This window comes from Lissotriton helveticus, chromosome 12, assembly GCF_964261635.1.
Source record: "Lissotriton helveticus chromosome 12, aLisHel1.1, whole genome shotgun sequence".
In the NCBI taxonomy this organism is placed as follows: Eukaryota; Metazoa; Chordata; class Amphibia; order Caudata; family Salamandridae; genus Lissotriton; species Lissotriton helveticus.
In genome coordinates this window covers 299,224,677-299,296,765 of record NC_136073.1, presented here as the reverse complement: position 1 = coordinate 299,296,765, position 72,089 = coordinate 299,224,677, and positions in this window count along the sequence as shown.

The following is a 72,089-nucleotide window of genomic DNA, read 5'->3' as shown; positions in this document are numbered from 1 at the left end:
ATGTTTCAGCCATTTTTCTTTGGTCCCAGCTTTTTCTCCCTTGCCAAGTGTTTGTCGAACATTTTGATGAATGTGTGTGTAAGAGAGAAGACAGGACTAATGTGTATTTTCTGCAACTTTAGAAAGTATTTTGCTGCAGATATTGTGAAACTAACATGTGACTTAGGCAGCCATTTTCTTTTTGCTCTCTATGCCTCCTCCTTCCTTCCCAAGTCAGGTACTTGCCCACCATTTTCTGAAACCAGTATGTGACTTTTTCTATTTGTTCTCAATAGTTTCTTCTTCATTGCCAAGCCATATGCTCATCCACCATTCGGTGAAACCAGTGTCTATGGGTGATGGTTGATTGTTAACCATTTTTGCCACTTTAAAAGAATTCTGCTTAAAACATTGTATGTTAGGGTTCCTTTGGAGCCCACAGATATTTCTCAGTTTCTGTTACTTGTGTAAGGTTTCTGTTATTGTGGTTGTGAGATGATTTAATCTGTTGTGTGCTTATTATTCTCATGATTTAACCGTTTTTGCCACCCTCCACCAAGCTCCTATATGGCCCCCTTGTCCCTAGATAGACACCAAAAATGATTGCTATTTTACAGATTTTGTTCCACATTTTCTACATGGTGATTAGGCCTGGTGGGGCATTGGTATTATTTTCCAGTAAGTCAATCTTTTTTCCCAGCCTTCCCTATTCTCTCATAGGGCTTCTGTGGACATAGAGGACACAAGATGTTAGTGTTTATTTAGATAATTATTTTGTACATATTCTGTCATGGTGATTGGACCTGATGGCTATGGTGTTTTTTTCCAGAGGCCTCTATGGATGTTGATGGAGTATGCTATCAGACTATGGTATCAGTATGAAGGCATTTTTAGTACTGAATTTTTTTTATACATTTCTGAAATACCAGCTTTTCATGAATACTTTTTGTGTATTTAGGATTTAGGGGCTGATTTATGAATCAGCACATGGCCTGTTGTTCCTCCAGGGGGAAGGATCCCCTGGTAGAGGGGCCACCTGTCATATTATAAATGACCGCCACGTAGTTGCAGGTTCCTATCAATGCATATCGCTGTTTGGTGCAGAGTTGAGTCAGTAAAGAAATGGCTCCATGTGCACCCATCTAAATTGGGTGGGTGGACATGGAGCTTTTTCTCTGACAGCCCTTAAAGAGGTTTGGGTGCATCTAAATCAGGCGGTGGACTTTCAAGTTGACGGTGTGTATTCTCTGTCCTTGTTGTGACAGAAGATGCATGCCACTAACATATCAATCGGCCCCTAAGTCTACTAATTAGTTTACACATGGCATTTTTCTTTTGTGTTACATGTATTGCATTCACTAGAACTGTCAAGTCTGATAATATTTCTTCTCCCAGTTTCAGCCACCTTCTACAGGTGGTTAAGACAGTGAGGTGGACAATTCTGTGAATTTTCTCCCCCTGAATTCCAGATAACTCTCTTCGAAGTGCTATCCAATGAAAAGTCAAGAAGGTTTCATCTTCAGTGTCAACTGCTTCTTGCCAAGTAAGTGGCCAGTGAGGAGAAGACTGTCTCCACTGGAAATAGCACTGGTATAAAACCTTCTGCGTTTTGCTGAAAAAATACACACATGGTGTATCAGCTGCACCCTCTTCTGGGCAGGAAGAAATTGGGATCCATGCAACCACCACCAAAACTAAAGCCCGTCTTGCTCTGTGTTGCAGTGGCTGCAGCCATGGCTAAAACCAACGAGTCCAAATTAAATTTGTCAGAGTAATCAGAATCTTCTGAGCAAACAGAACAAACATCCACAACATCGGATCCATCTGGGGGTAGAAGCAGAAAAGAAAGTTAGGCTTGCTGCACAGGAGGATGTTGCACTTTCTGCAAATTAAGATGTTGTGCTTACTGCACAGCAGGGTATTGTGCCTGTTTTGTTTGTATATGCATTATCATCCCAATCTTGTTCTTCAACAAAAGGAAGGCCACAACCCCCATCTTCAACAAATCATCTACAGATTAAGGCAATTTGACTGGACCCAGCCTACCTACACCACAAGTTGTGAGTTTGGCTCCACGAAGAAGCTCTCCTTACTGATTTTAGACTTCTTAACCTGCTGCCAATGGAAGAATACTTTGAAGACTGCTCCATTTGCCAAAACCCAGTATGTCCTAGAAAGCCAGCAGACATATTGTTACCTGGGGAGCCATTAGCCCAAGTGAAAAGTAAAATACACAGCCATTTGAGAACAGCGCGCGCAAAAGATGGATTCTGCAGAGACAGAAGATCCTGAGCGGATAAAAAGAAATGATGCTGCTAGTGAAGAATATATTGTCAGAAAAGCAACCCTGCCAGCACCAGCAGCAACATCTGCTTGACACAAAGAAAAGAGGTACATATAGGTCATCAGAAAGAACCCAATTAACCTACCTGCACTGTAGTGACTGTAGGTGGGACTGTCAAAAAAGTAAAACCACTATCAAGGCTTTGTTCAGCATTGATACACCCAACCCATCATCATCAGGTGTATGTATACAATGAAAAACAGATCACACTTTTGTTGCTTCTACTCCTTTCCTGTGCTTTTGTGGGGGGGGGGGGAGGGGGTGGTTCTGAAATTTCTAGTGGTCCTTTGTCCAAAATGGAAGGTTCCACGGCAGACCTACATCTCAACTGTTGCAGTGCCATAGCTGCACAGTCAAGTGTAATGATCAGTTGCTCACACAATGAAGGTGAGCGCTGTGTAGTCAATTCCATCTTGCTACAAACCTGTGGCCCCATTTTCAATCTAAATACTATATATACATAGCTGCTCAGTAGGTGTCCTCCAAGAAGGTTGACAAGGCTATAACTTAGCACCAAATATATTTCTGCTTTTCTAGGTATTCATCAGCATGCAACTCTGTAATGATATCCGTGGAGAAAGCATATGTCCTGGAATAATTCGGTGCCAAAGACTATGACTGGCGTTAACCCAGGGGGTCTCGGGCTGGATTTGTTACTACTGAAATGGAGGATAACACAGAGTACTTCAACTTTATTGTGTGGCACATTCTCAAAATGGAAAATTTAGTCTACAACATAGTAGTCACCTGTCACATGATTTGCACACATAAGCCATTTGTTTGAAACCCCAAAAAATGCTTTAGAGTAGTTCAGTAATTCACTGAGCTAATAAAATGCTCTGTTGCTTTGTAACTCTACATACTGCAACACTTGCTTGAGAAGTAAACATTTATAAACGATTATGGGCCCTATTTAGATCTCAGTGGATGGAATACTAAGTCACAAATGTGACAAATATCCTGTCTGCCACATTACAATCTCCATAGAATATAATTGGACGAAGTATTTCCCTACACCAAGATCTAAATTAGGCCCTCTGTGTTACAAAGGAGAGGGTATGCAACTAACTGTCGAAGATGTCATTCAAGGTCGACAAATGGAATAAATAGAGTATATGATCAAAATGCGTGCAGTATTGGAAATTGTGATGCAGGAAGTCAGCACACATGTTGTCCCATCAGTTGTGCGATCCCTTTGTTTCACTTACTGTAAATCCACTTGTGTTGGGTGGAATAAACAGTTAGCAAAGATAATGATGAAGCTGATAGTTTGTCAAAAGTGTAATCATTCATCTGGAAGCAAATAAAAGGATGCAACAAGAAATTGTGTCCTCTAAAGAGTAAATCTGTGCATATATACTGGACCAGTGATACAAATATGGGTTGTCCAATTTCATTGCTAAAGAAAAGTCTTGGATATCTTCAATTGTAAGAGTTAGAGCATAAAAAACGTGTTTGAACTTGAAGATGACAGACTGCCACTTTTAAGTAAAGAACATGGTCATGTCTGGGGCAGCATGTCTCATCTTCAACAACTTCTGTAGAGCAGGGTTGTGCCTTTATTACCAGTTCCCAACAGCAGCACTCCCTTTTAAAGTCACACTTTCAGCTTAAAGATCAACACCAGCAGCATCACTAGGAATACTAGTACGTTCATCAAGTGCGCAGCAGCAGCTCATACAGATAAATGCTGTGGGGCGGTGAGGCGGTGTGAGGGTAGTGGAATCCGACATGCAATGGGAATGTGAAAACGAACTAATTAAACAAATAAAACCACTTACCTTGCACTTGCTGCATCGCCGAAGTCGGCGATGCAGCGAGCGCAAGGTAAGTGGTTATTTGTTTAGTTAGTTTGTTTTCACATTTCCGTTGTATGTCAGATTCCACTATCCCCACCCCACTCCACCCCCGCCCGCCTCACTGCCCGACAGCATTTAGCTGTGCGAGCCGCCGCAGGTGCGCAGATTCAAGAAATGCAGAAAGGCCAAATGTCACCTGTGACAATAGATGATATAGTAGAGGAAATCGTGGGTGATAAAAGAAGATTCTCAGTCGATCAAATGTCATTGATCTATCAACATAGGAAATGAAGTTCGGTCTTCGTAACTCAGGAGGCCGACTGTAACATACGTATCATGTCCTGCAGCCAGCATTTAACCCGAGTGGGGTTTCAGTGCTGTTGGGGGAGTTGTTGTGGTCAGAAGGACAAGTCTGTCTCCTCAAAATGGAGAGTCCCAAATGTTCAACATGAACAAGCATTTCATCTCAAGAAATTATGAAACTCCTGGAGACCCACATTGAATGACAGGAAGGAGAAAGTATCTCCTGTCATCAAGAGTGTGAGTATTGATCCTTTAGAGGATGCTACTGCATATGAAGATGGAATGGACATAGTGGACTAAACACGTCTGCTGTAAAAAATATTACTTCATCTAATTATAACTTATTGGTATTGTTAAATGAGCCAAGAGAAATTAATAAAAAACATTAGTGTGCTTTGTCTGCAAGGCACAGACAGATAAAGAAAGGCACAATCGTCTTGGTCTTGTGACCAGTGAAGACAGCTAATTCAATCAAAGTATTTAGGAATGACCAATTGCCTCTTCAAAGGACACTACATTTTCCTGAGAAAACTAGATGCCACCCATTCCTAACCCTTATGTTAGACCTATTTGCCCTAAGGTGGTATTCCCCTAAACTATTTGCCTACTCACCTCCATATATTGCTGGATTTTTGCTTTTATTAGACTTCGGACGCTGTGCCCTTTACCAGTGCTAACCAGTGCTAAAGTGCTTGTACTTACTCCTCTAAACATGGTTTGATTGGCAGATACCTAATTGGCATATTTAATTTACCCATAAGTCCCTCATAGAGTGGTATACCACATACCTGTGGCCTTTAAATGTAATGCTACCAGTGGGTCTGCAGCACTTATTGTGCCACCCCTTAAGTAGCTCTCGAAAACTTGTCCCAGGTCTGACATTGCAGCCTGAATGCATTGCCCAACTGCCATGTCCACTTAGCATTTAAAACCCCTTGCCAATCCTTAAACTCCCCTTTTATTACATATAAGTCACCCATAGTGCAGTGTGCTGTGTAATTTAAAGCTTGGGCATGTACTTTTAGGTTTTACATGTCCTGGTAGTGAAAAAATCCCAAATCAGGTTTCACTACTGTGAGGCCTACTCCTCCCATAGGATGACATTGGGGATTCCTTATTACATTTAATGATCTATAATTCTTAATTGAGAGGAGGTAGATATGTCATGTTTGGAACCTATTAAATTGCAACAATAAAACCTCTTTATTGGTAAAGTCAGATTTTTCATTACAATTTTGAAAATTCCACTTTTAGAAAATTTACATTTTCCTGCCATAGCCTTGTTTTGCCTGTAGCCTGGCCTAGGTCACGTGATTGAGTGTAACTGGCAGACTGTGTGAATTCCACCTTGACAATCATACAATAGAGGGATTAGGTGTGCCTGAATGGGCCATCTGCTGGCAGGATAGGGGGTAGCGCTGAGCACAGCCTGCTTACACCTGAATAACCTGTGTCCTGCCTTCACACAAAGGGCCCAACAACCCTGTATTGTCACTGCATCCAGTCTGGAGCGTGGGCAGGAGAGGCAGGGATGCCCATGGACTTCAAAGAATCTTTCTGGAAGCTTCTCCCAGCTTCTCTTCACTGAACCGGACATCACGCTGTCATCCTGTTGGAGCCACTGTACTCCACCATATCTCATACACCATATTCCTTTGTTATAAAGCACAACATGAAGAATATACAAGACCACTCGCACGTTGAGCCCTGAAGAAGTCCCCGGTGGACGAAATGTGTTGGCTACTAATCGCATGCTGTGATTTTAAGAAAAACTGACGAATAAAGAATTTTTGGAAGAAGGAAAGCCTCCTAAATTTGTTCATTGAGATGACACTCTCTTTCCATTCCTATTTGTGTACTATGGACTAAAGAATTCTGCTATATATACAATTGATCTGTAAGCTGATTGCTGAACCACCTCTGTGGATGTTTGCTTTGGGAAGCGATTTCCTTATAGAGGTGTAGGAGGGTCACATCTCTGGTTCGTTGCACCACTGTATAGTCCATTTTTGTACTCGTATTACTCCGTGTTGACGAGTGCAGGGCTTGTGTGCCTTGACCCTTTTTCTTGTTAGATCACTTTTCAGTTTACTACTGGACCTGCGGAAGGACTGTCAGATGACTGGCTCCTGCTGTGTACTCTGCCAGACTGCTGCTGTACCTAAAAGGACTGCTTTGCTGCCTGGAGCCTGCCTTGATGCCTCGGAGGCCAGCTCTGCTGTTGAGCCTTGCATCTAAACCTGTACCCAAGACTACCAGAAGTGACTTCAAGGTCTAGTTTGCTGGCCTCCTGTTCAGAGCCACAGGGACATAACAGGATCCCACCATATCTTGAACCTGCCCTGGACCCAGCTTGGGTGTGTCCTGAGCCCCCAAGAGGTGTCCCACCAGTCCTGGACCCTTGGTTGTGGTGCTGAAGGTGCCAAGATGGCCATTATCCAAAACTGAGGACTTGGACAAAATTTAGCAAAAAAGTGCTTTGAGAACCAGGAGGAGACCGGGACTAACCTGCTCACGTAACCACCTGAGGTGCATTGCCAGTTGGCTTCTCCTGCTATGTTTTTCTCCACAGCAGCAAATCTGTTTCAATGGTCCTTTGCCAAAAGGTTATCCGACCTCATGGAACTGTCTTCGGCTACAGCCTTCAGCCTCGTCCCACTGGATGTTTTCAATTTTGGCAACTAAGTCGGAACATAGCAATCTATACAGCTGCATCAAGCCAAGGCCATCCGATGAAGACACTTCCTCATCGGACACCTCCTGCAGCCTTGCCCCACTGAACTTTACCTTCTCAGACATTTTTTTGCAGAAATACTTCTAAGTCCAAAGGTAAGCACTGACTCCACTCAATTGCGGTCAGCCTTACCCTATTGACTTTGTCTGGGCCTCACATGACTAGATGTTCGAGGTTGGAACTTTGACCTATTGGGCACTACTTTTAACTATAAACTTTAAAAATTCATAATTCATAATTCACGTCCCAAGCAAATGCACAGCTCATTGTGCTGTTCAGGCCTACATATATCTGTATCAAACATTAATATTTAATCCATGTCATCCTTATATTCGCATGCTTTTATCCCATTTTTTCAAGCTTTGAAATAAAATGCTGCCTGAACAGAACGCTAAGCCTCAGTCATGTTCTTATGGAAAGTCTGGATAGACACACTAGGAACAGTAGAAACGTGTAAATAAGCTATGTATACTCAACTTGTGGACTCTTTTCAAAGCTTGAAAAATGGGATAATAGCATGCTAATATAAGGATGACATGGATTAAATATTATTGTTTGATACAGATATATGTAGGCCTGAACGGCACAATGAGCTGTGCATTTGCTTGGAACGTGACCACGCCCCACCTGTTTGATATTAGTACCTCAGTGCCATGGGGCATGGCGCTATAGCAATCTGCACGCAATCTTTGTACATATGGACTTGACAAGATTAAGACTGATTAAAAAGAATGAAAGAAGGTGTGCATCCTATCCTCTTCAAGATGTCTTCATAACTAATGCCCAAATCAGGATTGCACCCATGGATTACAAAATGAAAGAAAACTTTAAAAAAACAGCTTGAGTCCACAGGTTCAGAACAACTATGCGGTTCTTGACAGATGGTATGGAAAACGATTGAAAAAGGACATTCTGTGTAATGAATTGATTATGAAATGAAGTGCTCACTATCATTTTTGTTCCGCAAGTTAAGGCATCATGTTACTGACTTTGCTCTTATGTTATGTAACAAACACCGGTTTGTGGAAGGCCAGAAAACTGAATTATGGGAGATGTAGTTTTACTAGATTAAGTATCAGGTGAAACGAACTGTGCAACTGGGAAAGCGGGAACTTTAAACTGCTGAACCAATGGGGAGACGTAAAGAATCATTTTAAAAGTGAAAGGGATTGTGGGGCGCTTTAGAATTTGGTTGAAGAAACTGCGAGGGTGGAGATATTTTAACGTTGCATGGCAGGTATGTACAAGAGCTTAATTGCAAGGCGTCACAGAATAGTGAATTGGTGGTTAATTATACAATACGGTGGGATGGTGTACAGAAGCGAACCAGTATGGTGAGCGAGGAGACGAGGATAGATTGGAAACATGCAAGTAAAGGTCACAGGGAGATTGTTGGCGGGCAGCGGCAAGGGGGATGAAGAGGGGTGAGGCCAGATCAGAGCGAGAGATAGAACAACGTTTGTACACTGTCACGTGGAGGATAAAAAATACAGAACTGTTTAATTAGGAGTCTGTTTTTTTGATCAGTTAAAAGGGAAAAGAAGCGCAGATAGGAAGTTTAAGAAAAGTACAGCAAGAAATGGTTCCTAATAAACGGTACCTCTCTATAATCCAGTGCATGTTGATTCATGTAGAGAGGATTATTTTTCATTTGGGGGCATAGTACAGAACATTATTTTATTTGGAGGAACAAATGATAACTGTTAATGTTTGTGTTACTAGCAGTTGGTAATAGCGCTTTTTCATGATTTTCCACAGCGACCCCCGAAGAAGGGCGATGAGCCCGAAATGCATTGGGTCATTTTTTACCGAATAAAATGCTGCCTGAACAAAACGCTAAGCCTCAGTCATGTTCTTATGGAAAGTCTGGATAGACACACTAGGAACAGTAGAAATTTGTAAATAAGCTATGTATACTCAACTTGTGGACTCTTTTCAAAGCGTGAAAAATGGGATAAAAGCATGCGAATATAAGGATGACATGGATTAAATATTAATGTTTGATACAGATATATGTAGGCCTGCATTTGCTTGGGACGTGACCACGCCCCACCTGTTTGATACAAGTGTAATTCATGCCATTTTGGGAATTTTCTGTTACATTTGTTATGCAAAATTCCCCAAAATATGCCATTTTGACACTTCATGTAATTAAGTGCCAATCGCGATAAGAGTTTAGAGCAAATGCACCATTCAATGTAAAAATACACAGCACAGTAACAATAGAATATAAGTGGCTTTTGCTTAAAGTGCTTTTGTTATGTCCACTTTTTTGTGCAAAATGCTTTCTTGTGTCAATAAAGTCAAGGATACATTTCAAGGATAAAATAAAGCACTAAAAGACAGATTTGCATTTTGCATAATTGCGCATAATTTCACGTAATTTTCCTGTAAGTGCGCACATTTTTTACCATCCCCTACAAAGCAAAATGGAGGAAATAGGGCAAGGAAAAATAAGTGAATTTAAAAGGATACACAAAGAACTGTCAGAGCTTAACAGCTGCTAAAATAGTCAAAAGAGGAAGTTAAGAAAAATACAAGAAGAAAATATAGAAGGCACTGCTTTATAAGAAAGAGGGAAGGTTAATTATTGCTAAGTCAATGAAAAAATAAACATGACTTACCAGCGGGGGACATGCCTTCTTTGGCCATTGCAGAGGTAGGAAATGTGGTGTTGCTGTGTTTGCCCTTCCCCCGGTCTTCTTTGTTGCCTTGAGACACTGATGTAGAAACTAACAAGCAAAGACATATGCTGCTTCAGTGGCCAATTCTGTCCCTCTTTTATGCTAAACAGAATTCCCTGTCCTACAAAGAACCAGGTTTATGTCCAGGCATCGGATTAACATCTTGTGATTTTGGGCAAATCACATGCTCTCCTGATGCCTAAAAACTGATCTTGTGTAATATAATGGGTGCTCATGCAAAGTGCTGTAATGCCCTTGGACTGAGTTTGTCTATTTAAAACCACTAAAAATATGATATTCCTCATCCTTACCTTCATACATTTTCACTATCATCACTCTAAAGCTATCCCAAAGTCACAAAACTTGCACTTCAGAGAGATGGAGACTGTGGTGACACAGGAGTTATTCAGAAGCTTCATAACGCATGAGATTTCCCTCCTTCCTTTTCAACAAATCTTTTTCGGAGTATTACCATGTCGTTATTTAAGACTTTGTAATTATTACTTACAAAAATATTTCTATCTTTTTTGGCCGGCTCTTTCCAGAACCTGTTTCTGTAGTGGCTCAGCAGTTTGTCGCTGAAAGTACTCACTGAAGAAACTGACATCAGCGCATCAGAGGGCATCTTAAATGGACTCTGGTGACATTCAATGCATGGACGACGTCACTACGGAGTCACACAACGCCCACTGCCAACACGGAGAGGTACTGCTGTTGAATAATTTCTGGATCCAGTCTGGTGCCTGGAGAGAATTCAAAGTTTAGGAATTTGCGGCTAGATCATGTCTCAAGGCTTTACAGAACCTAAGTAATTTGTTCATTAGGTACATTTTTAATATCTATATTTTGTGTATTAATCCTCCTTTTTATTTTTGAAATATTTACATTATATATATAACATCACACTATGTATATAGTACCCAGTGGCGGTCACCACTGGATAGTTATAGTTAGGATTGTGTTTCCTTAGGAAACATTTTTTTGGGTTTGCTTATGAATTTAACACATTTTGACAAATGTTCACAAACCTTACCAATAAAAGTCTCATCCACCTCAGCTTCATCCTGGAAAGTTTCAGGGTGATAGTCAAGTGAGGCCAAGAAAAAGAGGGAGTTCCAAAATGCTTTTTCGTCATTCATTTTTTAATAGGAAATGTAGACACAGCTACAGTCCAAACTGCTGAACCAAAAATTTGGCAGAACGCTAAATCTTGGTCCAGAAAGTGTGCTTTTTGTGTACATTGATAGAGTTGTCTCCATGAAATTAGGGCTGAAATTCTTTGTATATTTCACAATGCGAAAGATCCATGGAGCTGACATGATTTCAAGATGAGATCTGTTTGGCTGACATTACATCAACCACAATGTTGTGGCAGCCAACTTAGGACTTAGTCCCTTGTCCTGAACCAAATCAAAAATAAAGCTATAGGTGACCAAATATGATATTTTTTTCAACAAATTACTGCAAATTCATGGTGGCTTTGCGGATCTGGTAGAAAATGTATTTTAAAAGTGTCGGATCCTGCACTATACAAAAAACAGGCCTGGGTAGGCAAGGGCTGTGTGGCACCACATATTGATTATTAAGGGGCAGCCCCCAGGGATCCCAATACCCGGGGCTGCATTGTTTTGTATGAGAACGGGGCATGCAGCCCCGTCCCTGTGCTTTAAAGAGGCTCCAGGGACACCATCGTCCAGTAAGTTACAAAAGGGGAGGGGTGAGCGTGGGGTCCTCTCCCCAGCCGACGATCACCTCCATCCCCAGGGACACTGCTGTTTTTTTCTCTGCAGAGTGTGGGCATACCCTTTCCGCAATCTCTCAGGTAGAAAACTGAACTTTGTTCCCTGCCAGCCAGATGGGGGCAAAGGAATGGTGTTGGCTCCTGCCAGCAACCAGTATGGTGCTGGCTGGGGAGCCTATTGGGGCTGTGGGGGCCTCGGGGTCACTCCTGTGACCCCCAGTAAGCACTGGATTTTGGGTGCCCCGGTTGGGCATCGAGACACCTACTACAAAAGGAACTGGTGGCTGGCATGGGCCACGGGATCCCTCTGACCCCCTGATTCCCCAACTTAGAAAATGGTATGCAGTACCCCTTGATTCATATTTAAACAAAAAATGTAATTAAAAAGAACATGTTGCCAGCTCCTGCGCGGCACATGGGGCTGCTTGCAATAAGCAGGCGGGACCACAGGGGCCATGGGGCTCCCCCTGTCATCCCAAGCAAAGATTAAAGATGTGGGTGTCCTGGGTGGGCACAGGAGCACCCTAAAAATATTTATACATATATAAAATGAATACTAAAAGAGCAGCAGGGCCAGCTCATTTATTATTCACTGCTCCTTGCACGCTGTGCCCCATAATGTCCTGTGTGTTCTACCTAAATATATTTTTGGAGCTTGGTGGCATCTCCAGAAGTGGTCGCACACCATTAAACCTTTTTTGTAATGTTGTGGGGGGTCTGCAGGGAATGCAGCATCCCCCCCCAACAACAATTAAATAAAACTGTAAATCTGCTGGGTCATTATACCCATTATCCCAGAAGAGCTTACCATATATTTTTTAAAGCACTCCTAGCTGGAGTTCTATATTCTTCGACAGGAAGGCAGAGGCCCCTTTTGGTTGGTTTTATAGCTGCACTATCTAACTTGAAAACTGTTTTAAAAGACGCTAAGAACCATAGTGGAGGTAACCATGGAGGAACATTAAGGCGATTAGAGTCAAAACATATAATTGAGTTAGATAGCAAGATACTAAATGGCCTTAATAATGAAGATGACCTGTATATATTTTTATAATTTCTGTTAAATCACTTTCCTCACTTAAGCCAATGATAGTTTGTGAAGATTAGTACTTTATTTATTTACAATTATTACAAGCAAAAATAGAAAATTTTACTCATTATTGCCTTCTTCTTCCACTCCTCATTGCACTCTACATGTCCCTGGTGATTTTGGTAAGAGCTTTATAATTTATCACAAGATTATGTAATAAGTCACTTGAACAGCCCACTTGGGTGGAATTGAGGGTACAGTTACACATACATAGCAAATTATAAAGTGATGTTACTGCAGTGATGTACAAACCCAGTATTAGAATTGGGCTAAAGATTGTGTACCCACGACGAATCTAGGGACCCACCCTCAGGTATGTCCTTAAGTACCCTAAGGAAAGGTTTGGGACGATTCAGGGTTCCCTCCCAGGTGAGTTGTCGGACAGTGGGGAGGATACTCCCATGTCCTTAGTCCAGGTTTGCACCAGAGCGGGAGCCAACGGCTCCCTGACCTGGTTTGAACAGGGCTATGCAAGAAGGGCACCAAATGTGCCCTTCAAGCATACTGAGTGGCACTGGCAAGTGCTTCTATCCGGCCCCAATATACTAAACCCTGTCTGGTAGGTGGTCACATCTCCCTGTGGCAGGATACCTATTGCTCTGCCTTCCCCTGCTCAAGCTTGGCTCAGCAGCAGGAGGGCAGAATCGTGTCTCTAGTCGGCATCAGCCATGTTGTGCTGTCCGGGTCTAGAAGACTGGTACGGGGAGCACAGAGGGCCTCCCAGAGGAGCTTTACAGTACTTGGAATCACACCTCACACCCTGTTTATTTTTTATTCATTTTTTGATCCTTTTTATGAATTATTATGTTTTGTGTGCAACTACAATAACACGCAGTAGGAAATGCTCATTGCTTAGTATTTCTTTAAAAATATCTATAAAAAATGTTAAATGTTCCGATGGAATGTAAATCCTATCTAATTTATTATTTTTAATATATTTTTATTTTACGATATTGATTATACTAAATGGTAATATTTAGCATGTTTACAATTTTTTCCTTGTTTTTGAGTCACATGAATGCGGTGTAAAGCTTTCAAAATGGCATTACTGTTGCGTAATCAAGGCTGACTTCCCTGGACAAAACGCGTCATGGGGTAGGAATTCTTCGTGTAGAATAATTATACTTAACACTGCATTGCATTCTGCACTTGTTTTTTCTTACCACAACTCTACAGGAAGAAGACATATTTTACAGAGTTGGCTGACTCCGCTTGGCAGACCTCTCTCTTAGGTGAGCAATGACTATCAGCCAGGACGGCATCCAGCCAAAAGAAGCAGAGGTGAATATATATACATTTGAGATGTCATCAGTAATGTCATGAGTGATGTCACTGATCATTTCATGAGTGATCAATGGGCAGTCATTAGCAGTGCATTGCAGGGTTGTAAGTTATAGTTAGTTCAGGTAACCATAACTGCTGAATTTTTATGGTTTTGTGAGTGTAAAATCTGAACACACACTATAACGTCCCTGTAACCTTTGTTTTTTTGTGAATTTCCCAAGCTTTTTTAATATATTAAATAAATATATATATATATATATATATATATATATATTCACTGAAAAAACCATAGTTTATAGACCATATATAGTTAGGAATTAGCATTTACAAAACCTTGAAAATTCACTGAAAAAACCATAGGTTAGAGACCATATATAGTTAGCTGGACATTTTATTGACATAAAACCAATGAAATTCCATATATAATTAGTTGCACTAACTATATATCGCGCACCCGCAATCCACTGCTGATGATGTCACATATTACATCATTCATGACATGGTCAGTGACATCACTGATGACATCACTGATGACATCTCAAATGACATCACTGATGACATCACTGATAACAACATCCAGTGATTTTTTGTTTCTGTAAAGTTTAAATATGTCTTACATATTGAAGAATGAGTGGATGTGTAAGTGTCTGGACGAAGGATTTAGTAGGTGCATGACTGACTGTATGAGTGAGTGATTAAATGTGTCTCACTGAGTGCATGGGTTAGTGACTAAACTGTCTTAATTTGTGCATCATTATGTCTGTTGTTCTGTAAACTGCTGCATGTGTTGATCAGTAGCTATATGAGTAACTATATGGGTTATTGATTGATTGCCCAAGTATTTGTATGGGAGACTGAGTGTGTGTGTGGCTAGCTGGGAGGTGTGTGACTCTGTGCAGATCAATGTGTACTTGTATCAATGATTGTATAAGAAGGTAAGTATGTGTTAGTATATGTTTGAAAATGTAAGGTGCTTTATGTTTAACTGTATAGACAAGAAAATGGAAGTGTCATTGATTCTTTACAGGACTGACTAGGTGTGTGAGTAACTCCATGGATGAGTGGCAGACTGTGAGTGTCTGTATAGGTGTATGAGTGCATATGATAGTGTTGTAAAGATGAGTGATTGTATGTATGAATGATTGTATGGGTGAATGAGTGAAGGTGTGTGTAGACGTAGCAATCAGTGAGTGCGTACGTAGTAACTAGTATTGGTGTGTCAATGGTTTCAAAAATTATACTCTGTATTTAACACTGGGTGAAACAGAGGTTATATTAAAATGTGAGGAGATGCATTGTATTGTCACATGAATGATATCATCAGTGATGTGGTCATTGATGTCAAATGAGATGTCATCAGTGATGTCATCAGTGATGTCATTTGAGATGTCATCAGTGATGTCATCAGTGATGTCACTGACCATGTCATGAATGATGTAATATGTGACATCATCAGCAGTGGATTGCGGGTGCGCGATATATAGTTAGTGCAACTAACTATATATGGAATTTCATTGGTTTTATGTCAATAAAATGTCCAGCTAACTATATATGGTCTCTAACCTATGGTTTTTTCAGTGAATTTTCAAGGTTTTGTAAATGCTAATTCCTAACTATATATGGTCTATAACCTATGGTTTTTTCAGTGAATTTTCAAGGTTTTGTAAATGCTAATTCCTAACTATATATGGTCTATAACCTATGGTTTTTTCAGTGAATTTCAATGGTTTTTTAATAGCAAATATCATAAGCTGTCGAATGTCAAGTACGTGGTAAGTAAAAACATTTTCGTGTTTATGCACACTGATCTGCTTTGAATGCTGCCCCCCACCCCTCATTTCTATTAGGAGTACTCTCTCTTTGCAGATAGTGAAGGGTAGTTAACGCAGGCCTTTGCCCCCGTTGTAATCCGTCGTGCCTGCTTCTCTCTCCATTTGATTGATTGTTCTCTTTGGTTCATTCTCTATTTACAAACAAGCACAGAGTCGCAATACTCTGTTTAGTCTTTGCAGATAGCGAAAAATCGTGTAAAAAAACAAAAGGAATCGAGCAAAATCAGTAGGCCACTAATGGGATCTCTTTTTGACCTCGCTAAAATAGAAACATTAGGAACAACCTGTTGAAAATAGCAATGTGTATGTACATAAGCGGCGTTCATTTGTGTTCACAGTACCCCTTGTTGATTGTTTGAATCGAGCATTGAATTGTTCGAAGTTGGTTCTCTTAAGGATCTTCTCTGCCTGCAAACAAGGAAGAATAGGAATATTCTCTCTCCCTTTGCAGATAGTGAAGGGTAGGTAACGCAAGCCTTTAACACGTCGTACCTATTTCATTCCTCATTGATTGATTGATTGTCCGAACATTGACTGTTTGGGAATTAGTTCTTTTTGGAGGTATTCCCTGTTTGCAAATAAACGTAGGAAAATCTTTACAAGTAGTGAAAGGGTAGGTAATGCGGACCTTTCTCCCCCGTTGTAATCTGTCATGCCTATCTACTCCCCACTGATTGATGCACCTGTTTCACCCGGACCATTTACTAGAGATATCTGGCCCAACAAGAGAGCACCCCTAGTGAAAAGGACATATGCAATAATAACGAAGTGATCACTGTATCCTGTTAACAGAAACTTTAGCATGAAACAACCTGGAAAGAAAAGAATAGGAAAACGAAAATCAGTAGGCCACTGATGAACTTTTTATTAAATAACAAACAAAGAAACGATAACAATACGTAATGATAAAACCTATTATTGTCCTAGAAACAAGAAACGTTAGAAGTAAGCCCGTAATAAGAAACCTGAAAACATCGCCCCTCACTGCCCCAAAACGTGTCTGTCCCACCGCCTGCCACGGCCAAATAACGGCAAACTGGGAAAGATAGAAGTCAGCAGACATCCGCCCCATTCTAGAAACTTCCAAAGGGCAACAGGTTTTCGGCTACGCCCAGCCGCAAACAACACATATAAGGCGGGTCCTGCTGCCACGCCTCGGAGATCATCACGTAGGGTGTAGCCGGAGGAGAGGCCGAGGCCGAGGCCAGCGGGACCCGGCCAGGGGGATTGACAACGCTGGAGAGTTGCAGGGGGGGGAATGTCCGTGTCCTCGACCCTCCCCTCTCTCTCCCAGTCCGGCCGCGGTGGCCCTTGACAGTTTCAGGTAGTCCCGCCACATTCTCTACCAGTCCGGCCACCAACGGCCGGGGCCGATGGGATCCGGCTGCAGCCGATAAACCAAGGAACCCGTTCATGGGGCCAGAGCAAGGGGCGTCCGGCCGACATCCACCGGAAGCCCGGCCCGAAGACGGACGGGACACTTCTTCTTTCTTGAATAATGGCTGCGACAACACTGGGGGGGGATGTCTTGCACATGCCTCCGACCCCCCCCCCTCTAGTCCTCATCGCCTGGTCCGGCCATAACAAATCTCAAGCGAGACGCCGTGGGGTGCACTGGGAGGGAGAGACGGTGCGAACAGGCCTCTCCCGCCTCCCCAGTGGAGGCTTCCCACCTGCACCCTCAGCGCTGCAGGCGCCCGGAAAAGGGTTCTTCCACTGTGGCGATGCTGCAACGTCTCGCCCGGCAGGGTGGAGCCCGTCCGCTCATTTGACCCCGCGATCGCCAGTAGCTACCGAACTCTCAAAATGGCGATCGACGTGGCAAGAGCATAAAGAAATGGCCCGGTCACTGGTTGACTCCACCACAGTAGTCCTCCACGACCTTGAAGATTCTAGAGGAGCCGCGGGAGTCTCCGACCCCCGCAGACACCCCCGATGGGGAATGACTGCCCGTGGAGTGACGAAACTGTATCCGCGGGACGTCGGCGCTCCCATGCTGGCGCCAGCCTCACTTTGAATTACTAGAATCCTGCAAACCTCAGTTCCGGTGAAAGCACACTGTGACCCGGTAGGAAAAATTGTTGCACCCCCTCCCCTTTTTGACTGATAGTTCAAACCACTGATCCTTTCCTTTGCCCTTTTACCAGAACTTTGGACTGCCTCCCCCTCTTTTACATTTTCTAGAGAAAACAAAACATTAACCACTACATTAGCATAGCAGTTGACACCAGAACTGTTTTCAAATTGAACACCAACAACATCTTCAACAGAATCCTTTTTGTTTCTGCTGTGACCCTGCTACAGCACAGGCATTGTCCCCAGCAGTAATTCTGCAATGCCGGTAAGAATACCTGTAGTGCCTACTGGACTCACTCACCCCCGCGGCGCCCCACGCCGTTATTTGCTGGGCGGCAACTTACTAGACATCACCTTTGTGCCATCTAGATTTCAGCGCGTTCTGCTGCCTTGGAACTATTCGCACAACAGACTGCTACTGACGACCCACCCCCAGGCAACATCTTCTGAATTTTCATAATTTGAAAGAACTAGTAACATGTCCTCATCAGGAATTTCCTCATGAAAAGTCTGCAATGATGATTCTTGTAACTCTATGGTCTCCAAACATTCGATAAATTCGCCATCAAGAGATTGATCAAAAAAATCATTAAAGTCATCTCCTCCTTGTGAGAAAATTTCATTATTGGTGCTGTCAATTTCAATAAATGTATTGCATAATTCAAAAGAAATTGCCACGGTCTCTTCGTTGTTTAAATGTTTTTACTGTTTTTGTTTTGTTGTATATATTTATAAGTTATTAAAGTTTTATAATCCTACTACTTTGTTGGAGTGCTATATATTTTTAATGTGACACATAAATGTAAAAACTTTGATGTACAAAGAGTCATCCCTGGAATCTTCCGCTTCAGGCTCGGTCCCCTCCCCAATCACAATACAGGATGGTTTTCAGATAGTAGGAACACGTGTGGTGTGACGGATCTCATCGGGTGTGGGCCTTGATCAACTATAACTCCTTTGAAGAGGGGTGATTGTTTACAGCTGGGGTCATAAACTACATCTGCAGGGCTAGCTGATAGCCTGGACAATCAGACACAGAGGAAGAGGAGTGTCAGAGGGTGCGGTAGTGAATAGGGCGAAAGGGAGGTGTCGGGCGGGCACAGAGTGTGATTCTCAGGGAAGAGCAGCGCAGATGGGGAGAGGTTTATTGCCCATGCATAACACAGAGAGCGGGGGTGACCAGTGCCTGGGGAAGATGCTTGCGAGGGTGGGGAGCCATGCTACGAATCGACAGCGTGCAGAGAGTGGGTCTGGTCAAGGCATCTAAAATTGCTGCCGTGCACGACAAAAGTGTGGCATTTCAAAAAAGGCAAGATGGCGCAAACAATGTTTTTCAACACTTCCTCATTTCCTTCGAATCGAACGTTAACAGACGTTGGTGCATATTACCAAAGTTAAGCGATATTTATCGCTAACGATGCTTACCAACGAATTTTTTACCGCTAAGCATCGTCAGAAATTATCGAAGATAAACCTTTCTATTATCAAGGTTTATCGCAAATGCGATAAAAAACGACCGCAATGCATTAATATCGCTGAAAACTCAGCGATATTCATGCATTACTGAGCTAATGCTCTTAGCCATGTTATCCACCTCCCATTGGATAACATGGCTAAGAACTGCTCAGGGCAGGTGTTAGTTTTTGGAGATATTCGCGCTTAGCGCGAATATCTCCAAAAGTTGGTAATAGGAGATATATATCTTGCATGTTGTAATGCAAATTATTGTGGTATATGGAACTCATACCATAATCTCTCAGGAAAGCAGAAACTGATCCTTTTGGGACCGCCTGAGAAGGCCTAGGGGGTACTCTACTTTGCCCCCTTTTCACGTTCCGAACTATTTTATTTTACTCTCTTCTGTAATTACACAAAATAGCAGCGATAAGATGCATCAGAGACACACAGTGAGAGAAAGGAGGCCGGAGATGAAGAAGAGATGTCAAATACACATTGGAGATAATATAGTGGGAGAAGGGCAGTAAATATGAGTAAATTTACCATGTAACATAAAAATGTTGCACTCTATACTATAAGTCTCATTTTATACTACAATCACTTCGCTACAACCTCATAAATTAAAAATAAAAATGAATAATGTCTCAAACAATTTTTGATTTCTAAATATAAATTTATTCTTCTGAATTTTCTAAATTTGAAAGAACTAGTAACATGTCCTCATCAGTAATTTCCTCTTCAATCATCTCATCTGGAATCTCCTCATTAAAAGTCTGCAATGATGATTCTTGTAACTCTATGGTCTCCAAACATTCGATAAATTCACCATCAACAGATTGATCCAAAAAATCATTCAAGTCATCTCCTCCTTGTGACAATATTTCATTATTGGTGCTGTTAATTTCAATCAATGTAGTGGAATCATTCAAGTCATCGCCTCCTTGTGACAATATTTCATTATTGGTGCTGTCAATTTCAATCAATGTAGTGGACAATTCAAAAGAAATTACCACGGTCTCTTCATTGTGAGCCATTTTATTTTGAAATTGCTTGCTGTAAATTGCAGAAAAAAATAATCACTTTCATTTATCGTTTTTAGTAATACATAATCTAAAACTAACTTTATCAAGTATTTAGTATAACAGAAGGACTGCAAATAAATAACAGAAAACATTTTTCAAATTATCTTCAAGTGTACAACATAGTTCCCCTTACAAATTAACAACTCACCTTTTTAAAAGTAGGAGAAGTGTTAGTACTGTGTAAATCAAACACCAGAAATTCACCACCAAAAATTCCTCACAAATGTACCTCAGACAGTAGTATCACAAAATGGCTGTGGTTTCCTCTCATTTGAGATATATACATAACCAATTAACTTTCATCACACACAAATACAAAACCAAAGTAACATTTTAATTGGTTCTAAATTTCAACACTTTCAAATGTGTTTTCCCCATGCAATTTTCCATAGGACATTTACATACGTCTACAGCCTGAATGGCTGAACGGAATTACACCAAACTTGGCAAAATGGTACATCAAACCTAAGAGGTCAGAAAGGATCTACTATGCCCCCTTATGGTCATTTGCCCCTTCGCTTTGGCCTCCTCTTGTCTCTCGATCCTACCGAGAGACAAGATGGCGGCCGCTACGGACTGTTTGGAATGTTTACAGACGCCGGAGAACCAATCAGCTTCGCAAAGCTCCGTAACGCGAAAAGTACGCGAAGCGGAGCGCTGTTACAGATATATATCTTTTTTTGAACGTTAATTTCTCAAAATCCACTGGAGCACATATATTGAGACCTAGCAAAGGCACATCGGGCTACCAGTCCCTAATATTTTGCCAAGTTTCGTGCAAATCCATTCAGCCGTTTTATTATTATTTTTTTTTTTTTTGCCCCACGGGGCCCTTTTAAAACCTCCACATCAAACCTAGGGGGTCAGCGAGGATCTACTATGCCCCCTTATGGTCATTTGCCCCTTCGCTTTAGCCTCCTCTTGTCTCTCGATCCTACCGAGAGACAAGATGGCGGCCGCTACGGACTGTTTGGAATGTTCACAGACGCCGGAGAACCAATCAGCTTCGCTTCACAAAGCTCCGTACTGCGAAAAGTCCGCGAACCGGAGCGCTGCCCGGTCCGCTGTTACAGATATATATCTTTTTTTGAACGTTAATTTCTCAAAATCCACTGAAGCACATATATTGAGACCTAGCAAAGGCACATCGGGCTACCAGTCCCTACAATTTTGCCAAGTTTCGTGCAAATCCATTCAGCCGTTCGGGCTAAAAGTGAGGCCAACCGCCCTATGGGAAACTCAATGTTAAAAACACGTTTTGGGACCCCCCTTTTTTCTCGGCCCCCCCTTGACGAAACCCCCCCAAATTTTTAGGGGCTGCTCAGAAACAAAATGTTCCATTTTCCTGAAAATTTCAGCCAATTCCGTCCACAAATGCCAAAGTTATTAGACATAGAATTTTCAAAAATCCCATAGAGAAAAAATCCTAACTATATATACCTACTGGCGACCGCCAGTAGGTAATATATATATATATATATATATATATATATATATATTACATTTGAGATGCCATCAGTGATGTCATCAGTGATGTCACTGACCATGTCATGAATGATGTAATATGTGACATGATCAGCAGTGGATTGCGGGTGCGCGATATATAGTTAGTGCAACTAAATTACCACGGTCTCTTCATTGTGAGCCATTTTATTTTGAAATTGCTTGCTGTAAATTGCAGAAAAAAATAATCACTTTCATTTATCGTTTTTAGTAATACATAATATAAAACTAACTTTATCAAGTATTTAGTATAACAGAAGGACTGCAAATAAATAACAGAAAAAATTTTCAAATTATCTTCAAGTGTACAACATAGTTCCCCTTACAAATTAACAACTCACCTTTTTAAAAGTAGGAGAAGTGTTAGTACTGTGTAAATCAAACACCAGAAATTCACCACCAAAAATTCCTCACAAATGTACCTCAGACAGTAGTATCACAAAATGGCTGTGGTTTCCTCTCATTTGAGATATATAAATAACCAATTAACTTTCATCACACACAAATACAAAACCAAAGTAACATTTTAATTGGTTCTAAATTTCAACACTTTCAAATGTGTTTTCCCCATGCAATTTTCCATAGGACATTTACATACGTCTACAGCCTGAATGGCTGAACGGAATTACACCAAACTTGGCAAAATGGTACATCAAACCTAAGAGGTCAGGAAGGATCTACTATGCCCCCTTATGGTCATTTGCCCCTTCGCTTTGGCCTCCTCTTGTCTCTCGATCCTACCGAGAGACAAGATGGCGGCCGCTACGGACTGTTTGGAATGTTTACAGACGCCGGAGAACCAATCAGCTTCGCAAAGCTCCGTAACGCGAAAAGTACGCGAAGCGGAGCGCTGTTACAGATATATATCTTTTTTTGAACGTTAATTTCTCAAAATCCACTGGAGCACATATATTGAGACCTAGCAAAGGCACATCGGGCTACCAGTCCCTAATATTTTGCCAAGTTTCGTGCAAATCCATTCAGCCGTTTTATTATTATTATTTATTTTATTTGCCCCGCGGGGCCCTTTTAAAACCTCCACATCAAACCTAGGGGGTCAGCGAGGATCTACTATGCCCCCTTATGGTCATTTGCCCCTTCGCTTTGGCCTCCTCTTGTCTCTCGATCCTACTGAGAGACAAGATGGCGGCCGCTACGGACTGTTTGGAATGTTCACAGACGCCGGAGAACCAATCAGCTTCGCTTCACAAAGCTCCGTACCGCGAAAAGTCCGCGAACCGGAGCGCTGCCCGGTCCGCTGTTACAGATATATATCTTTTTTTGAACGTTAATTTCTCAAAATCCACTGAAGCACATATATTGAGACCTAGCAAAGGCACATCGGGCTACCAGTCCCTACAATTTTGCCAAGTTTCGTGCAAATCCATTCCGCCGTTCGGGCTAAAAGTGAGGCCAACCGCCCTATGGGAAACTCAATGTTAAAAACACGTTTTGGGACCCCCCTTTTTTCTCGGCCCCCCCTTGACGAAACCCCCCCAAATATTTAGGGGCTGCTCAGAAACAAAATGTTCCATTTTCCTGAAAATTTCAGCCAATTCCGTCCACAAACGCCAAAGTTATTAGACATAGAATTTTCAAAAATCCCATAGAGAAAAAATCCTAACTATATATACCTACTGGCGACCGCCAGTAGGTAATATATATATATATATATATATATATTGTTTGCAACACGTCCGTAATTGAATGAAAGTAGACGGCACTCCAAGTTTGTATTAATAAAAATGATTTATTGGCAGACCCCCTGCCCCCTCGACAGACGCGTTTCACCTTTCGGCTTAAAAAATATATATATATATATATATATATATATAAAAGGCTCCTTCCGGCAGTCCCTCGCGTTTCAAGAAGTGGCTCGAATCCGGCGGAGCCACTGAAATAAATATTCCTTCGAGAACGGAGTTCCGTCGAGCACTCGGTTTAAAGATTACCACAGGAGTCCAGGTTCTTGTGTCAAAGCAAAGAGGTTTATTAACTCATAAACCTTCGTGACGCGTTTCTCGCTTAGAAAGCGCTTGTTCACACAAAGTTTTGTTGCAGGCTATCGTGCTTTATGGACACAAACAATTCACATGGATCATTTACGACATAGAAAGTGGACTTGTGCATGTATCGGCCATGTTGAAACAGTGTAAGGAAGACATAAGCATCAATTCTATTTACAAGGTATTGTACGTGAAAAAAAAAATTTTACATTTATAAAGACATACTTGATAAGCGAAATCATAAAGTCTCGACCTCTTATTGCATTCTCGCAATAGTGGTCATGATTTCATCATTTGAGCTAAAAGCTATTTTAGTTCAACTTGAGCCGTGTTGCTACCAGTTAATCAACTTCACTGTCAGTGCATGGTTACCCAATTTACAAACAATAATTAATGAATTCATGAATTAATAAATGGATCGAACACAATCATTATAAGAGAAAGTCGTCCCGGTTCGAGTGAAGCATTCTGGGACAGGTAGTCCTACATACCCCCCTGATGTTGAGTGTCGTAAGTATTTGATCGTTATCACATCAAAAATTAACTGTATGCATGTTTGGTCGATAAAGGGCTGCTTAGTGCCCACAAGTAACCTGAATTCTGGTAAACTTACTTAATTCAACAGACAATTATTTGTCGTTTAGCCACAACATGCGTATAAAAGAAACTGTGATTACATTTTATCCAGTGTACTTGCTGGTTAGTGCACATCTGCTCTGACACCTTCTCTAGTTCATGTGCCCATGACTAGTATATTTATCTAAATATATCTATTGGGTAACCCAACCTACTTCAAAGTCCATTTCCTAAAACAAGTCCATACTATCACAGCACATCTTTAACCTCCTCTAGTCCCAGTGAATGAATCCCATTACGTGAAAAATAAACTGTGCTAAAATTTGAAACAAAGTGCAAAAATACATTACATATGAAGAAGATCAGTGGTGAATCACAGGGAAAGAATTAGGGTGTCTCTTGTCACCGGTCTGCGGCAAGGCCCCTCCCTTTCATCCTATGAGAGAGAAAAAGAGAGAGAGAAAATACAGAAGATTAAAAGTAGTAAAGATTGACCACTTTCTGAAACATGATTTGTACAGCATAGCGATTATATAGACAGACTGTATGCTTTATTCTGGTTGTAAGTGTCTAATCATTTCCTCGTCCATGTTATGCCCCTTCGGGTAACGTGTACAAAGATTGATAATGTACTTGGATTCTCGTTGTCTTAATCTTACAGTGCGGTTTCCGCCCCTAGGGCCAAGTGTCACCTGTTCTTCAATGAAATACGACAGTTTGGTGGGATCTGAAAAATGATGACTCTCAAAGTGGCGAGCAACAGGATATTGATTATCATTCTTGGTTATGGCTCTTCGATGTTGAAGAATTCTCTTTTTTGCCATATGTGTTGTGCTCCCCACATATTTGAGGTCACATGGGCATACAAGTACGTAGATGACAAACGTACTCGTACATGTCAAAAATTGTTTGATCTCTCTCATTGTGTTCGTACTTGGACACCAATATTCTTTAACCATGTGGCTACTGTTGCACGCTTTGCAGTGTCCACAAGGATAAAATCCACACAGATCAATACCTCTTTTGATGCTCATATTGCTAATATCATTATGTACTAGCAAGTCTTTGAGATTCTTTCCTCGTCTGTATGATATACTGGGTCTTTCTGGTAGACCGGGTCCAATGATGGGATCCCCCTTCACTATTTTCCAGTTTTTGACTAGAATGTTGCGAATCATGTCAGAATTCCCATTGTAATCTAAGATGATGCGAGTTTCACAGGCTTCATCTGAATCTGTACATTGAATTCTGGTAGTTTCCAATAATGTTTCACCTTGGATCAGTTTGACTTTGTCTTTTGCTCTCTTGATTACCCATTTAGGGTAACCACGAGCTTCAAATCTTTTGGACATAGTCTCCTCTTCCAACAAGTAATCATCTTCAGAACTACAGTTTCCCTTGGCTCTGAGTAGCTCACCATAAGGAATACTCCATTTCAGATTTTCCGGGTGGCTACTCAGTCCATGTAGAAGACTGTTACCTGCCGTGCTCTTTCGATACAAAATTGTATGTATGTTTTTATTTCTGATCAGCACTTTGGTATCCAAGTACTCTACTTCTTTGTCGCTTACATTGCAGGTCAAGGAGATATTCAGCTTGTTGTTTGGTTATGAAGTCTAGGGCTTGATCTTTAGTACCTTTCCAGACGTCAAAAATGTCGTCTCTATACCGTAACCAAACCTTCACCTTCAAATGTCATTTGAGATGTCATCAGTGATGTCACTGACCATGTCATGAATGATCTAATATGTGACATCATCAGCAGTGGATTGCGGGTGCGCGAAATATAGTTAGTACAACTAACTATATAGGAGCAATTTCAATGGTTTTGTATGAGTAAAATGGACAGCTAACTATAACACCACCAAAACTTTTTTGAGTGAATTTCAAAGGTTTTTTAAAAGCTAATTCCTAACTATATAACTCCTGAAACCTATGGTTTTTTCAGTGAATTTGCAAGGTTTTTTAAATGCTAATTCCTAACTATATAAGACCTGAAACCTATGGTTTTTTCAGTGAATTTCAAAGGTTTTTTAAATGCTAATTCCTAACTATATAAGGCCTGAAACCTATGGTTTTTTCAGTGAATTTCAAAGGTTTTTTAAATGCTAATTCCTAACTGTATAAGGCCTGAAACCTATGGTTTTTTCAGTGAATTCGCAAGGTTTTTTAAATGCTAATTCCTAACTATATAAGGCCTGAAACCTAATTCCTAACTATATAAGGTCTGAAACCTATGGGTTTTTCATTGAATTCGCTAGGTTTTTTAAATGCTAATTCGATTAGCGGATAACGTTTTTATATATTAAAACGTTTTTTAAATCTCAAATGCCTGCTTTGCTAACAGAGTTTTTAAGCGCAGGCTCTTTAGTCTCTGGTGGCCATCTTGGGAGACTGCATATCAGAATTTTTTTAATGAAATATAAGAGGATATGAGAAGTCACTCAAAATGTGCCCTAATTTTTCTTTCTTCAGCACTAATCATAATTTCTATGGCAAAATGAACCCCCTCATTTTGTTCCTTTGCAAATTAAATGTTTTAAGTGTTAACACTTTATTCCAATCAAGATGACTTCAGGTGTGCCATACTTTTGTCGTAAGTAAGACTGTTAGCGCTCCAGTTGTTCTTTAGAACACTCTGGGACATTCTGTCATTGGGCTATAGTTGGGCTACATCTGGATGATATTTGGGCTACATTTGGTTTGTTTGTCTCTGGTGGCCATCTTTGGGCTACATTGGGCTACATTGGGCTACATTTGGGCTCTAACATATATATATAGGCCAATGTAGCCCAATATATATTTTTTCAAAGTTAATTTTTGTAAAAACCACTGGAGCACATATCTTGAGACATAGCAAAGGCACATCGGGCTACCAGTCCCTACAATTTTGCCAAGTTTGGTGGAAAACCATTCAGCCGTTCGGGCTAAAAGTGAGTCCAACCGCCCTATGGAAATTAACATGGGGAAAACACGTTTTGGGACCCCCCTTTTATCTCGGCCCCCGCCTGACGAATCCCCCCCAAACTTTCAGGGAAGGACCGGAGCGCCGCGAGACAAAGTTAAGGAAAATTTCAGGAAGATTCCTCAACCGGCGCCAAAGTTATTTCCAATAGAATGTTGCGATTTCCCTATGGAAAACAATCCTAACTATATATACCTACTGGCTATCGCCAGTTGGTAATATATATATATATATATATATATATATATATATACCCTGCATAAGAGAAATCAAAGTAGCACATCTGACTACTTTAATATTCACCAAGGGGAATAAACCTATAAACCCTTAAAGAAGACACTAGCAAATATTTTGTAATATCATCTAGAGTCTAAAATGCAAGTGGATGCATAGGTGCCTGTGTAGGTCTCTCAGTGGATCTGTGAGCGGCTCCATGGTTGTATCAGTGCTAGTGCAAGTGATCTGAGTGTGTGAGTAGCAGTGTGGGTCTATGAGTAGGTGTGTAAGTGGCTTTGTGGGTGTGTGAATGAGTGTATGTGTCTTTATGGGAGTTTGAATCTATGAGAGTAGGTGTGCACGTGTAAATGGGTGTGTGAGAGACTGTATGAGAGTGTGAGTGGGTATGTGAGTGGATGCATGGGTGTGGCAGTAGCTGTGTGAGTGAATGTATGGGCATGTTAGTGGGAATGTAAATGTATGTGTAAGTTGGTGTTTGAGTGTATGGGTGGGTGTGTCAAAGGCTGTGTGAAACTGTGAGTATGTCACTTGCGGTATAAGTGTGTATGTGTGGTGTCAGTGTGTGAGTGGGTCTGTAAGTGCCTGTGTGGGTCTGTGTGGATGTATGAGTGGTTCTCTGGGTCTGTAAGTGGTTGTGTGAGTGGCTGTATGAGTGTGTAAATAGGTGTGTGAGTGGATTTCTCTTTCTCTGAATGGGTGTTTGAGTGGCTGTATGAGTGTGTGAGGGGTTGTGTGGGTGTTTGTGTATGGGCATATGATATAGTAAAACACACAACAGAGCAGAACAGGTCTGAAGATAGTGTGTAACTATACATGTGACTATGAAACAGTAGGATGCGTATGCAAGCCAATGTTGTTGAGAGTTATCGGTAACCCAAAGCTAGAATAATTCCCATCAGCCCACCCTCGTGGTGGAGTTAACGTCACGTGGGAATTGCTGATCAATCCATACCACATCCGACCATGTAGTGCCGGTGTGGAAAATGGATGTCAGAAATCTAGCTATGATGTTTACCATGAAGTGGACTAGATAATGTGCAGTGCTCAAGTGGTAGTGATAGATAAAATTGACTACACTGATTCTGAAAGAGCGTACATAGAGAAGTCTGTGTGTCAAGGGTTAAAAACACGCCGGTAGAAAGACTACCCAATAGCGCTATGTAGAACGGTCGACATGTTTCAGCCAACGGGAAATTGCCCCGGCTTTCTTCAGGACCTTGGATATGAATTAGCTACTGCAACCATAACTACAAGTGATGTGTGAAAAAAATTATATAATAATAATAATAAGTTTACTAATAGACAAATATATATCTACCAGGAACTTTAACGCTTTAGACGTCCACTGGCGAGGGAGAAGCTTGTCTTCTTCCTATCAACAAACAAAAATTATTGTACAACAACACTAAATTACACAACCACAACCATCTGAATACAGAGAGACCGTATAGAAAACACACCTGCATGAAAAATTGACATTCTGCATATATAGAAAAAAGCATAATAGCTTGATCACCTAGAGGCATTTCCTCCCAGTGATACTCACCCAGCCTTGTGTGGGTGAAGACCTCACCTCACCCGGCAACCGCTCGGGAGTATGAGGCCCCGCTCTGTGGTGTAGAAAAGGGACACAGTTAGCACACTACTCTACAGTGCCCCAGCCAATTGCTCTACCCATCTAACCCAACGAACGTGTGATAGGTGCCCAACTGCCAAGCCAGAGTTCCTACACAACATCCCATATGACACAATTAATGCGATGTACCTCATGTCGCAAGACTTAGTCTAGACCTTTGAGGGTGTCTCTAGGCAGTCTGTTGACAATACCTTGACTCCTCATTCAATTGTTTAAACTGGAAGATTATTATCAAAACCAGTCAATAACATTAGTAGGAGGAGCTGATAAAAGCCCGAAGGTGACCAATAGGGCTGCCCACAATTCAGGGCTCCTGCAGTATCCCCTTTCGGCATCCCAGTCATACAGAGAATAAGGACCATACAGGCTACTACTAATCCTGTTTGATCAGCGAAAACTCTATTCTGCAGAAGCTGGCTGAAATAAGGAGAGTCCAATAGGACACTCACCTGTCCGTCGGTGCCCCTGTCCATGAGTAGAGCGGAAGTGGAGGTGGTTGAGAGGCCGCCCGTCACCCTTAAGTAACCGCCAATCGGTTGATAATGAGGCGTGGGGCATACAACATAACTGTCGATACACGCGCGAGGAGAAAACACTACTCCTTCGTGCATGCGCAAATGATTGGAAAGCAAAGGCAATGGTTTTTTATTGTTTACTTTTTATTTTAAACACATTGCGTCGTTCGTTAACGAGGTTTCGGTGCCGGTCTCTGATGTATCTATAACATTATCTGCCTCCTATCTGGATGTTATTTTATTTTCGGGTTGGTGGCTGACCCTGAATTTGCGCGCAAGAATAGGCCGGGAGACACTGTTCCCTTAGGCATGCGCCCGGCGTATAGCACTAGACAAGGCTTGAAGTATTATGCAGACCGATGTTTCTAGCATATATCTCCCGATTGGAGAACCATCAATGTACCATGTAACAATTGAAATCACTGCGATATTACCACCAAGATTAAAACATGGAACATCAAGGTGATGTATACTTTCACCGTAAAGACGGTCCCAGTGAGTACATTGCATGGTGCAAAGTGGAAAATATATATTTACTGTACTCAGTGGTCAGCCACCAACCCGAAAATAAAATAACATCCAGATAGGAGGCAGATAATGTTATAGATACATCAGAGACCGGCATCGAAACCTCGCTAACGAACGACGCAATGTGTTTAAAATAAAAAGTAAACAATAAAAAACCATTGCCTTTGCTTTCCAATCATTTGCGCATGCACGAAGGAGTAGTGTTTTCTCCTCGCGCGTGTATCGACAGTTATGTTGTATGCCCCACGCCTCATTATCAACCGATTGGCGGTTACTTAAGGGTGACGGGCGGCCTCTCAACCACCTCCACTTCCGCTCTACTCATGGACAGGGGCACCGACGGACAGGTGAGTGTCCTATTGGACTCTCCATGTTTCAGCCAGCTTCTGCAGAATAGAGTTTTCGCTGATCAAACAGGATTAGTAGTAGCCTGTATGGTCCTTATTCTCTGTATGACTGGGATGCCGAAAGGGGATACTGCAGGAGCCCTGAATTGTGGGCAGCCCTATTGGTCACCTTCGGGCTTTTATCAGCTCCTCCTACTAATGTTATTGACTGGTTTTGATAATAATCTTCCAGTTTAAACAATTGAATGAGGAGTCAAGGTATTGTCAACAGACTGCCTAGAGACACCCTCAAAGGTCTAGACTAAGTCTTGCGACATGAGGTACATCGCATTAATTGTGTCATATGGGATGTTGTGTAGGAACTCTGGCTTGGCAGTTGGGCACCTATCACACGTTCGTTGGGTTAGATGGGTAGAGCAATTAGCTGGGGCACTGTAGAGTAGTGTGCTAACTGTGTCCCTTTTCTACACCACAGAGCGGGGCCTCATACTCCCGAGCGGTTGCCGGGTGAGGTGAGGTCTTCACCCACACAAGGCTGGGTGAGTATCACTGGGAGGAAAGGCCTCTAGGTGATCAAGCTATTATGCTTTTTTCTATATATGCAGAATGTCAATTTTTCATGCAGGTGTGTTTTCTATACGGTCTCTCTGTATTCAGATGGTTGTGGTTGTGTAATTTAGTGTTGTTGTACAATAATTTTTGTTTGTTGATAGGAAGAAGACAAGCTTCTCCCTCGCCAGTGGACGTCTAAAGCGTTAAAGTTCCTGGTAGATATATATTTGTCTATTAGTAAACTTATTATTATTATTATATAATTTTTTTCACACATCACTTGTAGTTATGGTTGCAGTAGCTAATTCATATCCAAGGTCCTGAAGAAAGCCGGGGCAATTTCCCGTTGGCTGAAACATGTCGACCGTTCTACATAGCGCCATTGGGTAGTCTTTCTACCGGCGTGTTTTTAACCCTTGACACACAGACTTCTCTATGTACGCTCTTTCAGAATCAGTGTAGTCAATTTTATCTATCACTACCACTTGAGCACTGCACATTATCTAGTCCACTTCATGGTAAACATCATGGCTAGATTTCTGACATCCATTTTCCACACCGGCACTACATGGTCGGATGTGGTATGGATTGATCAGCAATTCCCACGTGACGTTAACTCCACCACGAGGGTGGGCTGATGGGAATTATTCTAGCTTTGGGTTACCGATAACTCTCAACAACATTGGCTTGCATACGCATCCTACTGTTTCATAGTCACATGTATAGTTACACACTATCTTCAGACCTGTTCTGCTCTGGTGTGTGTTTTACATTGACAATAGGGGAGCGAGCAGACAGGTCGTTAAATATTCCCCTCGACCCTCCACACATGTTTTGTATTTAATATGATATAGTAGTCATATTATGCTTATTGACGGTGCATGAAAATCGAGGCAGAAACTCACCTATGTGGCATGATGCTTATTGATGGCAGTGAAATTACAAGCGGGTGGCAAACTTTGCTAGATATGTCTGGGTTTTCTGTCATCTCATGAACCCAACCCTTCTCAGGAAAGGTAATTCACTCAATATCACATGCAAATTATTTGTCCAGCCTTTCATTGTCCTTTAAATCCATGCATTTCAAGAGTCATCTATCTGGTCCATTGCTATGGAACAAATTGAACAATTTAAAAAATATATATATATGTATTTTACAGAGTTTTATATAGCGCGAACTTGACCCGAATCGGGTATCAGAGCACTTTACATAGCATCAGTTGCATTACATGAGGACACATTCATTTTTGTTAGGCACAGGGAGATTACGTGATTTGCAGAGAATCACAGGATGTTGTGTGTCTCTGCCGTGACTCAAACCCAGTTCCTCAGATTCGAGGTCGACCGCCCTAGCCCTAGCCATTAGGCCAGCTCCTCTCCCAATAAAAAAAAAATGAAAATAATGATTGTGAAAATAAGGCTTTGCACTATGAAAGCTATCTCCTGTGATACGGAGTCACTTGGTACTCAGCAAAGTGTACCAGAAGATTGGCTTAAAAAAACAGATGCAGCATGGTGACAGGCAAAAGATCACCATTCTGACAGCAAGGTTCCAAAATCCTGGGCCTTGATTTTGAACCAAATCACAGTAGCATTTTCTAGCTACTGTAGAACAACCTGGAAGTTTTCCAATAAGGACTAAAGTGTTGAAAATGAATAAAATGCCAAAAGAATCATTGGGTGAGATTTTGTATGGAGAATGGACAGAGTGGCCACCTCAGAGTCAGTCAAATGCGATGATGTGTTTTTGGCATCGACAGAACCTCCTTACTTTCCAGGATGGCGTTAGGCTATTTTGAAAGCTGTTACCATCTACTCTCAACTGATATAAGAGCATTAAACGGCCTGCAGCTAACCTTTGGACACCCTCACTGAGAGAACCTCCTGCAGCCTCCTTAGCTGTCGGAACTACTCCGAACACATGAGAGGTGTGAGTAAAGATACTTCCAGTGCTCTAGTTATAACACCCCTCATTAAATGTGAGATTAAGCCTAGTATGAATGAGCTCTTAGTCTCGCCGCTTAATGTGTGATTCTCACTCTTGATGTGTGAGACTTGAAATCTCACCCTTTGTGAGAAAAGAGTAGTACTCTTTTACAGGAAATACCCCAAGAGGTTCTAGTCCAGCATGTCACTGGCAAGGCTGGAAGGCTCATTGGGTCTTGTACTATTGCTCTTGAGGAATGCATCCCACGGGTGGAATTGGTTCTACAAGTCAAAAACAGCAATAGTGCTGTAAAGTTAAATTGCCACAACCAATTGCAATGTCAACTTATTCATTTAAATTATCCCTAAGTTATCTAGGTAGAAACAGGGGTCAAAGAAGAAAGAGAACAGCCCCACAGGAATCATATCAATTATCACACTTCCTTGCATAGAAAAATACTTTTTTTTTTCGTTCCCTGATTATAGCACCGATTACCCTATATTTCAAATTTCTCGGTGTTGGCAATATGTTATTCCAAATCAAATCCAATAAACTTTATTTCGATCAGAGTAGACCATAAAAAGTATTGACAATAAAATCACAACACACAAACTATTCATAAAAATAAAAACCAAAGAACATGAAATTTATCAATATTCAAATTCATCGCAAAATAAGAATTTTCAAATGAACACAGATATAAAACTTCTGATCAACATCCAACAACTGCCAGATCACATGCACAATTACAACCACAATCATAAATAAAAAGGTGGCCATATGTTATTTTGGTACTGTCCAATTTCATTTCATTAATACTGTTATTTGCACAAAATGTAAAACAAGATTACAATTAAACTGAGAAATGGTTAACAAGTAAAAAATTGATACAATATGGCAGCATATACAATATGGGAACGTTATACTTGGGGTATTAAGTTTGGCAGCAGCGTAATACAATAGGTGTTAATATGTTATTAAAAACAGTCACCGTTGCTCACAATAACTGTGCTTGTCGTCTTCACGAGTCTGATATTTGTTTCAGAAAAATAAAAGGATAAATAAGTGTTTTAGCGCTATGACGTCTTAATGGCAGAAATGGGCTGGCTTCACGGCTTCTGATCGATTCCGTCCTGGGCGTTAAGTTAATACAAAATCAGCAACACCAGGGAATATCCTTAAAACTATATTTGAGAGGAGCTCGGGGTGCACCACAGCGATTTCGGCTTCAAATAAAACACGAGGGCTGGTATGTTCGGCTTATTGGGTCACAGGGAAAGAGATCTGAGCTGCCTAACCTTGAAGAGCATGAAGGGTGCCGCGGCCTTGTCGGCAATTTAAATATTTTCCATTAGGCTCCGTTGGCTCCTGAGACTTTTGTCCCACTTTTCTCCCCTGCGTGGTAGGCCTGCTGCTAGGTTTGGAAGACAAATCTTGTAAAGCCGGAACCCTGGGAGAGAAAAAAGGGACAAAAACCACGAGAACACATTGAAACGAAGAGCAGGCTGGGAATAAAGTTTCGGCTCAACGTTCCAAGGCAAGTGACTTTTTATCTCGAAACCTTTGAGTTGTGAATCAAGGCAATGAAAGTACTACAAGGTTAAAGTGTAGAAGGCATGAAAGGTGCAGGGGGAAACCAAGATGAAACAGCCTCTATCTGGCCACTGGAACAAAGCGCCACAATCGCCGTCCGCGTGCCCGTCTGACGGGAGAGCGCCTGAGTGCGCGGAGTCCCACCAGGGGCATGCCATGACCACTCTTATTGTTCCTATTAAGAGCAGATGTAATTGAAAGGAAAGGAATGCCAAAGAAAGGAAAGTATCAGATGTGGCAGCCTGCATGGTTTAAAACACATTGAAAGGGGAAGGCGCTTTCAAGCAGTTCATTGTATGGAAATATGATCACCGAAGGGCGCACAGAACAAATGCCTGTTATTTTTTCAAGTTCTTTTTTATTTCTGCGAGACTTCATTTTGAGAAATGACATTTTAAGGTTGAGTCAGGTTTTTTGCAACAAAAAAAAAAAATTGATTTGGTTAGTGGAAGGCTGTAAGGCACGGTTTCTGACACATCACGTATCCAGTTAGTAAAAACAAAACTCAACGTCTCCCTCAAGGTATTATTCATCATGTAGATTCATGCAGATGGTCTTTCAAGCGCAGCTGTGTGCTTTTCACTGTAAAGGTGCTCAAGATGAGGCCCTGAATCTCACACCCAACCTCAGTCTCTAGAATAATGAAAAACCCAGTACCTTTTGCACAATGCCTCTATCCAGTCTGCATTTTGTCACTAGTTAGATGATACAACGCATCTTATGAATCAGTGTATTCACCAATTCAACTAATTTCTATATAAGAAAGCTTTCCATAAGGACTGGGTAAAATTTAAATTATGCAGGTGTAATATGCAAAATTTCATGAATTTTACGCTCCGCTTGTTACGGCACAATCCTGAAATTACACCATCATGCCACATCACTAGGTGCCATTCGTGTAAACATTTACTGTGAAAATGCATCATTCTTTGTAAAAATGTACTGAAAACACATGGGAACAACGCAACACAAGTGGTTGTTGCTCAAGGTACTGTTGTTTAAATGCATTCTCTTGTGAAAAATTGACTCAAAGACTCATTACACACTCAAACATAGCAGTAAATAAAAGATTTGCATTTTAAACATTTGCGCGTAATTCTGCCAAAATGTTGCATGATTACACAAAAGCAAAGTTCCATGAATTTGCACATCCCTAACATACATATCTGTTACATTTCCTTGTGTTGTTCCAATAAGGGTAAATTCATGATGTCATTTATTTGGGGTATGTCTGATTTGACCAAACTGGGGAGGAGCACTCGGAGCAGAATTTAACAGAAGAAACTAGCTCCACGGGCCCTCCGCTAACAGTAATTAGGCACTATCATGAAAAATGTTTTTTTTTTTAATGTTTACATTTTTTTATTGAAAACTGATCAAAGGCAAATACAGCAAAATATGTAAATAAAGTGACAATTGAGGCATGTCATATAGAAAAAACATAAATTATGGAGGAAAAATAAAATATGCATAAATTCCAATTACAGACGCTATACCAAATAGGACAAATCTCATAATGAAAATAACAAAACAATAATGAATCATATCACAAATGGCATTTATACATTTTGTGTATTTTGTAAAAGGGGAAGTAAAGAAAAGGAAAATGGAAGAGGAGAAACTGAATGATGTATTACCTAATAAAGAAAATAGAAGATGGTAAAGGAATTAAGATAATGTGAGAACAAGAGGTAAACAAACATCTAACTATTGAAATAGGAAGTGAACAGACGAAATATCCAGATATAATTGCATTCAGGGAGGTTTGGAGACTTCAAAAGATTTAACATTAAATAGAAAGTGTGTGAAAGGTATGAGGTTGAAGGAAGATAAATGAAATCTCTCTTAGTGGCTGTGTGCAATCATGAAGAGTGAGAGGTATCCAATCTATGATTATGACATATCAAGTTCCACCATGTAACGTAAGAAACAATGTCAAAATGTTTCCAGTTAGGAGTAATAACCTGAAAGGCAACCGCCTGGAGAAAATCCACTAAGATGCCTTTGATCTTGTAGCATGACCATATATCCGAACAACTACCGGTAAAAATATTAACTATGTGAAAAAGAGAGGCGACTGAGAATAACTCAGATATTGTATGCCACCAGGACCGGACTGGCCCTTGCGGGCACCAGGCAATCTCCCGGTGCGCTGCAATAGTGGGGGCCGGTTTTATTACAGGGCAGCTGCAAGATCGGCCCTGTAACAAAATCGGCCAAAAACCGGTCCCAGCAAAGAGCTGGGTCGCACCCTCAACGGCCCCCCCCCCACTGGGGGGAGGGCGGTTGAGCACTTTGCCAGGGACGGTTTTTGTTCCCAGTCCGGCCCTGTATGCCGCACTCACTGCCAAAAAGTTGAGATCTTAGGGCAAAGATAGAACATGTGAACAAGGTCCCGTCAGAGGAGCAGCAAGACCAACAATTATTATTAGGTAGAAGTTTCATTTTGAATAAAGTGGAAGGAGTTAGAAACAACCTGTTATAGAAAAAAAACATGGTCTAAGTAGTACTGACTGAGTGAGAGGTACAATGAATCTTCTGCCACAGTTTGTTCTAAAGAGTGATTGAAAATGTAGACTGAAGGTCCTTTCCCAAGCAAGTTTGGTTTTGATTTTGGCTCTGTCTTGATCTTGGAAAGAAAGTTGTTTGTATATGAAAGCAGCATTAACTTCTGTAGAGAAGTCATGAGAAATAGTAAGATCACCAAGGGTTCTATCTAAGCCGGGAGAGAGATCAGTAATGTTTTGATGAAATGTGTGTATGAGCAAGGAATATTTGTGTCTATAAGAAAGAAGAATACGGAAGCCACTACGTAAATCTTCAAAAAGATAAACTCATTATTAGAATGAGTTGGGAAATAGATGAAATAGCAGAGGTGATCTAGGAGGGCCATTTAAGAACTTTGTTAGATATGGTAAAGGAGGGATCGTACCAAATGGGGGATAATAACAATAGTTGAGGGGGAGACTATATGTGGGAAATGTACTTTTTGGCAATGTTACTTGAGCGGTTTAATAAAGAAGAAGACATATGATTAGGTTTTTGAGAAATAAGGACAAATTGAAGAAAAGAGAAGGGAGAAATGAGAGAAAGTTCAAGAGAATGCCAGAGGGAAGAAAAAGAATTAGAAGTACCAAGAGAAGGCCAACTCTGTTTGAGAACAAAGGCTGAATGATATTGTGAGAAGTCAGGAAAATTGACACCACTGTTTATTTTCAGCTTCTTGAGTTTGGATAAGGAAATTCGGGACGGGCGCTTGTTCCATAAGAACTTGAATAGTAGACTATCAATAGAACAGAACAAGAATTGAGAAAGCGTACGGGGAGCATTTGTAACTAAAATGTCATAGTGGGCAAGAACATCATTTTAATGTAGGCCAAAATGCCCCACCAAGAAAGACCAAGAGGAGATCATTTGACATAGGCTGGTAATTTTCAGTTGTAGAGCCCCTGTATTAGACTTAAGTGTTTCTTTGAGGGATAGGGAATAAACAATGAATCCTAGAGGAAGTCTATAAGAAACCGGTGTCCCAAACCAACTTTTCTTTAACAGATGAATAGCTTTTTCTAGCAGCTGAGTTTCTTGCAATACAGCAATATGACAAGACAATTTAGAGAGGTAAGTAAGAACTCTTTGCCTTTTAATAGGGCTTCTGAGGCCCTTGACGTTCCAAGCAATAATTCAAAGCTTATTCATAATGAATGCAAAAAAGTCATATATTTAAAAAGAATAACTTTACTTGAATAAAAAGAAAGAGATATTGTATCTGTATACCATCCAATATGACAAAAACACAACTTAACTATACGAAGAAATAAAAGAATAAGGGAGGAAAGTAAAGGGAAAAAACATGAAAAGAAAAAGAAAAAGGAAAAAAGAGGAAGGAAAAGCAAATAGATAAAGGGAGTTGAGTCCAGAGAAGATCCAAAAGATCAAAGACCATAAGAGTATGGCAGAGAACCCAAAGGATCTGAACCATAAGATAGGAATCCAAGAAATAAAATAACTTGAGAAGAGAGTGCAGAGGAACACCATGAAAGATAAACCAGCCGAAGCTCCTGGTCCAGAAATACAAAAATAATATTATAAAAGTAAATGACCAAAGTAGAGAACAAGGGAGAAGAAAAGCAGGAAAAGGAACAGGAGCTGAGAGCAACAATGGAAAACATGCATAACCCAAATAATGAACTTACTAGTCTGGGTGGGATACTTGGGAAGGACATTCCAATAGAGGGAGACTAGACAACAGCTGGACAATGAAAAAACAGACAATGTCAACATAAAATAGAAGAGAACAACTATACAATAATAACCTCTTGAAGAGAGGTAAGAACAGAAGATAAGGACATTGCATTCTGATTAAGACATCAAGGTCCACCAATGTCCATGGCTTCATAATTTTTGAAGATGGATAAATCCCTTAAGTTGAGCTGGGGAGTCAAAGGAAGTGGTCCTGCCCTTATCAGTAACCTTGAAGGTGCATGGATGAAGAAGACTGTATCTGACACTCATTGAACGTAAAAATTGACGTAGATCTAAAAATTATTTGTGGCGAGCGGCAAAGAAATATCCTATGGCTAGACCAGATCATCTGTTTTCATTGGTTAGAGGCATAAAGGACTTGTATGAGGTCTGCGTATTAGAGGAAAAGGATGATAATTCCTCTGGGTTTGGAGATGGAACTAGCACTAGAGGTTTTTGGTCCAAGACGGTGGGTTCTTTAGATATTGAGGGGAGAACTGCTGGTGAGACCCACTGTCTTGGGTAAGTTCATGTAAAGAAAAGCAATCATATCACCTTTTTCTGCCACCTCTGGTATTCCGTACACACGAAGATTATTTAATTGCTTAAAATTTTTTAAATCTTCGGTATGTCGTTTGAGAGCCTCAATTTCCTTGGCCATAATATTTACTTTTGAAGAAGTGTCCCGAAATTCTGCAGAGTAAAGTTCAAGCTCAGAGACCCTTTCTTCAAGAGAGGACCATTTATCACCAAGGTGTTGAAGAGTGGTGGTGGTTTCCAACATAAAAGGTTTTGGCATTTTAAGTTCATCCACTTGATCCTTCATAGTGATTTGGAGGGGTGATTTTCTGGGAGCGGTGGCTGGATGCACACAAGATGGCCGCCGATTAACAGTGCTATCACTACCCTGACCAGACTTTTCCTAATTTCTCCATTCAGAGCTGAAGAATGCCACTTTGCATGAGCTTCTGAAGGTGGGGGGATTCAGGCGGTGAGTGCCTTTCTACATTTTGAGTGCCAGTCATCCTGCAACTCACTATTCTTTTCCTCTAAGTGGCAGAGCATGGTCAGATCTTTCCTACCGAAAACATGCTGACAGGAATTTCAATGTTCTTTTTCTCCCAGCTTAGTTGCTCTGACTTTGGTACTGTTTAACCAAATAACCTGAATTCCGCAGCCAATGTTCTCCATATGGCTGTACCACCTTTCTTCCTCACAAGCTTCTTTTTACTTTGAGTTCATGGTGACTTTCTGCAATTTCTTTATATTGACCTCTTAATATTACCGACTGGCAGTCGCCAGTAGGTAGTTATAGTAAGGACCTTGTTTCTATTAAAAAGCATTTTTCTTTGTCTAATATCTTTGACGCCGTTTGATGAATCTTTGCGTAATTTGTAAAACTAATGGCCAACTCACTTCAGCTGTTGTGTTGAAAGTTTCGGGGTGATTCATCAAGCGGGGGCCGAGTAAAAAAGGGAGTCCCAAAAGGCTTTTTCTCCATGTTAATTTCCATAGGAAACTTTAGACAGGGCTACAGACCGAACTACAGAACAGAATTACACCAAATTTGGCAAAAGGTAGCTCTTGGTTCAGAAAGCACTCTTTTTTTAAAATGGTGTAAATAGGTTAAGTAGTTCCTGAGAAATGTAAACATTTCTCAGATATACCAATATCTCTAGCCTGAGATCTGATTAGCTGCCATCAGTTCCAACCAGTAAGTGTTGGTAGCCATCTTGTGGCTCCGTTGAATGGAGTCATAAGGAAAAAGGTAAAAAAAGGATTAAAAAAAACACGAAAAGGGGAAGGGTACAAACACCCTGACCCCCTAGACCTGCTCAGGGAGTCCCACAGGGATGTCATCAGTGATGTCATTTGAGATGTCATCAGTGATGTCATGAGTGATGTCACTGACCATGTCATGAGTGATGTAATATGTGAGGTCATAAGCAGTGCATTGCAGGGTGCAAGTTATTGTAAGCTCAGCTAACTATAACAGCTGAATTTCTTTGTTCCTGCACGAGTGAAATGTCAGACTAACTATAACGTCCCTTTAACCTTTAGTTTTTTTCACTGAATTCCTAAGATTGTTAAAATGCTAATTCCTAAATATACGGTCCCTGAAACCTGTGTTTTTTCAGTGAAAATATATATATATATTCTGTGGATTCTCTCAATTTTGATCTCCCAATCAGATCACAGAAAGACTTGTTTTTTCATAATTCATAACCTGCTTTCGCTTCTCCTTCCTGAACATCACCTCATTAATATGATGGAGGGTGGCAAAACTTCCCAGAAGAAAGGCTTTCTCACTAATGCATCTTCTGTCAATCGCAAGGAGAACGAGGGTGGCAGAACTAAGAGACTAAAAAAGGACCCAATTTCTCCCAGAAAACTGCTGTCTTGGCTGTGATGATTTGAGACCTCAACGATCAGCCCTACCATCTGGAAGTTACCTAGGGAATACCTACAGTCCCAAAGTGTGAAATGTATGCCTGGGTATACTATAAAAGAATCATTGGTGACCCCCCTTTCTATAAGACAGACGCAAACCCAAATTTTGCATTCAATTCTCAAATGTGCAAGCTTATTCTAGAATCTCCAAAGGAATGCTTGTGCGTTACGAAATATGCTTGGAGTTCATGAAACAATGTATTGTGCTTCAATACCCAGAGAAGGTGGTAAGTGAGAGAATTAATTCCCTTGGTAAAGGAAACCCTGTGCAGAATTCAGCAGGAAACGCAGGTCAGCATGGATATTCCCAATTCCATGACAGTCCATGGCCGGACTGGCAGTAGCAGACATCTTGTATTTCTCCGGGATGCTGAAAAGGGTGGGGGTCAGTTTTGAATCGGTGGGGGTTGTTATGTAACTGGGGCGGTTTTGCAGCGGTGCTGCAACATCAGCCACCAGTAACAAAAGCAGCATTGCTTTACACTTGCACTCCCCTTTCCCCCGTACAACAAAATGACCAGAGTTGCTTTGGGTTCATAGTTCGGCCCTGTGGGGGACTAACTTGTAATTGGACTGTATTTGTACAGTGGTTACAGGTACTGAGTTTCCACCTCACTGTGCAATTTTAAATCCGGAGAGGAAAAACAGGTTGAAGTCCCTGAGGAGATGTAGCCTTATAGCTAGAGGGTCGACCTCGAAGCTGGGTAACCGGGTTCAGGTCTCGGCAGGGACGCTGAACATTTTGGGCAAATCACTTATTCTCCCTGTGCCTAACATTAATGTTTCCATCTGTAACGCAACAGGTGCTCATGTAACACACTGTGATACCTTTGGGTCGAGTTTGCGCTATATAAAACTCCCAAAAAATAAAAATAAATAGGGGGCACTGAAGAAAAAAAAACTCTGATAGGTATGACATCCTATGTGTGCCTCTTCGAAGTCTGCTAGAACAGTCAGTGGCAATCTGGAGTTCATATCTGAAAACAGTGAGTTGCATGTAGTCTTAGGATTGCAAAACTATACAACAGTAAATATTCAGGAGAATACTAGCTTGATATCAGAAGCTTAAAGTAGCAGCAAAATGCTGAAGGTTATTGTATTGCTCAGAATGAGGAAAGGAGGTACACTATAAAAACGTAGACTTGAAAATCATATACTCAAAGACACGCATAGACAAAATATTTAGCATCATTCCCTACACAAAAATCGACACGTGCCTAAGCCCACTTTCAAATAATTGAGTTATACATTAATCCATATCTAAAAGAGGTAGGGAGCGAGTTGGTCTTAATTCAGGATTTTAAAATGCTTAGAAAGCTTTGTGGGGAGAGAAACAAGTATGGTAAAAATGTTGGTATTGTAATTTTTTAGTGTATATTTTTGCACTCTATTTTATTTTTATGTGTTATTTTTTTCTCGTGAACCTTTTCCATCGTAGAGTGACTATTTTTAAAGGTCGGCGTTTCTTTCTTCCTTCATGCATTACACCAGTGGACGACTGTTTATCTCCTCATTTTGTAAACTTTAAAAGTTAAAGCGTGTTTTGCATACGAATTTCCTAATGATGTCAGTAACCAGCATTTGACTCGCTCACTGAACATACCTATAACCTGTGCTAAAACTAGTAAATCACTTTTTTTGTAACAATCACAAGGATGTGCCATGTAAGTGGACTTTCAGTTTGGTTTTGTACATTGAGATTGTAGACGTCCAAGCAAAAATACAAGTGAAATTGGTCTTTTCAGACGGACTGCCTCCTCTGTTGCAGGAAATTGTCACATCTGCAAAAACAACAAATCCATGTGGAGGAAAAGAAAACTCTATGAGGCTTATTTACATGTCCCATGCACCGCTGGTGCGTCGCTCTTAACATGGGAAAAAGTGATGCAACAGCGGCGCAAGGGGCTTGTAAATAAGGCCCAAATTAGACGGGGGGGCACGGGGAAGTCACTGAATCATTCCCAGTGGAACGTGGCGTTAGACAGGGATGTGTGATGGCCCCTACGCTATTCATGGTATATATTAACGGGATAGCTGATTGTATGAGTACAATACCAACTGATGCCCCTACACTAGCTGGAGAAAAAGTACCCATTCTGATGTTTGCCGACAACACGTTGATTCTCTCCAAGACCCCAAATGGACTAAAAAAGGCACTACAAATCTTTGAGGATATTTGTTGCGAGAGGGGCTTGGAGGTCAACGTGTCCAAGACAAAGCTAATGGCATTTAACGCCCAGAAGGCAAATATGAGGGGTTTTAACATGAAGGATGGACCTCTAGAAGTAGTCCATCGGTTCAACTATCGAGGAGTAATTTTTCAAGGATGCATGACGTGGAATCGCCAAATTTTTTTAGCCTCACTTAAACTCAGACAGATCTCGGGGGCCCCCTGTCAGGAGCATAATCTCTCTAATTTCAAGCCTATTAGCCCAGCCCTTGAAATTTATAATCTGAAAGCTGTTAGCTCAGCATTATATGGTTCGGAAGTTTGGGGCTGTGAGAACCTTGTATCTCTGAAAACAGGTTTTTACGAAATATTACTGGACTTCCCCAGAGTACCCCTATGTGTCCGCTGTTAATGGATCTGGGTAAGAAACCTATTGCAGCTGTAGCTAAATGGCGCCCCCTTCTGTATTGGAGGAGACTATGGTCTACTCCTGAACTTGCTGGCCATGCACAGGGTTTCTTAGATATAATTAGGGCTGACACATTACATCACATTAAATGGCTATTGGTAGTCCAAAACCTCTTAGGAGAGCTAGGGTTGATTGTACTGTGGACTGATCCCGTAAATTCCATCTTTCCATCAAAAGGAGTGCTGAAGACTAAATACTGGGATTTGTTTCAAGAAAAAAATGCAAGGCAACAAGTGTCTACTTCCCTTACCAGCCGGTTCATGGATCATAAAGTCGCCCGATGTTGGAATCATACTGGGATGCAATTACGAAACCCAAGAACCGCAAGTTGTACTTACAGTACAGGGTGGGTACGCTCCCAGTGAGATTTTTTACGATGAAATGGTCAACTCAACCCCTGACTAGGTGTCCGGGGTGTAGAGCCATTATTGAGTCGACGGCTCATATTCTCTTTGTTTGTGATGCCTACGCTGCCCCGCGACGGGCTTGTCTGACACCAATCTGTAGGCTCCTGGGCACAAGGGTGGCTGCGAAAGTTGAATGCATTCTGCGTACTGACACCTCACTACCCATTGCATTGGCTATGGCTGGGCATGGATTCTGAGGGCTCGCTTAATTGCACAGAGTCTTTTGATATTAGAAACAACAACCTTCTCATAATGTGGTATTCGCACATATCTTAATGTTTTATCTTTTTAATTCGTGACACACGTTTTTAAGCCGTGATTTTGCTGTATTCGCTGTTTTGCACATTGCTTTTATGCTTGTAAAATTTGAATAAAGCTTTATGAAATGAAATGACCAGGAACTGGGGGTACAGGGGGAGATGGGCACAATAGCACACATGCACAACGATGTGTAGCACACTGCACACTCACAATGACCCTGGACCAAGTCCCTGAAACCCGTGGCACACTGCAGCACACACACATAGCAATAACAGCACATCCACATTGACGACAATGTGGTACAATGTGCAACCCCGACACTGAAGAACAGAGGACACAACTGGCTCCACACATGCACAGAAACAGGCCAACTACATCTAACAGAGCAGGAAACTGTGAGATGGAAATGTACGCATACAACCTCACATCCGTCATGTAGTCCAAATATCCACTGGCCCGCATCAAAATCCTGCATAACCCAAACGGTCACAATGTACATTGTCATAGAGTCTGCATGTAAACAAGAACAATGTTACAGCAAACAAATGATGGACGGAATACTGACAATGCAAACATTCTCCCCCAGTCAAAATATCGGGGTTAAATACCTCCTTCTTTTGCCCACTACACCACCCCAGTTTGGACCCGGCCATATGAAAATCATTCTTGACCCTGTGCCCCATGGGAACAGTCCAGACCGAACTGCAAGGCGCCAGGTCCTCCCTGGACAGGAAACAAGCATCCTGGGACCGGTTACAGGGTAAGTCACCCTTCTTCAGCCAGGCTAGCTTGAATCCAGTGGCACAGTGAGAAAGGGACCCACTTCTGGGCCTACACATCCCACTTAGGGTGAAAAGTGTTACAGCAAACAAATGATGGACGGAATGCTGACAATGCAAACATTCACCCCCAGACAAAAGATCTGGGTTAAATCCATCGTTCTTTTACCCACTACGCCACCCCAGTTTGGACCCAGCCATATACAAATCAGTCTGGACCCTGTGCCTATGGGAACAGTCCAGACCGAACTGCCAGGCCAGGCCCTCCCTGGACCGGAAATAAGCATCCTGGGGCCGGTTTCAGGGTATGCCACCCTTCTTCAGGCAGGCTAGCTTGAATCCAGTGGCACAGTGAGCAAGGAACCCATGTCTGGGCCGACCCATCTCACTTAGGGCGAAAAGTGTTACAGTAAACAGATGATGGACGGAATGCTGAAAATGCAAACATTCTCCCCCAGTCAAAAGATCTGGGTTAAATCCATTTTTCTTTTGCCCACTACGCCACCCCAGTATGGACCCAGCCAATCTACAAATCAGTCTTGACCCTGTGCCCCATGGGAACAGTCCATACCGAAATGCCAGGCCAGGTCCTCCCTGGACCAGAAACAAGCATCCTGGTACTGGTTTCAGGGTATGTCACCCTTCTTCAGCCAGGCTAGCTTGAATCCAGTGACACAGTGAGCAAGGGACCCATGTCTGGGCGTGCCCATCTCACTTAGGGAGAAAAGTGTTAAAGCAAACAAATGATGGACGGAATGCTGACAATGCAAACATTTTCCCCGAGTCAAAAGATCTGGATTAAATCCATCAGTATTTTGCTCACTACGCCACCCATGTTTGGACCCAGCCGTATGCAATTCAGTCTTGACCATGTGCCCCTTGGGAACAGTCCAGACCACACTGCCAGGCTAGGTCCTCCCTGGACCGGAAACAAGCATCCCAGGAACGGTTTCAGGGTATGTCACCCTCCTTCAGCCAGGCTAGCTTGAATCCAGTGGCACAGTGAGCAAGGAACCCATGTCTGGGCATACCCATCCCACCACGGGCGAAAAGTGTTACAGCAAACAAATGATGGACTGAATGCTGAAAATGCAAACATTCTCCCCCAGTCAAAAGATCTGGGTTAAATCCATCGTTCTTTTGCCCACTACGCCACCCCAGTTTGGACCCAGCCATATAGAAATCAGTCTGGACCCTGTGCCTATGGGAACAGTCCAGACCGAACTCCCAGGTCAGGCCCTCCCTGGACCGGAAATAAGCATCCTGGGGCCGGTTTCAGGGTATTTCACCCTTCTTCAGCCAGGCTAGCTTGAATCCAGTGGCACAGTGAGCAAGGGATCCATGTCTGGGCGTGCCCATCTCACTTAGGGAGAAAAGTGTTACAGCAAACAAATGATTGATGGAATACTGATAATGTAAACATTCTCCCCCAGTAAAAAGATCTGGGTTAAATCCATCATTCTTTTGCCCATTACACCACCCCAGTTTGGACCCAGCCATATGCAAATCAGTCTTGACTCTGTGCCCCATGGGGGGAGTCCAGACCGAACTGCCAGGGCAGGTCCTCCCTGGACCGGAAACAAGCATCCTGGGACCGGTTTCAGGGTATGTCACCCTTCTTCAGCCAGCCTAGCTTGAATCCAATGGCACAGTGAGCAAGGGACCCACATCTGGGCATACCCATCCCACTTAGGGAGAAAAGTGTTACAGCAAACAAATAATGGACTGAATGCTGAAAATGCAAACATTCTCCCCCAGTCAAAAGATCTGGGTTAAATCCATCGTTCTTCGTCCCACTACGCCACCCACAAGCACAATGCACCAACATTCATGTCAATACAATGTCAATATGCATCTCCCCCTCACATTGCAGAGGGACAAGCAACACCTCCAGCAAAGCAGAGCAGACAACTCATCAGTGATGCTGGAGAGGAAAACCACACTTTTGACATGATGTCCTACAAAAGCTCATGGACATCCCAGGAAACCCACCACTAGGGCCAGGGCAGCCAAGCTACATAGAGGAGAACCCAGCCCCTGCACAGACCACACAGCAGGAAGCACCCGCCAGCATGGCTGCCCCCAAAACTTTACCGAGCCACACATGGCATTCCAATGTCTGGTGTCAGAATGCCAAAAGGGGGTGGCCGAACAGGTGTGGGTGAGGTCCGAACCCATGGAAGACGAAGTAGATCATATACGTGGGTGCCTAATTCCCTTCAGGGACCACCTACACCCCACAAAGGAGACGCACACTGCGACAGAGACACATGCATTTGCTCATTTCCAATACAGAACCACGGCCAGAGGTACGCAATTATCATTCACACACCCATGTTGGACCTGCGTACAACGGCCCAGTTCACTCTTCTTACGTATTGAGTGGGTGATGACAAAGCTACATATCCAAGGGCTAACCCGCTGCCTGCTGCTTCATGTTTGCGTCCGCTGTACACAGCACAATGTAATGTTGTAGGGCCCGGGGCCCTCATGCATACATTATGATCACACAGACACACGCAGATAGTTTGTGGAACTGGCTACGGGCATGTGCGCCCGGCCTTTTTATTGGTAGGGACACATGTACAGTGGCGCCTGTGCTGGATGTGTGTGGGGTGTAAGTGTAAGCCAGCCCTCACGGAGTGGTTAGTGCTGGCAACAACTAGAACCGTGAACACTATTAGAACAGAAACAGAACACACCAGCATTACAGACACAACTACGGAGCATCATGGAGGTAGCCGGAACAAGTACAGAGGTCACCCAATATGCAAACAGATGTGTCCGTGAGTTGCAGTGCACTGAGTTTGGGGCACTACAGCTGAGCACGCTCATGTGAAGAAAATTTCTAGGATTGTGTCCCTTCGGGATATACCTGATGCAGCTGCAGTGGGGTTTGTTACACCTGCATCATCTTCCTCATGATAGTCCCAGGTCTCTTACACTGCCTGAGGTGACATTGCTGCGTAACCTCTCCACAGCACAAAACTCAATCAGTAACGGTCCATGGGTTGCGGTGCACTGAGTTAGTTGTCCCTGGAGTGCTGAGCAGGGTATCAGGCAGCTGATGCAATCCACGACAGATGTGAGCATCTCCGTTAGTCTGCCAGTACCACTGTTTCAACACTGGGAGTTGGCAGTTGGAGGTGGTCCTGGCGGTGGTGGCGTGTGCCTCCTATGGTGATGCAACATCCGGGCTGGTCAACACTCAATTTGATGTGTGAGCCTTGGTGTACCGCAGTTGAGGCCGGAGGCAGCGGACAGCGCAGGACCACACACACATGGCGTTGATAAGCCCAAGCCCATCATCTCAGAGGCCATCGAATATTCAATCAGACAGGGTCCCTGACTTGAGCTGCACAGAGTTAGTGGCCCCAGATGCATAGCAGCCGGCACAGGCACACTGCCACGGGGCGGTGACTTGCGGTGCACTGAGGCAGAACCACGCTGACAGAGCGGGTCCATGTCGATGTCCAAGGAGCATGTGGCAGGGCGTTGCGAGGGACAGTGGAAGTTGTCCTCCAGGGCATGATGCAGAGGGCAGAAGCCGTCCAGAAGCAGCAAATGGAGGACTGGAATGCTTCAGCCACCAATTTGGTATCAGTCACATGAGGATAAAGATAACCCCTAGTTCATAGACTCAGATGCCACCAAAGTTCAAACAGAGAGAGTCCATGAATGTCCGGGAACAGACTTAGTGGCACCGGGGCTGCAGTCTGCGATGATGCCAGTACAATGATATGAACTCGGTCATTGCTAAATCAAGACTCAGTTCCAAAAGTGTGGCCTACTCGAGAGCAGTGTGTCCCTAGGGCAGTAGACACATGTGGTTGGAATGCTATGTACAGACTTGGTGGCACCACATCGAAGGGGGTATAGTGACATAAAATCTGCCATAAATAATGTTCTCTGCCATAGTGTAATCAAGACTCAGTTCCAAATGTGTGACCTACTAGTCCGCTGTGTATGCCGGTGGAGCTCGTCAACGAGAAAAGAGTACTGGAGGCCTGTGTGACAGAGGCCAGCGATGGTCTGAGGAGGCTGCCAGGGTCGCAGCACTCAGGCTTGGAGCTTGCACTTGCACGTGGTGGGCCCTCTTTGATACATGCCGGTGTCGGCAGGTCAGCAGTGAGGCCTGGGTGCGCAGAAGCAGACAAGACTGGTTCGGGACCAGCGCCGGGGGTGCAACAAGCGCACAGGATTGCAGGCAACACCGCGATGGCGTCGGACTCGTGGCGGGGTGAGAGGCGTCACCCTGGCATAGACGTTGGGAATTCCAGAAGAGTACGAGGGGACATACCAAGCTATAATTCTGTGAGCTTCCCCACTGACTGGGGTGACATGTTTGCAATCACTGTCCACTACACTCCACACAGCAGTGGTGTATGTCGACATGCATATGTGTGTGATCTGCATACTGCAGTCTGGCCATCACATCCATGCCACACTTTGGCATTGTGTACATTCTCATTCATGGGTCACTTGCCTCCTTCGCACATGCCTGGTCCCCACCTCCTCCCACCATCTGCTATCATGTGGCTGAGGTGCCATGCTGTTGATGGCTTATGTGTATGGCTGCCCAGGTTCCCACAGTAAGTTGTGCTGTCGAGTCTAGTGGGTGGGCATGTTATTTGGCATGGTATATGTGAGTTTGTAACATGTGCATTCCCAGTGTTGTGAGTTGCATGATTGTGGAGTTGGGGTGTGTTGTGTGTTCATTTGCTACTTACCAACGAGAAGTGCATTTCCATAGGTGCCATCCTGGAAGCGCTGGTTGATGATGGACTGTCGGAAGATGTAGGAATCATGCACACTGCCTGGGTGGTTGGTGTCGACGTTGGTGCGCTTTCTGTTGCGATTATTGTGTAGTGTTGCCGGGAGCACAAGTGGGAAATGTGTGCAGTCAATTGCCCTCTGACACGTGCGGGAAGCCAGCTATAGCGTAGACGCCTTGCTGGGTCTCCAGCTGTTCCTGCGCAATGTGGGGGAAGTATAGATGGTGGGGTACAAAGATGATGATGTGATCCACGACCGTTGTGAGGAACTTGGATTGGGCTGGCTGTGTGACTCCTCCGACTCAGGTGGTTGTTGGTTGGAGAGTACCAGAGGCCAACACATGCAGCACGGCCAGCAGCTTTGTCTGAGGTAGGATGTTGGTTGTCAGCTGTATTGGTACCATCAGCCTGTGGGCAATGGTGGTCGGGATGCGGAGGATGGCTGTCCCTTTGGGCCTGTAGTGGGCAATTACCTTCTCTGGTGTTGCATCTGTGAGATTGGTGCATTTTCTGAGGGTCGCTGTCTGTGTCTGCACTGCCTCAGTGGAGGTCCGGGGGGGTGGGTGTGGTCCTGGATGTGGTGGCTGTGGATGTCGTGGCCCTCTTGGGTGTCTGGCCCCCATGATCAGTTGCTCCATGGCATCTGTTGCCCTTCAGGTGTGGCTCTGGGCTGGGCTCCCTTTACTGGTGCAGGCTGTTGTCCGACTTTACACAAGGTTAGAGCAGATGTTAGTTTCCTGCTGCTAACGCGCCTTATTGCCTGTTTTGTGATCTTTTCGCCGATCTGGCTGGTCGTCGTGAATGTTGCGGAGTGGTGTTGCCGCGTCTTTTTGCACGGGAACGCCTACTCTACATCTCATTAGTGATAGTTGCTGTGGTCATCTGTGGTGATGTTTTTTGCAGCTGCTATCGCAGGTAAACTGGTGATGTGGGCTGTTAGCACCAGCTTGTGAATGGAGGGTTAAATTTATCTCCACTTTGGCTGCGATAAAGTACCAATAACTCAGCGATAGTTTCTTGAGAATATGCCCCTATGAAATTTGCTGACCTAGAGGCATACGCACACACTACAGCATGTGTAGTTGCGCAGTCACAACTCATTATGCGTGTGCATGTGAACTAGTAGAAAATTGTGTATGTGGTGCATTAGAGTATGATGAGGGTTTGATGGCAAGTTTAAAAGGTGCATGCTCGTGTTGTATTGTGATGGGTGATTGTGTTTTCATGTGGGATGATGGCAGGTGTCTGTGTGCTGGTCACATAATTCCACACTGAGTTGACAAACCCTCAATTAGACAGACTTTGCAACGTCACCTTGCATAAGGTATGTATACATTGCAAGACAGGTGCAGTGTCACATTTAAGTATTAGAATGCCACAGTAGCTACCCATTTCCAAGCCAGGACCAGCCCCAAGATACATATATATTGCAGTGCAAGATATTTGGGCGCCTCAACCGTCTTTACTGGGGATTTAATTGTATCTTACATTTTGCACCAAACTTGCAGCCCCTTGCTACTGTCTCTGCTGGTCATAAGCAATTCCGACCCCATGAAAAAGGTAAACATTTTTCTAAAATGTCCATGTAGTTAGTAGTGCATCTTGGCAATGAACTAATGGAATGAATAAGGTAGTCAACAATGAAACACTGGAGTGAGTCTCCTTTGTAAGACTTCACCAGGTGCACCTTTTGGGGTTTATAGGTCTGCATGATGGACGTAGAACTGATCTCCAACTAAAGATGATCATGATGTAATTAGCATAAAGCAGAAGAGTCTAACTGCCAATGCATATCCTAGGCATCAGGAGCGAGCCAATCTTTTCCCTGATGTACACAGTCGACTAATAATGAGCATGTAAAAGGAGCATAGGTGAACTTGTTCTACACCTTCCAGTTCAACATGAAATTTCAATTACGTCCTTTTGGATTACTTGAATATTTTGGCGTTTAAAGTAGAAAAATGGCCAGTAAGGGAAGCGGAAACTGATGGTCACTTAGAATCTAGTAGGTAAGCCAGTCCAAAACACATTTGGAAGGTACCTGCATGAGTTACTCAGGGCAATTTGAATTGAGATTACCCTGCAGGATAGAAGACAATTCTGGGGTCACCGCGGTTGGATATGAGATACAGGCCACTAACCAGCAGCACTAGAGGATCTCAATTGTAGAATCTTTCACCCATTTCTTCCAACACACTAGGTACGATGTGCAAATGTCACAGTTATGTCTGCAGTGACTACCATGTGCCAAAAATGGACCCCATTTTTAAGGGTCAGCGTTATGACCTGGGTGGTCAGTGCAGAATACAAAGAGTGGGCACAATCTGGAAATGATGGTTTCAATAAGCCAGGATCATGGTTGTGTGAGCGCTGTGCACTATGAATGCCATCATATGCCAAACAAGGTTGCCCTGATTTGCCAGGGCTTTATGCTACACGTGGCACTATAAAGTCAATAGGCTTGAGGCACGACATGCTTATGACGCCCCCATTATCCAAATTAAAGCCCTAGTGAAGGCCAAAATATGGCTTAAATGCCCTGAATTTGGAAGGTCCACCAAAAACCACCAGTATACCATTAGTGAAGATCCTGAAGGTAACACCATTACAATCATTGTACAGTCAGGAAGCAAAAGGGTAGTAAGAAGGGAACTATAGGCACAGAAAGCCATGTGAATAGAACACAAAAGAGCAACCCTGCCTCAAGATATTGTGGTCCCGGAGAGGAGCCAACCAGTATTAAAAGGGTGATTTATCTAGGAGCCAGCACTGCACATAACAAGAGGCAAATCAATCCAGATATATATGCTCTTTTGTGTTCTATTCATAGTTTCTTTTCCCCCCACTGCCTGCCCACATCGTTAAAACCCACTGGGAAATCCCCTTCTTTCATTAATTAACAGAAAGCCATGTGTGCAGATTTGCCCAATACGCATGGATGACTGGTGCTAAACTCATATGATGAGCAAAAGGACCAGCCTCTCCTTGAGGCTGCTTACTCTATAAAAGTTCAGAAGAAGTTAATGTCAATGAGACTGGGTGTTCTTCCCACCCTAAACCTTAAGCCAAAATGGCAAAAGGAAGGGCATTGTGAGGACGCAATGTGTTGCTTATGTCATCAGTCAAAGGAAACACTACTGCCTGTCCTTTCCATTTGCCTTCACCTAAGTATCGAGCGGCGTAATCTGCTGTGGAGTGAATTTAAGACCCTAGGAATCAGGACCACAGATTAGCAGCAATGGAGCCTTTAAACCCATGAAAATGTTATGATCAACATACAGCTGGTGCAGTTTATCGACATTTTCAAAGAACTTGTGGAGGCCAAAGACTTAAGGGTCCGACTGAGGCAGAAGCAGCTGAAAGGCTATGGGGGTGTATGGATGACACCCCGCAGGTGAGCTGCAAGGGGTGCTGTAAGAATAACAAAGCTACAATCCCCTGTCCCACCTTGTCTAGACCAAAGATGGGTTGCTAGGGATGAAGTAAGAATTGCAATGCTCTAATTCTCTACCCTTCCTTGTTGTAGTCTTGGCTACATGCAGGTCTTGTAGCATGCACCCCTGCACTTTATGTATAGTGACCTCTGCTTTATGTTAATCAGGCAGACCTCCTTTTAGCAATACTTTAGTTTAGGGAAGTGTTAGACCTGCTATTTTCAATAGGTTTATCCCCAGACATTTTGCTTTTGGGCCTACTGTTTTTGACCCTATTTTTTTGTTATGAATCAGGGCACTTTACCACTGCTAATCAGTGCTAAAGTGCATATGTTGTCCCTGTAAATTCTGATTATGGATTGGTGTTTCCATGGTTTGCTTATTTGTTTGACCTTTAAGTCCCTAGTACATAGCACTTTGTGTGCCTAGGGCCTGTAAATCAAATGCTGCTAGTGGGCCTGCAGCACTGATTGTGCCACCCACACAAGCAGCCTCGCAAAAGGTTCTGCCATTGCTATGTCTGCGCATAGTTTGGTACTTCCATGTCGACCTGTCAAGTGCACCCACTTGCTAGGCCCTAACCTTACCTTTTATTACATGTAAGACACCCCTAAGGTAGACCAAAGGTACCCCTGTGGGCATGGTGCAATGTCTGTGAAAGGCAGGACATGTACAGATGTGTGTGACATGTCCTGATAGTAAACTACAGTGTATTTTGTTTTTCTCTATTGAAAGGCTATCTGTCCCATAGGTTAGAATGGGAGTTTATTTATAACATCTTATGAATATAACTTCCTTTTGGGACAAGCTGGGGAGGTCAAGTTTAGTATGCCTGAACTGAGAATATAAAGATGCATCTTTTAGTAAATATGATTTTTACATTCTGTGTTTGAAAATACCACTTTTAGAAAGTGGGTATTTTCCTGCTTAGCCATCCTGTGTGCCTCTGCTGGTTTGTGTATTGTCTGTCTGGCTTTGGAGTGACAGGGGAAGGGGATGCACATTCTCTCAGACAGCCACTTGGGTGAGGGTTGATATGTGTCCTGCCTTTCCTGAATGAGTCAGAGCTGGGCTTAATAGACCTAGGCTTCATTTAGAGTAGGGAGAGGAGATTTCCTTGCACATGAATAGGCCTGGTCTGCCTTACACAATGCTGTCTCCACCTCCTGCTGGGAAGATGGACCAGGGAAGCCAGAACTGGATTTGACTGAGCACAGAGCCTCTCTGCCACAAGAGAACAAAGAGAAATGCTATATAAATATTGGGGCCCAGACCTCAGAACTTGAGATTACTGCTAAACTAAGGAACCTGCCAGGAAGAAGAGCTGGAAAAGCTGTCAGGAGGAACTGCCACTTTGTTGCGTGCTCTGCTGTGTTGACCTGCTGCAAGTGTTGTGCAAGGCCTACTGTACTGAGCAAGGTAAGGACTGGATTGTACTTTCATCATCCTGCTGTTCAAGTTTTCTCCAAGGGCTTGTAGTTGAGCTTAGCTCCTGTTGGAATGCTCAGGGAGATAAAAGACTTCAGAAAACTCGCTAGAATCAAGAAAACCTGCAGGGAAGAAGAGCTGGAAGAGCTGCCAGGAGGTGTACTGCCCCTTTGCTGTGTTGCTGCTTTGTTGGGTGTGCCTGCAGTTGCTGCTTTTGCTTTTTGGCAGTGAAAGGACAGCAACTTGTTGCTGAGTATCTCCAAGGGCTTTCAGTAAAGCTTGCCTCTCATTCTGAAGTCTCAGAGACTGCAAAGACTTCACGGACCTCTGGGAACTGACTCTAGAACCATGGTTTCAGGTGCCACAGAAGGGAAAAAGCAACTGACTCCATCACCGGCTCCATGTCCTGAAGGCACAGCAGAAGGCATTGCCGCATCTCGCACGCAACCCTGGTCTCACCTAAAACAACGACCGCCTCCACCGAGCTGCTGCTTGCACCGTGACCTGTGGGCACCGCACTCGGCACCACCTTGCTTCATTGTGCTGCCCTGGTCCCACTGACTCCTTCGCTGCTTGCTGACTTCGACACCCATGACCGCAACATGGCTTGACGGCACCATTCATAATTCTCAGGACCCACCACCCGTTCCACACTGCCGTCCAGACCGACTGACACCAGCGCCCCGCAACCGGCTCTGTCGCATGCACCGTGAGCTGCCGCAAGGCAACAAGCACAGCCTTCACTCTGCACCGCAGCCCTGGTCTCACCAAAGCCTCTGGACAACCGACACCGAGCCGCTACCTGCACAGCAAATTTAGGGCACTGCAGACCACACCGCTATGCTTCACATCGCAACCGCGATGATTGCCACGACCAGCCCGCACCAACGTGATCTGCCACAGCGAAAAGGTACTGTTTATGAGTCTGCTGACACCCTGATAAATGCGGTCAGGTGGAACAGTTAGATTCTGTTGTTCTCAGCACAGCGGTAGCACCGGACGGACCTACTGACTTCAAGGAACTGCATTTTTAAGGGTATTCTTGCAGAGTGCATAAATGTAAGTACTGTGTGTTGGATTTATATCGTTTTGGTCTGTCTTTGAATATATAAAGTATTGGATATTTATCTAAACTGGTGTTGTGTCCTTTTGTAGTGTTTTCACTGTAATACTGTTGGTTATCTGCAAATGCTTTACATACTGCATCTGAGTTAAGCCTGACTGCTCGTGCCAAGCTAACAAGGGGGTATGCAAGGGTTATTTCAGTAGAGTATCCCCCTTATCCTGATTAGGTTCCTACTTGGACAAAGGTGCAAACCATTTCCAACTCGATACTCCCATCTCTAATGGTGGGGAAGTAATGCAATAGCTCCCAGCTCGCTAAGGTAGCCACCCTACCCTTCCCTTAGAATTAGGCCATGGACACATGCGGATTATGCAATGTGCACTTTTTCACCTTATGTTGTCTGCCCTCCAGCTGATGCTAACAAGGCTGGTCCCTTTTTAGCAATACACAAGTTTGAGTGGGCAAAGGTAGCAGTGGTATCTAGCTCTCTAGGCACCATGGCTATCACGTTTTCCTGCCACGATTAGGCCTGGTTGTGTCACCCTTACTACTCTGACCCCAACTGATGTTAATCAGGCTGGCCCTGCTCAATGACATCTCAGTCTAGGCTGTGATGGGAAAGCCGTAGTGTCTGATCCATAGGCACTCCAGCCCCCCTCAAGCACCATTGCCCTAGACATCCTGGGGAGGCCCTCCTGGGGGATTACGGTAATGTACTTTTCGGTACATTAGCTTCTATCTGCTTTTATTGGGAGGGATTTAACCCGTTAGTTGCTTCGAACGTTCTGCGCCAGTGCTGAACGATCGAAGAAATGGGTGCGGCCGCGTCGGCCAACGGACGTGCGCAGCACTGGCAAGGTAGTGCTTGCAACGACCGTTGGCCGACGGCAGCACTAAAGGGGTTAAGTAGAGGCCCGATATGTGATGTTTTTATATTTTATTTACATTTTTATTGTTGGTAATGCCAAATGTATGTTTTGCTTATGTTTATGTTTGTATTAAGTAATAAAATATTGTTACTCTCTCTCAATGCTCTGGAGACGGTCAGTTGCAAGCTGTGGAGCTCTGCTTCCTGGGATATTAGGGATCTTTGCAACGGGCACAGAACCCACTGTGGGATGCAGTGCACCTGTAAGTAATAGCAGACAGGAAGCACTAAGGACAGTGGCGTAATTCAATTAGAACGTCATGCTATTTTCCCATCCTTTTGTCTGTCTCTTCCTCTCATTTGGCTGGTCCTGTGCATGTCTCAGCCAGTGAAGAAATGAGATGGGTAACTGGGGCAATGGCCACACTTCACCCAAAGAGACACTGAGAAAACCTAAACCAGTCATTCCGGGGTCACCCCAAAGCTCCTCCATCCATAGCACATTTCTCCTCCTACCTGATTGGGTATCCATACTGGGTGCGAATCGATCTGAACCTGCGGCTGCTCCAAGGAATTTTGGGACAACAGCTTTCATTCAATGAGCTACTTTTATCCTAGCACGTGACTTAGCATTTTAAATTCCCTGTGACGACAAGATCAGTCCACCAATGACACACTGTTTTATGTCAGTACTGTGGCCGTTTTTGAGTACTGGACCAGTGAAATACCATCCATTCAAAGACAGAAACCATTTTGTTTGGTTCACAGAGCACCTGGGGTCCAATTCGATATTAATTGGGCATCTACAAAGATGCGTTTCATGTTTTCTGTGACGATCAGCGTGCGTCTTGTGTTGTTTTTCCGCTCCGGGTTTGTTGCACCTTGTTCGATACATTCATGTTTGCCATTATCACAATGCCCTTGGGCCTTCAGTCGCTTTAGGATTTCCGGCAGTGCTACTTTATATTAAGATGCTGTGACTGACCTATTGTCACTGATGTTCTCCGAGGATACTGCGGGGTTTCCCCTTTGTTAGCTTCAGTGTGCAGGGGCTGCTCTGGAAGGAGGTACACAGCTGGAGCCGACGCTCTTGTGGTGGGGATGTTGAAAAATCCATGAAATCTCCCAGTTAATGCCATTTGTTTCTTTTGTTTCGTTATGCTACTGGAGACCTCTGAAATGTTCTCACGTTAGGTGGGACAGGGAAAGAAAACACGACAACCAGTCTTCGTGAGACGGCGAGGAATACGAAATGAATTCCATGCAGGCTAATGAAATATTGTTAGGGAAATGATTAATTAAAGCAATTTGATAAACTGCCTCACTGTACTTATCTCGGATAATTTCAAGCAGTGATTGTGGGCCTGAGTCACAAAAAATGAGTAAAGTTTTGAGCTGTAGGCTTACACCAATGATTTTAGATTTATGTGGGACTAACAATTCTTAGTAATGTTTTCGGAAATCTGTTTAAATAGTAGATTTTAAGTGTGCTGCTATTGCAAAAACGAACTACCAGCAGAAGTAGTGTTAGGGTTAATGACACAGTCATTATCTTTTATTTTTTTTCTCCTCACTGTTTGGCGTGAGGGTCACTGGTACTCATATTTGGAGACCAGCACTTATCTTTCCGCAACAGGGGACAGCATTTTTTTCCAACAGAAAACAGGCTTTGAACTTCAGCTGTTAAAAAAAAAATTGTTGGTTTGGTGACTTTCCCCATCCTAAATGTACACCGGCACCAGTTTTTCTGAATAAATGTAAGTGTGCTCTACTTACAACAGCAGACAACTGTGGATTATTGACTATTATTTTATCTTGTGATTTATGTTTTTGGTTTTGTTGTGTATTGTTAAAGAAAATATAAAATTCTACTGTGTGAATCAATTGGGCAGATTCAGTGAGCGCTTGCTTGAATTATTTAAAGAATTAGCCTGGGGAGATAGGGCCCCATTACGATGTTATGTTATGTTAAAAGTTTTTTTACCGCGCAGGGACACCAAACGGTTTCATGGCGCTCATAGACAAAAGCAGAAGGGTCAAGCAGCAGGATTACTCGTAGGCTAACTGGAAGAGATGCGTTTTTAGTAATTTGCGAAAGCTGGTATAATTAGGGCAGGCTCGAATTGTAGTCGGAAGGGAATTCCACAGTGCAGGGGCAAGAAAAGAGAAACAAGAGCCTCCGTGCTTTTTACGTTTATACCTGGGGACAGTGAGGAGGTTAAGTGCAGAGGACCGAAGATTTCTTGTGGGGATGTGACGCTTGAGGCTGAGGGAGGTGAAAGCTGGGGCAAGAGCAAGAAGTGCTTTAAAAACAGTACAACCCAGTTTAAAAATGCATCGAGAGGCTACTGGGAGCCAGTGTAATCTCCTCAACAGGGGCGAGACATGTTTGTGCTTAGGCTGTTGGAAAACCAGTCTGGCCGCCTGATTTTGTACCAGCTGAAGCCGATGAAGATGGTAGGCAGGAATCCCAGCATACAAGGAGTTGGCATAGTCAATACGGGAGGTGACAAGGGCCATTATTACAAGTGTGAGAGCCTCAGTAGTAAGAAACCTTCAAATTTTGCAGATCCTGCGCAGATGGAAAAAGCAGGAAGAGGTGACAGCATTAATTAGAGGCCTCATAGATAAGTCACTAGATATGATTACACCAAGGCTCTTCACCGAATTGACAGGACAGGGTGGGGGGCCAAGGGAAGGGGGCCAGAAACTAGAGCTCCAAGGATTGGCCGACCCTCCTGTCAACACCAGCTCAGTCTTGCTGGGATTGAGCTTCAGCTGGCTAAAATGCATCCACTCAGAAATGGCAAGCATGGTGGATTGGAAATTGACACAGGAGGAAGGGGAGGGATCAATAGGAAAAATAAGCTGTAAATCATCCGCATAGTTGAAGATAGTGACCGGGGTTTGACGGAGAGAAGCTATTAGATGTTGCATGTAGAGATTAAATAAAAGGGGCGAAAGAGCAGAGCCCTGAGGGACACCACAGGAAAGTGAGGAATAAGGGGCTGAGAAGGTAGACAGATGGACTGACTGGGAGCGCTGGTGCAGGAAGGAGCCGATCCATGTTAGAGCAATGCCCTGTATGCCCGCGTTCTTGACACGGTCGATCAGGGTGGCATGATCGACCGTGTCAAAAGCAGCTGACAGATCTAATAAAACAAGGGCTTGGGCCAAGTTCTTATCAGCGCCTTGCCTCAGCAGTCCATTACAGCCACGATGACAGCTTCAGAAAGAAGACCCTTCAATGAATGCGCTGAGGCAGCGGGTGACATAGGTCTCCAGAATCTTCCCCAAATAGGGGAGAAGGGAGATCGGCCGATAATTGCTCAGGACAGATGGATCAGCACCATGCTTTTTAAGTATGGGGACAACAATCGCCCGTTTGAAAGCATCAGGGACAGAGCCTGTGGCAAGCGAGTTGTTAAGAAGTGCCAACGGGGGACCAGGACATGCCAAGAAGGCGGCTTTCATGATTTGAGGGGGACAACAGTCGTTGGGGGAACCTGAGCTGACCGCATGTAACAGGGAGATGAACTCTGTCTGGGAAATGGGAGGGAACTCGTTAAAACAACGAGAATTCATGGGGGGTAAAGAACAGGCAGTAGACGAAGAAGGGGGAGGGATATTGTTTTTGATAGTGATGATTTTATCAATGAAAAATGAATTAAGAGAATCGCAAAGGACTTGTGAGGGTTGGGGTTGGGCAGTAACACGGTCAGGCAGGGAGAGTTCCTCTACGATTGAAAAAATGTCCTTAGTTTTAGAAGCAGAACTGAGGATCGTGGGCGGATCGCCACTGCCGGTCGGGCGGTTGCGATCCGCCCGCCGTCCGAAGCACATTTACCCACTGCCACATTAGCATGGCGGTGGGTACCGCAGTGAATGGAAAGTCCATCTGCCGCTTTTCCGCCAGCTGGATTGCCGGCTGGGCGGGAAAGGCATATATTATGATGTCTGCGGTGCTTATGCCTTTCCATGGCGGAGACTCCGCCATGGAAAAGCATACGGTAAATGGCTATGGGGCCCGTTGCGGGCCCCCGGGTGGTTGGTGGGTGGGTGGCTGTACTTGGGGTCTACCCATTGTACCCCCCTACATTGGCATGCACAAGGTGCCTGTCATGTGGTGCATTCCAATGAACAACATGCAAATTTTACATTGCTGCGGGTGCTGCTTACAGCACCGCCCGCTGCAATGTAAAAGATGCAGGATGCGACCACCAGGGTGGCGGTCGCATCCTAATTGGCCCCATGGGACCGCCGCACCTCTGGTGGCCGGTCCCGTTTTCCGCTACAGTGGCAGGCGGCAGGCGGACAAAGTCCGCCCGCCATCGTAATGGGGCCCTAAGTTCCCACATGTAGGGACTAATGGATTTTCTTCCTACAGTGAATTAGTCTGATCGCTTCCCACACATCATTTGCCTTTGTTTCTGTACCCACAGGGCACACAGCGGGCCCAGGGGGCATTTACAGGTAGGAATAATTACTTCCCTCTCAGGAGGGAATGCAAGAAGCTCTCCTTCTATTGGCCTAGTGGTGAGCCACTCAACCAATACAAGGAGGATTGCATTCTCAAATGTTACTGGCACTTTTGTATAATGCACAGGCTTTTTACAAAACTACAGATTTCATGAATATTTTGCAAAACGCAAAATTCTGAAGAGTTTGCATTGTGGCCCACCCATCTTCATATTCTCCTTGGCAACAACTGGGGCCACCGATTTTATCTCTCTGATGATGTTAATTTTTACTTTTTTCTTGACCTATTTTATCAATGCTAAACCTATGATCTGCCTAAATGTTACTTGTGCTAGATAATTGCCACTTAAATTTGGGCAGGATCGTCATATCCAGTGCTTAATTTGTAAAATATTAAGTGCAGGTGCTCAATTTTTTTAGAAGGCCACACCCACTCCCCCGGCTCCTCCCACTTCCTCCAGTGGCTCCATCCACTTAATTTATAGGCTCCACCCATACCCATAAGCCTCCACACATTAGCGCTACCTCCTTACTTCTTGAGTTCTGCAAGAAGCTGCAGCCCTGGCTCAACACATAAGCACCTCGGGGCCTCACACCTACATACCTGCCCAAGCACCTGGATACCCTCTTGAGTGATTAGTTCACTATACAAATCAATATTATATAACATAATATAAAATATAGGAAGTCTATGACAACAACTTAAAAATGAACTCAAATTAGAGAATGTGTGTAATTCTCAAAATGCAGCTTTAGGAAAGGTCATTTGAGTACTTGAAGCAGTTTTGCAAACTAAAGAGAATGTGCTTGCACTGCACTGTTCAAAAGAAAGGAAGGGATGAAGGAAGGAATAGATTAAAGAAAGCAGCAAAAAATGCAGGTGTGAAGGGGAGTACTGGAGTGAGGAAAAACAAATAAGTATTGGATGCAAGAAGGAGAAAAAAAGAAAGTGAAAGGTAGAAATTAAGGAATAGTGTGAGAATAGAAGTGAACGACGTGTAATGGATACATAGAAAGAAGAAAGGAAGGAGGAAGAACAGCAGAAAGAAGGTTTGAGGATAAGAAAGGAAGAAATTGAAGAATGGGGTGAAGGAAGGAGAAGGGAAAAAAGAAAGTGAGGAATAAATGTAGGAAAAAGTACACCAAGGGAGGAAGGATGGGGAATGAATGAGGATGTATGGAAGCAAGAATGGAAAGATGAAAGGAGGTATGGCTGGAGGGGTGGAGGAAGAGACAAAGGAAAAATATGGGATGAAGGAAAGAGAGGAGGTCAAGGGAATGTATGCGAGTTTGAAAGGCACTGGATGAAGCAGGGACAGAGGGAATAATGACAGTATAATATTGCATGGAAATTGAAAAACAAAATATTAAAATACATTTATGTGTCCTTAACACAACATGTATGTTTGTAAAGCACATATTCACCAGAGGGGGGCCTTGACACCAAATTCAATATGTTGCTATCCAGCTCAATGGCACTCATTTTATCGACCCCAGAAAGATGAAAGACTGAGTGACCACACCAAGATTTAAATGTATGACCCTGAGATCAAACACAGATTCCTGGAGTGGATATAAAGATATGTGCAAGAAGGAAAAACATAAAAGGTAAAGGGAGGAAGAAGGAGAGGTCTGAAGGCAAGCATAGATACAAAGGTAGACAAAGAATGTGAAAAGCAGTGGGGAAAGCAGAGATTAGGAATGCAAGATTGGAGTGAAACATGATGAGAATGAAAATTGGAAAGAGGAGAAAGGTAGGGGAAGAAGAGCAGACAGCGGGGAGTGAATGAAAGGAGAGTGTAAATGAAAGATGGAAAGGTGTAAAATGAAAAGCAGTTAATGAGGGGAGGCAGCCATTAAGAGGAAACGTGGACGTAGGGCAGAAAGTGAAGGAAAAATGGAGAAAAGCAAAGGAATGAGGTGTGAATGGGAGAAGAAAAGCAGATACTGAGGGACATCCCCTTCTTCCCCTGCCCCCTCCACAGTTCTGGTGTAGCTTTCCTGTGACTCTGCTCCGACCACTAGGAGAGGACTAAGGGGATATGGAGTTATGTGCTTCTCGCATTTTGGACTGAACCTTAAAGAAGGAGCATAGAGAGGGGGGTGATCTTAATACGTTCTGTTGATTTACTTACCTTTCCTCCAGAAATCCCTAGATTTATAATTATCACCACTCTAATTGGGAGGGGGCAGTTACCAAACCCTGCGGGGTTTAAGATGGAATCGCTGTAAGCTTTCCCTTTCAGAGTTTGCTTCCTTTGTTCCACTAATGTTTTGAAAAGAAGGGGGGACCTTGGTTGGCTGTACCCAACTCGAGACCCTAGGCTTTCTTGTGGGACACCACCAGCACAAATTAAGCACTGGGAAGGACGCAAGTAAATTGGCAGTGCTCTTGGGAGGGGCAGACACAGGATGGACAAGGAAACCCTTCAAATAAGAAGCAGGCAAAAGAGAATGGCAAAAGATTCAATCAGTTGTAATCAATGGGAGAGCTCTAAGCTAATGTATGGTCTTAGAAACACTACAATATGCCTTACATCAGCGCATGCACTGTCTTGGAGGCTCTACCTACCACGGATCAGGACACAGACCTGGAGGCATAGAAACATACAATGAAGCTTACGCATGGTCTGTTAGATAAGTAGACAGGCTAACACATATACGGAGAGACCACTGGATGTACGGAGAGCTAATATGGGCCCTTAATGATTTATACGTTGTAATTTATTATTATACAGCAAACTCTGAAAGAATGACAGGCCAACCAACTTAGTAAAGAGTGTGGAGGAATTCAATTACAGATGTCTTAACCTCAAAATTATAAACTGTGGTCCTTGCTCTGGCAGCCTCTGCTCTCCCTAATTAAGTGAAATGCATTAATTTAGTGTTGCCTGCTTAATCTCTAAAAAGCGTATTCTCTCCGGTGTGCCACGCTAAAAAGTCATATGCAATTGCTGAGTGATGCCATACATTGCAGAGTAGTTAGTGAATACTCTTTAACATGCAAGTTTATGGGTGTGAACAGCCTCATGGGGCATTCCAAACCAGGAACTAGAGCTTCCTGCCTACTTCTAGTCCCTTTATGCAGTGCTGTGGAAAGGTGGCAACGTGAGAACCTTGCAAGAATCCACACCCAGATATAACAGGAGCCACAGCATAATGAAAGAGGCTGTTAAACTGATATAATGGGAACTCTGCCCTAATCGGTCTACTCACTGCATGGCACTAAAAGGGTAAAGTAATTTTTTAAGCATCTTATTTCTTGAAGATATTGTATACGACTCCCCATCCCGGCAAGGTTTGGTTCAAAGTGGGAAGGGGGGTGGGGGGGTGGGGATAGTTTATTTTCCATCTGGTTACTGCCTTGGTTGGGCGGAATGTCCTCAACCTGGTATTCCTCGCTCACTAACGCCATGATATTTATTAGTCAAAATATTATACTGAGTTAGACTGAACTCTGGGCAAACACCAGGTCATATATACATATGTCGTGGAGTCACGGGTGTCAGTGTGCCCAAAACAGCCCTAAATAGCGCAGAGCATCATAAAATACAATATATTAGATGGAACACCTAACACACTTCCAGCACTGCACAGATGTACCATCTAGATGTATATCACTGTGCCCACAACAGCGCTTGCACACACCTTCAGGACCCACCAACATACAACAGAATGTGTGTAAACAGAGATCCTTAACTCCACACAACACAGCCCACGAAAGCGATCAGTTGGCTATCCAAGTTCACAAACAGCACCCACAACATCAACATATGCAAACTTGTATGATAATAAACAAACCAGATCACCAGTTGGCGCATAAGCCTGGTAGATAGACCTCCAGCCACACCCAGGAAACGGACAACACATATCATTATCAACAATCAAACATTGTCACACTGACTCCACAAATCACTTGGCATGAGCATTGAAAGATCCAGTCTGCCATGAAATCCTTTAAAAGAAGGTAACAAGACACCGTTCGCAGTGGGGTTTATAAGGCTATACCCCTAACAGCCCGATTCTAAATAATTAATTATAACATAAAATAACAAAACAGATCACTTGATTATGACTGATTTGGAATTTAAAAAAAATAAAAAAAATCGAACACAACAGTCCTTACACAAACAAACCTTATATTCACAGATGTTATTTACACATAAACGGTATTGAATCGATACATTAACAGTTAAATATGAATATGCACGCACTCATACCTTTCCTCAAGCTCTGTCGGTGCCTGCCTCTCGCTTCCTCTGCCCCTTCTCTTCCTAGGTGTCTGTACGTTTCTGTTCCATCTAGTGTTCTTTCTCTCTTTCCTCATACTCTCTCGCTCTCGGTGCTTCACCTTCCTCCGGTTTTCTTTGAGCCCATTCTTTTCTCTTCTCTCTTGTCCCCATTGTTCTCCAACTTTTCATTATCGTCTCCTCTCCCACCACCTCTTCTTCCCTTTCCTCCTCACACCCCATCCCTTCTTGGCAGGTCTCTGCGCCTCGCTCAGCTGTGCTAGCATGTCCCGTTACTCTGCCCTTCCCAAAGTTATGGCCTAGAAACGGGAACATGTAAGATTCTCCGGTGCCCCTCGGCTCTCACCCCACTCCCTGTTACACAAACCCCAGCAACACCCACCCACCCCCCCCCCACACACACACACCGAGAGCACTGGGGACTGACACAGCCACGTCCTGCCCAGAGAGAGCCAGGGTGGAGGCTCGAGGGGAGGCGGGATCTTGCCCCCATTATCCCGGAGAACGGTGAGCGCTCGGAGTTTGTCTGAACTTAGGAAAGTTTTGCGTTTAAAGTATGCGAGGTGTCAGGAAGGGCAGGACCCCCGAGCTCTGTCAAGCATAGGCCTCCTTTGTGGCCGGGGGCTTGGATGGGGACAGCCAACCAACCAGCTCTCTCTCTGCTAGGAGTGCCCTGGAAGTCGATTATTTTGTGCTGATACCTGCCTGTTCCGTTCGCGCCGAGGCCTGCCTGTTTCATTTGCACTGAGGCCTGCCTGTCCCTGCAGAGCCTTGAAGGTGCCTCCGACCACAGCCCTGCTCACCACTTCACTCCTTGCCTAGCAGCTGACGGATCAAGCCTCAAGCAATGAAATAAACTCCACCCTGAAAAAGTCGGCACCTGCAACACACTCCTCTGGAGCATACCTATGCTCTTCAATCCTATACACCCGGTCCTGAGAAATAGGTGCCGGTGCTTAGCACCGGAAAGCACCGGCACAAATTAAGCACTGGTCATATCTCAATATCAATCCAACTGCCTTCAATACATCTTCCGAAAGTATAAAATGGTGATCACTTTACAATCAAGTGTCCATTTATCTTGACTTCCAACCTGGCATTATTCTTGCTATAGTCTCTTAAAACAATTAAATTTCATAGACTTGTTTCCTTTCCAGCTTTCACCATAAACTGAGCACAGCCTCACATAAATAGTGAACTCATCTGATCTCCATTTTTCCACTCTCTCAGTTGCATCATATACAGTTAGACCTGTCAGCCTTAGGGTAATTTTTTCCCACACTTTTTGCCTTCCTCTTCCATTTTTGCTAATCTCATCTTTGCTGGCCTTAAGACACTGCATACTTTACCAATGCTGACTACTGCTAAAGTGCACGTGCCCCTCCTTAAAATGTGGTAACATTGGCTTATCTCCAATTGGCATATTTAATTTACTTGTAAGTCCCTAGTAAAGCGGTACGATGTGTATCCAGGACATGCACATTAAATGCTTCTAGTGGGCCTGCAGCAGTGATTGTACCTCCCACTTAAGTAGCCCTTAAAGCATCTCTCAGGCCTGCCATTGCAGCCTGTGTGTGCAGTTCTTAAAATGTAATTTCGACACTGCCTACCTCTCCCATAGGCTAACATTGGAGTTAACTCCTTACATTTAATAAGATGTAATTTCCAAATGGGAGCAGGTACCCAGTTTATTTTTGGTGTCTTTGGAATTGTAATAACCAATCTTCTCTTATGGTAAGGTTTTCATTTTCCTGCCTTAGGGCCTGATTTAGATCCTGGCAGATGGGGTACTTCATCCAACGGTGACAGGGACCCTGTCCACTGAAATATAAATCCGATTATGTCCTCTGGGATTAATATTTAAGTGGATGAGATATCTGTCACTGTTGTGACAGAGTAACCCATCTGTTGAGATCTAAATCAGACCCTTAGCCATTTAGTGCTTGTAGACTTTGAATGGGTCACATGACTGGGTGTAGCTGACAGTTGGGCTTTGTGTATTCCTCCTAGACTGCTACATACAATAGAGTGCTTAGGCATGCATGGATGGGCCATCACCGGCAGGATGAGAGGGTAAAGCTAGGCACAGCCCTTTTTACACTTGAATAGGTTGTATCCTGCCTCCACACAAAGGGTTGCATACCACCTGTAGTTAGCCTGGAGCCAGGATAGGGAAGGAAGGATGCCTGTGGACTTCAAAGGGAAACCTTTAGAAGTTCTCCCACCTCAGAGGAAGAACTAGCCATAAATATTGAACCTCAGACCCCAACTCTTCAGTTCGCTTTTGAAATTGTGGGTACTCTGCTAGGAAGAAGGACTGCTGTGCTTCTGAAAGGACTGCCAGTCTGCTGGACTGCTGCTCTGAAGGACTGCATGTGTTGGACCCAGGACCTCAAAGTGACTCCAAGGGCTAGCTGGCTGGCCTGCTGACTAGAGGCTCAGGGACGGAAGGCTCCAACAACCTTGAACCCAATACCTGGACTCCGCCATCTGTGAGTCCTACCTTGCCAAGTGGTCCCAACCCAATCCTGGACCCTTGGTAGTGGGCTAAAAAGTGCTCTGCTAGCCCATCTCTGGGACCAGCAGAACTAACATTCCTCCTCTACTCCGCAGTGCAGCTCCAAGCAGAACCATTGCATTGCCTCTGCTGTGAGGGTTCTTCCAATGGAAAGACTCTGCATCGATCTCTCAGCCTGCTTCGGAACACCCACCTGTGTGAAGCTTTCCCAACAAAGGCTCTCTAACAGCAAATCTCTTGGCGGCAGCCTCAACAACGTCGCAGATTCCAGCATTGCAGCCTCACAGCTCCTCATAACTGCTGCATCGCCTCAAAGCCATGACACATTCTTGACACAGACTTCACAATGCAAGCCCTTATGTACAGGATTGTCGATGATGACGCCTCAGCTGCGCAACACATCTTCTTTGTGGGACCTCGCTATGCTCCTCACCAAGGACTAAGGGTACTCTCATTTTGGTCTTGAATAATTTATTAAAAATTACTTGATTTTTCTAAGCTGGTGTTAGATCCTTTTGCGGTGTGTTTTCACTGTGTTACTGTTTGAAGTGTTGCACAAATACTTTACACATTGGCTCCGAGTTAAGCCTGATTGCTATGTGCCAGGCTACCTGAGGATTGAGCAACGGGTTAATTTGGGGTTTGCTTGTGACTTCACCCTGACAAGGATTGTACTTTCTGCTTGAGAAGGGGTTTCACCCCCCAACCAGCAACGCATTTTCTTACATATACTATCCAATCCTGATCCCGTAGATGACAGCCCCAATCTAATACAAGCTTCTTTCAAATTTGCCAGAATTGAAATTGTTTCATCCAAACACTTTCTAACCACACCTAAAATCACCCTGCTTGTCACTTCCTTGCCCGTCTCATGATAGAAACACCTCACCTAACTTTTTCTCCTGATCCCTACATGCTCATCATAAATCCTTAACACCTCTGTAACGAGCAAATATTTGTACGTGACCTCATTAATGCAAAATATGATCTTTTCCTTCTCTTGCTTACTTTACTTTTTCTCACCTGAATCCACAGCACCACACCCTTGATGGCCACATTCCATGCACTCAAGCCTGTAGTTCCTTTAGCTCCTAATGCCTTTGACACCATAAAGAGGATAACATATGGAGAAACAAATCATAAAGGTCGAGTAGCACATTTTCAGACCTTAGTTTACTCTTTGTGGTTATTCCAAGAGTGTACTAATTGCCAAACACTGTGCATCCCAATGCAATTTCCTTATGGAGACAAACTTGTTCATCAAACAGATGCAAGCCATCAAGCTAAACTGGCAATGTCCTAAACACTGACTTAATGTTATATTTGACCATTTCTCTTCCCTGTCAACATTCTCTTACCATAATTACGGCTTTATCAATGTCAGGATAATTGAACTAACAATCCACATGACTAATGTAGTCATACACTTTCTGGCGCTCCAGTCAAGTCAAGCAATTAATAAGTCCAAATTCACCTTCAAATTATTTAAGGACTATTTCATTATTTCAAATGGGAATGTAATCATATCAGGTCAACCAATTATCTTTCACAATTTCTGCTTACTGTTTCTATGTCTATTGTAGCCTCTGCATCCGGCTCCTTTTTCTGATTCCATTCTATGTGATCCTGAAGCTTTCTGTGAGAGCTGCCAATGTCATCTGAGACCTCTTACAGGCAAGGAATGCTCCAGCATGCAATCCAGGCAATCCACTTGAACAAGTGTGATGTGCCCTTTTCCCCAAAAGATCACATCACTTTCAACATAAGATTTGCCTTCTGAATGAAAAACTGCCTCTGCGCATGCCGTATCATTGTATGATTGAACTGCATTTTTCTGCACTGTGTATAAATGCACTTCAACCTGCATGGATGTGGAGTGCCCATTCTATTTTTAAATGCACAAAAGCTCACAGGGTTGGCCTTGCTCTACTTTAAAATGTGCTCTCCAAGGGGTAGGTGGTGCTCCATAAAAAAGGGAAAAGGAACCAGGAGGCCAATGTCAGAGAGAAGTGCCAGGCCAGTATTTGCGAGTCGCTGATTATACACATTTACCAGTTTGCAACTATCCATACAGGCTATTCTGTTTTAGGTTTAAACATATAATATCTGATAAAACCTCACCTTTAAGGAAAATAGCGTTCACCAGTGTAAACATATAAACACTGAAAAAACACCTTCACAATCACAAACTAATGTCACTCAAAGAAAGGAAAATGTGAGTCAAAAGTCATCTTTATTTTTTCCTGAAGGGGCCAATGCAATGTAACTTTGTTATACAAGGCAGCAGCAAGAAAGACTGGGCTAACATTATTCTGCTTGAGTTTTGTTTTTATAGGATGTCAATTATTTTATAAACTGGTGTGAATCTGGAAATATCAAAATCATATTTGATATTTTGGCTACGTTTGATTCTTTCACTGATAGGTAAAATGGCTGGTTTCATAAGAATCTTCCCCAATATGCACCATCACACTTACCCACAGACAGAGAATGGGTGAAACTCTTTGATACATCAGCCCCCTTTTCTAGTGAGTCAGTATTGATAGTAGGGGAATTGCCAAACAGCCCAGGATTTAAACATTTATTGCAAGGTGTAGTAACAGGTATATGTGAAAAGAGTGCTGTCACCAAGCATCTGGCATAGTAGTGAAAACATGACACCAGATGTTTGGAAAACATGGAACGCAGTGTCACTTTTAATGCTGCTGCAAAACGTCCTTACCAAGTTAGATAAAGATTGAAGTGATATTGATTGTATTTGCAGTAATTAAGCAATGTATATGAAAAAGTTGTGTGATGACCTGTCAAAATCGGCACCTGAGCTGAAGTGCTTCCCTGTAAGAGATCCTTGCCACTTGCTAGATGGTATGCTGAAAGCATCTATAAAATCTTCAGAGTTAATGAAGAATGCTATTGACTTCATAGTCCATTCTGGTGCACTGTTTTGTTATGCGTGGGAACTAAAAAGCAAATATTTCTCATTTTGTGGTTTGTGTGGCATCAAAGAAAGAGTTATCCCATCTGTGTCATTTAGCTGGTGGTTCTCAGTCCTAGAGGCCATGAATGCTATATTATCCATCTGCTGTCCGTTTACTGAATATTTGCTTAGTGACGATGCCAAAGGCAAGAAGTGTAAGGATCTTTGGTCGTGCATAGATAGTGATGTGAAAAAAGTGCACTTTACTGCATTCTTAGATTTTTACAGGACAGCATGATTAATTTAGTGGACATAATAAAAAAAACTAGAGTCTGACAACACCCTTGTCTACCAAGTGCTCCACATAATTGGTGTAGATGTGAAACAGCTCATTGAGAGTAGGCTGGCCGACACTTTTAGTGACTTTGGCAGCATAAAAAAATCATTTTGACAAGTGTCTCATTGTAACTGTATTTAATCAGTGTTTTTAATGCCCAACACAGGTTTGTTGTGACGCGTTTTAGGCTAGATATCTTTCATCGTCTGACCAGCTTCACTAACACTAATAATTGGACCCGTCAATTAACATGTTGTCCCTGTGGTAAGACGTCTAGTCAATCAACCATCCAAGTACTGTTTTTCTGTACATTTTATACCGATTTAAGGATCATATTTATTAAGCCTTTATTGAAATCCCTAAATTTTAAACAACGTAGATCGGCATATTTATTTTTACAATCGCTTCCAAATTTATTCACATGTGTGGGTTTAGCAAGATTCTTGA